Raw genomic sequence first — 69649 nt, forward strand, 5'->3', positions numbered from 1 at the left:
TTTTCACTGTGATGGAGACTTCAGGCTTTTTTTAAAGTAGTTAAGTCCAAAATGGACTACCTATGGTAGGTAGAATATATTTGTTGATATTCCTCTAAGTTGCATACATTTAATAGAATATTTTGGCATTTGGAGTGTGCTTAGAATCGATCTGGAAACAATCAGCTTTCTTTTGGTTTCTAGTAATATTTTAGTCCTAGAATAGAAATGTTAACATAATTGTACTTAAATAGAACAAATAATTTGTATTTGAATAAAACAAAATCACCCTCTAAAGGCTAGAAAATTAATTGAAACCGTAATTCTTAAGCACAGAGGAAATTCTGAAAATAAAAAAACAAGTAGTGTAAGTTATTCAAAATAGAGCAAGAATCCAGCTGCAGCAAAGTAGCACAAGTGGTAAGTAACCTTACAGAACAGAGAGTCAAGAGCTGTGCTCTGAAATCAGATCGATTTGTTTTCTCTTTCAGGCTTCTGCATGATCTTGTGAATACTTCGCTTGGATATAATCCTCTGAAATATGGCTGTTCTTCAGCAACATGAATAATCCCACTGTTCTTGTTTAAATAAGGATTACTCATGTGAATAGTCCATTGGAAACTGCATCCTCAGGAATAAAGGCAGATAACATGGGAATGAAAGGCACATTTTTGTAATGAATATTATGGAGTTATCAAAAGCACACACACAAAACCTAAAAGAGCATGCCAAAACCCTGCATTTGATCTCACATACGCATAAGATGAGTATGCTATTTGAATGCACAGGTGTACAAATACAGTAATGAACTGGTGAATCAGATCCTTTGCACTGGGGAAAGAAAAAAAAAGAAAAATAAAATATGGAGGTGGCTTTCTTTGCTTCAAACACTATCTTGTTTTAAAAGATCTGTGAGAGTTTAGCTGCTTGTGGGAGGAGCTGAGGAAAATGGTAACTTAAAAATGCCTTCAAATATAGTTGAAATTCCAGAATTCTATCTGACTTAAGAAGTTTTTTTTTTTGGTAAAAATATTAATTTGGATTTATAGTTTATTCCTGTTGCAATTAGGAAGATGTTAGCTTCCCTGAAGGGTCAGTTATAACCACCTTCAGAAACCAGAATTCTCAGCATAATGATAGATGTTTGCATGAATGATACGATGTCTGCAGCAGGCGTTTAAATAGGATTCATTCCCAACAGCGTTACGGTCAGGTTTCTCAGACAGGGGAAGGATAGCATATTTACATTCTCCCTTCCTTTATTCCACTGCTCCAGCAACTCCAAGCTGCTCCTGGTGTTATTCTAAATGTATGAGAGGGAACAGCATTTCGATAGCCTAATTTAGTAAAATAAAATCAACACTCCGTAAGACAAAGCACTTTTCAAGCTTAAGGGCATGCTCACTGCAAATCCTTGAAGGTTTCCTGCAAACACACCATGTATTAGAGCTTCTCAAAGAAAGTGTTGAAAACTCTTGGTAAGTGCAGGTGTGTGGCAGCTTTGGGATAAAGACATGCACCGGGACTCTTAGTGCTGTGCAGTACTGTCATCACTGAAACTAAACCAAGAGAAGCAGCCTGAGACTTCCTAACACTGCAAAATCTATTAAGGATGAATTTCTGTGTCGATACTCCTTTTCTGGATGATCAGGTTGGATCATTGCTACCCTTAACCACTCATTCCTCTTCCCTTCACCCTCTGGGGTGTATCTTGCCTTGGCTGTGCTCGTTCCGTTGTCTGCACAGCTCCAGTTTCTCAAGCAGACCGAAGACAGTCTGAGGCCAGGCAGCTGCTGGCCCCTCTTCCTGCTGCTGCCCCTACGTCAGCTCTGGAGACCGTTCAGCTGCGAGCGAATTGGACCAGGGACATGTTCTCTCTGAAAACTGACCTTTAAGGAAGAATTATGTTCAAGGGCTTGCACGCACACAAGGGAGAGTGTGCCAATACGAGGATGGCACAGGCTGGAATTTGGGAATGACTTTTCAGGGCAACACAGAGTCAAATTGGTTCGAACTGGTTATAGAACTGCAGAGTAAATGGGATATGTGAAATGATCCTTTTCAAAAGCACCTTCAAATTTTCAGCTTCCTTTTTTTTTTTTTTCCCACTGACCTACTTTGCAGCAGTTACACAAACAACTGCATCAGCGCACACAAGGACGTGCTGAGCTGTGGTACAAAGATTTGTCACCACAAAGCAACTGTGGAGACAGTGAGCTTTTTAACCTGAATTGCTGCCAGAGTAAATTTTCAGTGTGTTATGTGCCATAACAAAAAGGTTGGAGGTTGTAGAAAGTCAAGTGATACATGTAAAGTCTGTGTAAAAGTGATAAAATTAACCAGTCTCTGGGAGTATCTGACTTCTGCTTCTGTTTGTTTTATTCCACTTCTGTTGTTAGGCTTTTAAAGTTTATGGGTTTCCAGACCACTGCATCTTACACTGGAATGTTGGGACACATTTTTGCAGTGGGAGCTTATGCTGACCACTGCAGTGGTTTGTGGAGGGGCAAGGTCTGCTCTCTAGGGATGTCTCCTGGCACTCAAAACTGGAGCATGACCTCTGCAACTGAGGCTGGACTACGATCTAGCTGATTTATAAGCTGCCTGTATTTCTCTTCACGCTAAATTAGATGTATGTTATTTAAATATAAAGCTACTTTTTTTATACATACTTGTGTGACCATTGACTGAAGTGACAGTTGATCATGAAAGTTCCTAGATTGCGTTGGACTCAAAGGGTTTGTAACCAACTGGTTTTGTGTCTCAAAAGAAAATTCAAGAGTAAACATTTAGCAACTTTTAAGTCTCCTAAATTCTTCTGGGAAAAATGCAGGAGCTGTTATTAAGTACGGTACATGTAGCAACACATACTCTTACCTGATAGAAGGCTTTACCTTTGCCGCATGGAGCTGAGGCCCAGCGGCCTGAAGTGAGGAAGTGAACTCAGTTGTTCCAGTTAACATAGAACCAGTGACCTCTGCATCTTCACCTGCAGTATTTGCTTTGTTTGCTTAAGATATTGAACCAGGCAAGGAAAACAAGAAAGGCTGGACAATAATGCATTTTACAGACTTGCTTTTTATTTTCATATTTCAACACTGAACTAGTTTAAATGACAATGCTGCTCATGTTTATTACAGGCATTTGAATTACTAACACTTTAAATGAGTGTAGACGTTATTCCCCTGAGCTATTCTGACTCTTGGCAAGCAAACTTTCGCCGTGTAATGTTTGCGAGGAAGCTCTGCAGCTGTAACAGGCAAGTATATATTTATTTTAAAACATGAGCCCTCAGATAAGAAGTTGAATGGACATATGATGATAGACTATAGAAAAGTGGTGAAACTCTTATGTCTGAATAAGACAGGTTTTGTTCAGCTGTCAAGTAACCTATGCCTTAATTTGCTTGATTCCTTTAGTATAAACTTGTTTCCAGGCCAGTAACGTGCGTACAGACATCACTGGCAAGTCTGATTTCCAGTTTATGTAAGTTAGTCTTTAATTGCAATACAAGTGTTGGAATTTCAAAGACTTACTTTCTCCTCCATCTTCGCACAATGAAGGGACAACTCACTTTCTTTAGCCCTGCCTGGCCATGTAAGTTTTGCACAGTAACTACAGGGGCATCTAACGCTATCAGCATTTAACATCAGGACAGGTAGTTAGAAGAACAGGCTTTGCTTTCCCCATCCAGCCTTAAGAGCTGCCGTCTTCAGGCCGCGAAAATGAAAGCAAACCAAACCAGCTCCTCAGGTGAGTTTTCAGCCCGTTACTGCGACTGCCGATCCGCTCCCAGCGGCTTCAACGGGCACGGCCGCGCCGCAGAAGCGCCAACCGCAGAGCAGCCGGCTCCCGGGCAGCCGCCAGCCGGGCCTAACCGAGCGCTGCCCGCTGCTGAGGCGCAGCTCCCTGAGCCCGCAGCCTCCGCAGCGTGTGTGGCTGTGAGAGGCGGGGGCACAACCTCCGCGCCGGTCCCCGGGCCAACGGCAGCAACGGCCGCAACACCCGCGCACTGCCCGCGCGCTGGGCGGAGCTCGCGCATCAGCGCTTGACGCGGCAGCCCTGCCGCTCCCGCTCGGCTCGCGGGCTGCGCGCGAGTCCCCCCCGACTCCGCGGCGCGCAGCGGCTGTGACGTCCCGGCAACATGGCGCCCACGGGGCCGGCCGACCCCGACCCATCGGGTAACGGGCGCGAGCGCTGGGGTGCGGGGGCGCGCGCGCACCGGGTCTGTGAGGGAGATGGTGCCCCGCCCCCCCCAGGCGGCAGCGCGGGGCTCGGTGCCACTACCGCCCATCCCCAGATCGAGGGAGGTGGGAGCCGTTTCCCCCTCCCGGGAGCAGCCGGCCGGGCTGTGCAGGGGCGGCGGGAGCTGCGGTCCTGCTGCAACAGGCGGCGGGCTCACCTTCACCTCAGTCTCTGGCGCCTGCCCGCGGCTCGGTGCCGTCGCCCCCTGCGGCGGCGTCGGTTACTCGCAGCTTTGGAGCCGCCGCGTGTGGCGGCTCCGCGTGCGGTCAGACGGGCCGCGCCGACCGCGTGTGCGGCGTTGTTGGCGGTGGGAGCAAGGGCGGTTGTTGCCGGAGCCCGTGGAGGTGCGGAGGTCGCTGGAATACCCGCGACGCCCTGTCCGACGCAGTTAGGCCAGAAAAATAAAAAACTGCAACTGCTTGAGAGGCTGTAGCTTGGTGGTGGGGAATGTGTGTGCTCTGGGGCTCAAAGCCAAAAGTGCTGTTTCGGAGGTTAAACAGAAGTCGCCGGAAGAGGAGGGGGAGTAAAATTAGCTGCTAATTAGCATTGTCCGTGTTTTAAAATGGACAGTTCTGTCAGTGGCTGCTTTCATGGTGCTACGTGCAGAGATCCCCAGCATGTCTGTGGGAATGCCTGCTGCTGAGCCCGCACTGCGGCCCGGACTTGCGTACCTCAGCTTTTTGGACAGGCTGCCAGTCCTCACTGCAGAGCTGTGTGCAGTGCGACTCCATGATGGGCTTCTGTGGTCTGAGGTATTTCCAGGTTTCTCTGACACAGGTGATGTTGACCTGCCCAGCCCTTTCTCCTGCGCTCTTTGGGGTCAAGCCATCGCTAGTGACTACCCAGCTGCTGCAGAACCCAATGGCTTTGGCTGAAGTAGGAAACGTGGGAGAGCGTTTCAACAGCAGCTTGAGAAGTGGTAGCAGCTGGAGAAAAGTTCTGCTTAGATGGAAGCAAAAATTGCATGCCAGGGGTGCTTGCGGGGCCCCACTGAACAGAGAGAAGTCAGTGGATGATGGTGTGTGTGTCTGGCAGTGGTGCAGAGGACCTGTGTGTGGGAGCAGTTCGTCATGAAGTTAAGTGTTCTCCAGACCTTTTCAGCAGCAGGGTATGCCACAAAATGAGATCATGCTGGTTTGGAGGCCAGTTTGTTTTCCTGTGGTTTCTGCTTGTAATGAATATCTTATAATCTGTTGTGAACAGTTTAATGTTGGGAGATGGACAGTTTTGGTTGTAACATGGGAAGCTTTCTCAGCCTGGGATTTGCATGTTTAGCCAGAGACAGCAGACACAACGAATTGGTGTTCTCTATTATTCTGGGACTTAAGTGACTTTTGTAGTTGTTGTTTGCCTTTCAAGCTAACTTTGTAAAGGCATTGGCTACACAAGTGTCTGTCTGTCTTTTATGGAAGACCTGAATGGTTCTCAAGACAAGTGCTGAGATGGAAGATGTCAGCAAGCTGCACATAGGTACCCAAGGTGAAGTGCTAAGACCCAATTCTTCTTTCTTTGCATAGGCAGGGTAACAAATAACTTAGCAATAGGCTGCTGCTGACCACTGTTCTAGAGGACCTGACTGCCATCTGTTGCTACAGTTCATGAAACTCTTAATGATGCCGCAGGGCATCCAGTAGAAGAAGATTTAGGTAATTAAACAGCAATGCTAATTAATTAAATAGTAGTGCTAAGGTTGTCATGAGATGTCTGTGGCAGGCTGGTAGAAGGAGCATCCTTTCTATCTACTGTTGTAATTTCTGCATGCTGCACAATAATTCTTTGAATGACGGGGAAGCTTGTGCTTGGAGCTGGTGCAGGGCAGTGCTGGTTGGCTGAATGAGGATGTGCAATGTTGAGTGGTCCTTTTGCCTCTTAGAACAGTACCTGGTCAACCTGGGAAACAGGGGGTCCTGTAAGTGCCTGTAGTTCTTCGGTTTGTGTTCTTTCACATTAACATGATGAAAATACCATAATACTGTCACAGCTCGGTTGATCCTTTATTAAAGGCTTTGGAAGCAACTTGTAATCCTTTACTCTGTTCCAAGTACTTGTATGCCAGACTATTTTATACTAAGAATAAATTTTTAATAGAAGTGCATAAATAATAAAAACACCACCTTTTGAGAATCATTGCAGGCATCAGAAAAATGTGTTTTTAAGCAAACTGCAAGCTTTCAAGTCCAGTTTCTTGTGAAGAACATGCATTTATCCCTTCAGTTCTGCTTATATGGCCTGTCTGTGGGTTGGGTTAGGATAAGGAGATGAAGGAACATCATCTTGCCTTACCTCCTGGGCTGTTTAGTTGCCACATTGTGAAAATGGTAGGTTATAGTTTGGCAAAGCTTCTGATTGTTAGTGGTAGAATGATCATAGGGTTGAACAGCTGTATCAAAGGGACACCTCGTGTGCTATGCAAACTTACTTGGAAATGTCTACAAGGGGTAAAAGTTGTAGCTGATTTAATTTCTCCTTTCCAGACAAGTAATTCCCTTCTTCATGTGGTCTCAAGATGGAGTGTTGACCTAGAAGAAGTGAAGCAGGCTCTTAGGATTTTTTTTGTTCTGCATTCTGTATCCCATTGTTTTTTAATCCAATGCTGTCAAGTCACTTTTGTGCTGTCTTCATATGGTCTGCTAAACTATTTCCAGCCCTAGAACTCTGTGGTAATACAGTTTATATTTTAAGTTTCAGTAGAATGTAAAATCAAGGTATTGGTCCTGGGTCCTGTTACCACTGCTGGTTTGCTACTATTTCCATTACAGCTATAGAAGCATTTTTTTCTCCTGGACACTTCTGAGTGGAAGAGGGAATCTGTTTCCCAAAGCTACACAGTGATCTTTATTTTTTAAACTTTTTTAAATGATTTTGTAAATGATTTTGTAAATTTTTTCATTTTTTTCATTTTTTCTGCAACAAACCCTTGTTCCCCATCTGTTCTGGAGAGGGGAATTATGTGAGTAGAATGCTGAATTAAGGTGATGGCGCTTATTTAGCAGAGCTGAGTCCCAGCCTCTTCCTTGCTTTTCTCCCAAGGGCAGAGTTCAGCATTTTCTAGCATGGCTTTATGAACTGATCCTCTCAGATTTCTGAGCTCTTTTGTGACCTGCCTGCAGACTTTGTTTCCAACTTGAAAATTGCATTGTCAGCGTGCCAGAGCATCGCTTCAAGTAGTGCAGGCTCCTAATGGAAGAGGAGTCAAGTGTTGTCCATAGCAAAGACAACAAGAAGTTTTGGTGGGCTTGGAGCTATGCCATCCATTTGTAACATGTAGAGTTTGTGTACCCATGGCATGGACGGCCATGTTCATGTTTCCCACCCTGTTTCCTGCAGCTTTTTGAGATGATGCTGAAGAAGCCCACATTTTAAAACCTTCTTCAGAACAAGGCTCTCTGCAGAGCTGGGTGCAGAGATTAGACAGAAATCTGTCCTCCTGTGAGCAGAAAACCGTACACTGTGTGTGTTCAGCAAGACAAGCTGTAGGGAAAGCAAAACAGACTACATGAGGTGGAGGATTAAACACCAAATAGGTGACTGTGAATCTTCGTTCGCTTCCTAAAGTGTATGAGAAGATAGTAGGGAAGCACCTAGGTAGAAGCAACAGAAGCCTGTAGAAAGGAGAACTGGTTCTGGGAGATCTCCGATGGCCAGACTCAGCTGTCTGGGCTACAGCTCTCGGTATCAAGGGGTTGTCTTAGAGGCTACATTAAAGCAAAAGAAAGCTCTGATATGGATGTCTGGTTGGGTTGTAGCTCTTGCAAAGCACGTGAATTATGCTCCATGGGAATCTGCATTGCAGTTATACTTTCAGATGTAATTTTTTGGGTCTTACTTCTGAAAGCCTTTAGCTCAAGGACTGAGTTTATTTTCCTGAATAATTTGGTGGTTTAACGTGAGTAGGTTTAAGCCTTTTATATAAGAACCTGCTGAGCCTACCTGTATGCTGTTAAAATTTCCAGCTTGAAACTAGGGTGGTTTGCTTTTTTGTGTGTTTTAATCTCACTTCAAATGCTTCATGCTTGTTATAGAGCAAATTTACTTTGGCTTCTCTTCTTGCTGAAACTACATCTGATTTAAAGATGTTTTGCCTGAGTATTGGTATAAATGTAATCTTGTAATACTTTAGTCTTGACCTCATCTTTTCTCCAGCACATTCTTTTTTAACAGTACTGGTGTCAAGGCAGAAGTTGCATTGCAAGACTGCAAAATGAAAGAAATCAAGTCAGTTGGCAGTTGCTACTGATATTTAAGTACTACTGTGTGTAAGTTATAAGGAGGTGTAAGGAAAAGAAAATAAAATCCAGCTCTTATCTGTCAATGTATCTTGGTGTTTGCTTGCTAACAGAAGTGCAAAATTGTTATTTACTTTTCTAATCCTAGAAAGAAGTGAATTTGGGACTCAGAAGAAAAATTGTTTACGCTTGCTCAGTTTATTTCTCCTTCTCAGTCACTATGGTATAAGTGAATCAAGTAGATTTTAAAAGAAATTTACTAGTTTCTGGTTTGCACTTGTGTACCACTTACAGTACAGTGTCTTGTACCAAGAGTCAACTCTGTGTTGCAGTTCAGATGTTGCTGTAGTGAAAACAATCACACTTTTCAGGGTTGGAGACTAGTTTATGTAAGGAGTTTGGTGTATGCCCCCCGAACTTTTGATATTCATCTTTATGCAGCTGATTGTTTGCAGGTGACTGTACTTAGATGAAGAACCACTTGAGTCTAATTCTATTTAGATAGATGCATCTGTTACCTGACATCATGTGATGGGAGTTGTAGGTGAAGACAACCAACTACTGTTTGATTTCAGCAGCAGATTAGTTATTTTATTCAGTTTCTTAAATGGGAAGAGCTCAGGTAAACACAAGTGTATAGATAGGGAGTTTCATAGCTGCTTAAATATGGGCTTCATTTTCTTACAGCAGATCCCCAGAAAAGCATGGAAGATGAAATTGAATCGGTTCTGCAGGAGAGGATCATGATTTTGGATGGAGGCATGGGTACCATGATCCAGCAACATGCCCTGTCAGAAGAGGATTTCCGAGGGCATGAATTTAAAGATCATTCCAGGCCTTTGAAAGGCAATAATGATCTTCTCAGTGTAACTCAACCTGACATAATCTGTGCCATACACAAGGTAGGTGGTTCTGATTTCTGTCTCTTGACAAGAGAAGGAAGGAGAATTTGGCCTCTGTGCTCCCCTTTTCCATGCCACAGTCTACCAGGTCGGCTGTGTCTTTTGGGGATAGGGAAGAGAGTGCTAGGTAACCATGCGAAAAAGAATGAGCAGATTTGACTGTTCTGGTTGTGTGAGCACAGCATTTTTGTCTTGGTTCCTGATGTCACCCAGGCAGTGTTGTTTTTAAATCCTTTTTTGACTTATGTCCCTGATGCATTTCTATTAATTGTAGATTCCGATTTGTTTCATGTTTCTTTCCTTTTTTCCTCCCCAACAGCATTTGAAATGCATCTAAGTAGGACACATCTGAATTTTAGATGCATGTTTCTATAATTGTGTATTAAAGAGCTGTTAAATGGGGCAGCCTGAAGCCGGCCTCTCCTTATTAATGAGTATATGGGCTTCTTAGTGAGTATATGCAATTCCATATTCTCTGTTTTTCTCTAGAATATTAATGTGTGTCCCAGAGAATAAAATGATGGAGGGTTGATCATTAGGAATTTGCAAACAGATTTTATTATTTTCCTATCTTCAACTATACTTTAAAAAACAAATAAGTCTTGTATTTCTTGAGTTGCAGGTATTTGTAGTTCTTACTGTAATAATTGGAACATTTGAATAGCATCAAAACTAGTAGGTATTCAGTTGAAGCCTCACATCTGTTCTGGGTTTTTCCAATTATTAAAAATATCTGTATTTCATTTATTAGAATAATAACTGGCTTATATTTGTTAAACTTCATATGTAATCTATATTTTAATGTTTACATTCTAACTGTCATTCTTTGGATTTTAAGAATGACTAGTTCAAAAGAATCAAGAGTCTTGGACCTATAAAAACTTCAGGAGGAAATCTTTGTAGATTGAGTTCAGTCAACTGATCTGTAGTGGCCACAAACCTTGGAATTTATAATAGCTTGTGGTTTTAATTGGGTAAACTGGTTTAACAATCTAATTTTGCAGGTGATGTGACTTGAGAAGGAATGTATTGAGTCAAACCAAAGGCAGTCTGCCACCCTCCCTCCAATGGTCAGTTGTCGGTGTTTTAGGAAGAGTGTAAGAAAAGCACAATCTGTGGTGGTCCTCATGCCTGCAACAACTTTTGGGTCAGGTGCTTTGTGAGCCATGGGCAGTGACTTCATATTTGAGAACTGAACAGAACTTGAAATAATACATTAAAATACTTATACAATGTAACTATAATCCCACTCTATACCACTCTATATAGGAGATTTTGTGGTTTGTTTGGTGGTTTTTTTTTTTTGTGTGTGTGTTTTTTTGTTGGTTTTTTTTTTTTCGGGTGTGTTTTTTTTTGTGTTTTTTTTTTTTTTTTTGTTTGTTTGTTTGTTTTTTAATGGCCTGATGAATCAGATCTCACAGATATCAGTAACTTGAAAAGTTTGCTGTACCTTGGCTGGCAAAGTAAGATTCAGTGGTAACAGAAGGATTGTAGGACAAAAATTATCTTTCGGCTTTGAGCATATTACTTCCTTCTGTAGTAGTAGGGAGTAAAGTTTGAAGGGGTTTTGCTAGCAGATCTGAACTAAATAAAAGCTATTACAAAGCTGTACACATTTTAATATCTTTAGTCTAGATGTTTTTCAGAAACTTCAGTATTTGGTTATTAGTGTGCCTGTAAGAACTTGTATATTTTCCTATAGCTATTTGTAGGTATTTCTATATGTGCCCAGGAGGAGTTGAGAGAACACATATTAGTTTGCAGCAAAACATATTTTAAAGCAAATATCATGCTTTTCTGCTGTCATTTGGATCAAGACTTTGTTTGTGCTGTTGAATCCACTGAACTCATCTGCTTCTCACAGGAAAATCTGAGTGGTTTATGTTTAATGGCCACATCAGTATTTTTTACTTACTAGCATTCGAAATGTCTTAATTTCCTTGAATATGAAGAGGTCACCTAAGGGTTGACCTGATCCAAAAGAGGAGTTAGTTGGGGGAAGAGGACAACTGGTAGAGGTTATCAAAACAGACTAGAATCTGCAAAAGTACTTTGGTTTGCATTGATTTCGGTTTACTTCAGTAGAAATTCAACAACTAAATTGGAGCAGATGGCTTAATTGTTTTGTGAATTTGCACCATTAGTTAAACTTTAAATGTGATCTGCACAAAGCATAATTCTCCTAAGCTTGTATTTTGTCTTGGTATGCTTTTATGCTGTACAGTTCCATTCAGAATGCTTAAATTTTCTAATCATCTGTTGTTGTTCAACTGGTACCTTTTTTGAGTCTGCTCACAGCAGCCCTTGCTGATGGCAATTGGACTGCCTCCTACCATGTCCCTGTGCAGAAATCTAGAATGTGCTTCAGGTGTTTGGCTCAGTGGTGGAGGTAACTATAAATGTCACCTGTTAATAGAAAGTGTGGCTGCCACTAAAACTCTGAAAATCGGTTACGTAGAACACTTCCATTGCTTTGGCCCTGTGTCTCTGAGTAAGGCCTTCAAAGTTTGATCCGCTTTGAATTAGGAGATGGTTTGTGGCTTTTGTCAACTAAATGAGACAAAATAGCTGGATTGCTTTAATTCCACATGTCAGTTCTGGAGGTCTTGGAGATTTTTTTTTTTCTTTCATGCCTTGCAGGAATACTTGCTGTCAGGTGCTGACATCATTGAAACGAACACTTTCAGCAGTACCAGAGTTGCACAAGCTGACTATGGCCTTGAGCATTTGGTAAGTATGCTAAACTATTTACACGTTAAAATGGTAATCAAGATTTTTGTCTCAGCAGCCAAGATTAGTTTAGTCCCAGAGTTCATTGATATTGCATTTATTGAATGTGTGCTGTCTGTAGAGCCTTGTGATGGCATTGTAGCTCATTTCTGCTGCTGTAGAGAATTGTACTTGCTTTGTGTGACAGTTGCAGTGTGCCGCTTGTTAGTGGAGGCAGAGGCAATAATAATTTGTCCTAGATCTTGTCTGAGCATTCCCAGAATGTCTCTGTTATGTGAACAGGGGTGTTTGCTTCAGTCCTTCCAGCTTCCTAAATGCCACAATGGAACTGCTTTTTTCCTGGGTGTTGGATGTTTGTGCTGGTGTATGTAGAAGTCCTTTCAAGCTTGCAGTTGTCATACCTCTTCTGTGGTATGTGGTATGTGAGAATTTGAGAAATAAATGAATGAAAATACTCAGAAATGTGCTGCTTGAAAAAAAAGTTAATTTAAAAATAGGTTAATTTTGTTGTCAAAGTCCTGTACTTCAGCTTCTGTTGACTTTAGCAGGATTTAATTAGAACCTTACAGAGTGAAATTTTATGATAAGCAGCTGTAGTTTGGGATGTATGTGGGATGTAACTCAGTTGCTGAGATGTATAGAGCTGTTCCTTTTGAAATTTTGTATAGTGCTTATGTGTATTTGTGTGGAGCCTTCAGAGTGTATTGCAGGCTACTGAATGGAACTGTTGTGCTTCTTTGAGCATGAGTTATGCTGTACTGGACTAATGGTTACTGGGTAATTTTCCGTAATTGTCCTAGGCATATCGGTTAAACAGAGCGTCTGCACAGGTGGCCAGGAAAGCAGCAGATGATGTAACTGCTCGGACAGGTAAGCAGCATTTATTTTAATATTCATTTTTGGTTTTGACTCTCTGGCTACAGTCTTTCAAATGTTGTTAACTAGAAGATAGCTTGATGCTTTACATCACAGGGACAAAACTTACAGACATCCACACTCTTCATTTTAGGCACAGTAGCAATTTCACATCTCTATTCATATCGCACTAATTTCAGCATGTTTGCAGGATCTGGCCCTTAGTGTGTTCTGCAGGATGGTTGTCCTATGCCTGCCTATTTTAGACTGCAGGCGGTACACATCTTCAGATATATTTTAAAGAGAACAAATTTAGCAGGGTCTGTTATAAGTTGCTTAGGTTTGTACAGCATAAATCTTTGCATGACAAGATTAGGGTGGCTGATGATAGGTAAATGTGAATTACCAGTTACTGCTAGTATGAGTCTACTGTTTTGATTTTACTGACTGGAATGTGCTTAGTAGGTGACCATCATCTATAAATGTTCAGTCTTCAGGGTTTATGTGAGAGAGTTATAACTAATTTCCACTGCTGTAGACAATGTTATCTTTCAAAGACAAGTAATTTCCCCTTGTATTCTGGCATCAAACTATGTTTCAAGCTGACAGTGCTGCTGTCCAGGTAACACCTTACTGATGTGATTCATAGTATGGAATAAAAATGTAAGGTTCGAAATATGCTTTTTAAAAAAGTGAGTTTTTTAATGAACACAAGTCAGAATATTCAAATCAGATTACCTAGTGAAAAATGCCAGGAAACTGTCCATGCTGTGCATTTAAAGTAATTGAATGAGGCTTCCTGTGTCAGAGGCAAATGATACTTAGGAGAAAAATTAATTGAGCCAATTACTTTTTTCATAGGTGTTCTTCTGTATTGTGTGTGTACTCTGAACATCATCTTGGATAGTATTAAAACAAGTCAGCTGTGTGGGTAATCTTATGCTGATCAAACCCTTCATTTCAGACAGGAGTTTCCTGTTTTATGGTTCTTCATCCTGGAATGATATGTGTGTATGTCCTTGGAGTTTCTTACATTGACATGACTGTCATTGTAAAAGCAGTGGTAATTTTTTTTTTTTTTTCTTCTTCTGTGTCTTGGTTTAGGAATTAGGAGGTATGTTGCTGGAGCCATGGGTCCAACAAACAGGACACTGTCTGTTTCACCATCTGTGGAGAGACCAGATTACAGGAATATAAGTAAGTTTTTATAACCATCAAGTTATTTAACTTAGGAACTTAGGTGATGGCTTTCAAAGAGATACCTCCAGATAAAATTAACATCATTCCTGTTTTACAGCTTTTGATGAACTAGTTGAAGCCTATAAGGAACAAGCCAAAGGACTTTTGGATGGAGGAGTTGATATCTTGTTAGTGGAAACCATATTTGATACAGCCAATGCCAAGGTGAGACTCCTGGAAAAAAACACTTGGTAATATAAGTTTTTGGTGTACTACCTAAGGAAGTTCAACACAGTACTTTTAAGAGCTATCAGCTACTGTTTACTAAATACATGATAGCAAACAGCTAGAACGTAAGACGAGTTTTAATGATAAAACAGCCTTTTCCAGAGTTTTTCCTTTGCCTTTTAGTACGTGCTGTTAGTATCTTTCTGGCTGTCTGTGCCAGCTGGCCTTTTATTCCCAGAAACTCTGCTGTATTGCAGAACATCTCTACATACATCTGATGTTTGTATATTTCAGCATAAGCATGTCTGTCTGAAGTATGCTTGTGATATACACTGAAGAGGGAATGTCCAGTGTGTCTGTTTGCAGGCATGGAAGGCTTGTGAGACAGTCCTGTTAAAATCTGGGTTTTATGGGAATTCTGGCACTCTCTGATCAGCTTTAAAAAAGAAAAATTGGGAGTTAGAGGATTAGAAGGGTAAAAATGGAGGAATGAAATGTTGAAATACGCCACAGTTCATGTGATTTTGACACCTCCTTCTTTATCTAATAATTGTTCAATGGAGGTGGCGGAGGTGTTAGGGCTATTAAAACTGTCTTGCAATTTAATGTGGAAAAGTCTGGCTGAATATGCACACAGCTTTAGGCTTTTGTGACAGTCTGGTTAACGTGTGCAGTGGCATAGCTTGTCCTTTGCAGATTTGACCAGTAATCATGGAGGTTTGGCTAAGAGCGTACAGGCTTAACATTGGGTCAAGCTCGTGTTCACATGCAACTTCCTGATCCTAAGGAGGCAGGAAATTGTCAGGACCTTCCAAGGGATCACTGCAGTCCTCACTGTTACAATTTGTTGTGGTTAGAATCCTTTGGAAACTGCATTTCTAAACATATTCAAGAGCAGTAAATATGTGCTGAGAATGCTACATACAACCATGTTTGGAATGGAGCTTGTGCTGCATGTGTGAGGGAAAAGTACCTGATGTGATGTGCTTTTCAGAATAGTCTTGATCTTATTAGGTTACCTCATAGTCCTTCCTTTCTACTTGTTACCAAAATGTGTTTTGGAACCTGAAAGATATTAGGGGTAAGGGTAAAACCTCTTGAATGTAGTAAGTTCTTGTAGGCAATATGAGGTAACAAGTTGCATAAACAGCCATAAAAGATATTAAAAAAAAAAAAAAAAAGATAAAGCAAACCCACACAAACAAAAAAAACCAAGCAAAGTGAAGAACTCTTGAATATTTTGCAACTTGTTCTCCTATAGGCAGCTATTTTTGCACTCCAGACGTTGTTTGAGGAAGAGTATGCTCCCCGGCCTATATTTGTAAGTATATACTATTTAATAGTTTACTTAAGCCTAATTTGTGAACTAACTGAGATGGCAGTTGATTAAAGCACTTTGAAGTGAACGAAATAAGTATATTGGAAACATGCATGACTTTGAAAGGAAAACTCTTATGCAAAGAGCTTTATAAAATCAGCCTTAGGTAGCTGTGTCCAGCTTATCAACCTGAAGACTGAAGAATGACCTCATTCCAGTGCGTATTCATTGTGTCTTTCCACAGGAAAAGGTTTAATCGTGATATTTTTTCAGGCTTGCCGTCTTAAGGGTAATAAGAACCAGTGCTTCAAGGATGAGATTAACAAATTCTGCCATATTTTCAAGTAGCAAATGAGTGACCCTTTTGAGTCAGAAAAGACCTGTTCCTATATTCTTTCTCTAACATTTCTGTTTCTTACAGCAGGCAGTTATGAGGGCATAGGAATGAATATAGAAAAAGAATGGGTTTGTTTTGAAAGTTATGATGTATTCTTCCATTTTTCTGCAGTTTACAGCCCAGGCTTTCTGTTCTGCAGTTTCTATCTGTTTGTACCCTTTGTTGAATGTGTTTACTTCTTTCTTGAACCCATGTTCAAATCTGTGTGGGACTCAGGCACCCACAAAACAATCTGTCAGTAGCTTTTGCAGCTTGCAAATGCACTGGTTCAAAAGGTTGTGTGATTTTGGACATTCTACCTGATAACTTCCTTTGTGTCTTGCCATTTTTCTCTTCAAAGTGATGGTGAGCAGCTGTTTCAGATTCCCTTTGCTGTGTAGTCATGGTATTTATAGCTCTCTGTCAGAGGCTCCTTTAGTCATCTCTTTTTTTTCATCCTGAAGAGTCCTTGTCTGTTTAGCGGCTCCATACTGTTAATTTGTTATTCTTTTCACCTTTTTGTTTTCCACTTCCTCAAGTCAGAGGGGAATTAGAATACATACAGCAAAGTGCAGACATCAGGGATTTGTATGACAGCCTAGTGATATTCTCTGTCTTGTCCATTTCTTCCTTTGTAGTTTCTGATGTTTTACTTTACTGCTAGTGAGCTTTGAAATTGCATTCATAAAACTTTCTTCTGTTACTCAGATTAATTTCTCAAACAGTAAAGACTAATTTGGAGGTGTCATTATGTAAAATTTTTGCTGTGTTCATGACTTTGTACTGTATCATTAATGAGTTTCCACTTTTTTTATTATTCAAGTCGGTTAGTGCTGAGAATTGTCTGATTATGTGGTCAGCTAGCTTGGTTGCCTCATTTTCTGCTCCCTCTTTAGTTCAGTTAGGTTGAGAAGTGCAGCCCTTAGCACAGCTCTCTCTAGGATTCCACTGGTCACCTCCCTTGACTGAGTAATTTGAAGGAAAATAGCATCAATATTAAAGCACGTTTTGGTGTAAATAATGAATTTACCTTTTCATGGAGTCTTCTAAATTCATTCCATCTTCTGGAGGTGGAGAGAGAGAGAGAAAGAAGACTGGTCAAAGGTTTGCCTTTCCATTAGTTAAAATATTTAAAGCTTTATAGGGAAGAAAAGGTTTAATTTTTCTGTTTGGATTGTGCCGTATCACTTTGAGTGGAGCACAGGTCCCTCTGTTTTGACTTTTTGCAGTTCAGCCATTTAAATTATTGTATTTATTGTTAATTTAATTATTATTCTTTCTCTGTATTAAATTGATATTTAGGTTTCTGGAACCATTGTGGATAAGAGTGGACGTACCCTCTCAGGCCAGACAGGAGAGGCATTTGTTATTAGTGTTTCCCACAGTAAGGCACTTTGGTAAGGAAAGGTATCTTTGTTTTAGTAAGTTGTCTGTAGATTGTGATTCTTTTATATTTTAACCCCTTGCTTGCAGCTAAATGGAAGCTATACTAACTGTGGTCATATTTAATCACATATATTGCTAATGTGTTCTGCTATTGTTCCCTCAGCGGAACTTATGTTTCCAAAGAATGCTGAATTTTTAAAACATTGCTCTAAATAATCTGGCGGTTTGTGTTGGCAACAGCTGCTGAAATTGCAATTAGGTCAAAGCATTAAAAAAATATCTGAAACTGTAGTTTGCCATTTCTTGCTCTCAGATTGTGCAAGGAGCTAATTCCTGGTATGGGCAAAGCTTATATCTCTTGCTTAGAGGGAAGCAGTGCCAACTCAGAATGTTTCAGGCTGGCTCGAAAGAGCAAATAATAAGATTTCATTCCAGTATTCTTTTTACTGAACTTTTACAAAAATGTATCTATGATATTCCCCGAGTGTTTTTCTCAAGGATGTGCTCTGTTGTTTTGAGAGCTCCTGATGCCTCCATTTACTTGCATTTTTTGAGTTCAGGCAGAAAAGTTGAAATAAGTATGAGATTAAGATCTGTGAAAATGAATTATAGAATCATAGAATCATTTGGGTGGTCATTTTGCAAGGTTTTGTATGTTGATTTGAATACTGTTCCCTGTTTCTCTGTTCTTCTGTTTTTTCTATGACCCATTCTACCTCCTCCTTGCCTCTTCTTCCCTCTTTACTGGTTCTTCACACAAAAACTTACACTGAAAATAGGTGTTTTTTTCCTAGAATATTCTAACTTAAAATACTTAATTCACTGTTAGCAGTGCATGCCATGCACATTGTGATGAGCCATTGTTTGTTTTTACGACAAAATTACAGCTAAAACGCGCAGTCTGTCATCTCAGTGATACAAAAGCAGAAGACTGAATTCACAGCTTTCTTGACTGCCCTTGAGGCTCTGCTTTCCCTGACCAGACGGTGCTCCAGAAGTAACATATGGAGCCTCTTGGAACAGGGTGGCAGTTCACTCCTTGTCTCAGCGTCACAGCCTAGTGATCCATATTTGGCATGAGTCTGTCTCAGATAATCGTGCTCATAACTCTCGTGCCTCTGAAGAGGAGAGAAGGGCACCGAAGCAGAAATCAAGAATTTATGAAACCATGTTTCATAAAAGCTATCTTATGGGTCTGAATGTTTAGGGTCTGTTTCCTATTCATGCGAAGGCGACTATACAGCACTGTGGCAGAAGGGTTTTATTTGCAGGAGCAGATTGCATTTAACATTGTTCCTGTTGCCAGGTTGGTAGAGAGTGGCTTTAGGGTTGTGAAAAAGCTGATTAGTAGCGGCATCCTAGGGATCATCTAATATATATTCATGTGTTTCTAATTGGGTTTTGTATGTCCTGTCTAGGCTGATGTGCTATCCTTAAGTCAGTTTGGTTTGGAGCCCTCTAAAAAGTGTGCGATTTGTGTCTGGTTGATATAGATGGTAGCTGAGAAACGCGTGAACTGTGCTTTGTAAGTGCTGAAAAGTGTGGCAAGCTGGTTGCCATGAAAGGTGCTCATACGTGGCATGGGTTCCCTTCATGTTATCTCAGCTCCTGTGATTGTTTCTGCTGTGGTAGTGTTAAGAAGATGTGCGCTGAGTTTAGGGCCCTCATGTGGTGTTTGTTCTGGTCCCAAGGGCACTCTGCAGCCTCAGCTTTCATAGGAGCTGATGCATGACTGCTGTGAAGAAATGAGTGAGGGAGATGACGTTGAAGATGAGAGTGTGATGGTTATGACACTAGGGTAGCAGTGACAGCATACCAGCAGTCTGATTCAAGGCTGCTGGCTTTTAAGGCATGGTTAATGGTTTGCTTTTCTTGCATTTTTTCTTTCGTGATTCTGTTGAGTGCCATGAGGACATGATACTGGCCACAGAAGGTATTTTTTGTTTCTGAATCAATATGCATGTCTCTGCTTAGTTTGACGTGGCGGTATTGCAAAAGGTAGCGCCTGGATGGTGTCATGCTTGTAGATATATTTGTCAGCAGCCCCTGTAGTGGGTAGTCATTCAGGCAGTCTGGAGGGCCAGTACCCAGTAAGTCAAGTGAGAACACCAAGAAGTGCTTGTTTGGTGAGCTTACTGGCTGCTTTTGCACTATCTCTCTGGTAAGGTGAGGCAAAGAGAATGACAGGTGAGTTTGTACTCAGAACCAGAGACAGATGGATATTAAATGTGGAAGGGCAAGGTGAAGCTGCCTAATACAGGAGAGAGCTTAAAAAGAGTGGGTGGTGAGTGTGTGCTGGAAGCTTGTAAGTTAAATGACTCAACGGTAGTAAATGTATTCATCTGCATTTGACAAGGACAGATTTGTTAACAGCTCTTACCTCATTTTGCTTCAAAATTCCTGAGGGGTAAGCCCCCACTTTGAAATAATTTCCAGAACCTCATTGCTGTAACTGTGCATTTGTATCCAGAGGATCTGTGTGAAGGATTTAAATGTGTGTAAACACTGAATAGGGAAATGAGAATAAAAGGGTTCTTTTAAAGTTTTCCTGTTTAAATAGATTAGCCCATATAATATTTATTAGAAAAAGCAATTCAAAGGTAGAGCTGGCTGTTTTTAAAAATCAGAAATATATACCCCCCTGCCAAAAAGAAAAAAAACAAACAAAAACCCAAAACACCCCCCCCCCCCCCCGCAAAATCAACAACAACAACCAAAACAAACAAAAAAATTAGAAAACCAAGAACAATCAAACCTAAGCTATTGGAAGAAGGCATCTGTGTATTGTTTGGTCTGGGTATGTGACTGCATGATCCTGGTTTTGGATATTGCTGTGAACCCCTTGGATGTCAAGGATTTGTGATTCTGTCCTACAAGTGAATTGGGCTGTAAGTATTTACTGCTAGTACATGTGCAGTTACCAAGCCTCTGCCCACTCCTTGAAAACAGGAAAAAAGTCGAAAACCATTTTGTGCTCCCAATCCTGGGCAGGGCTTTATTGCTTTTCACGTCTGGGAAACTAAATGGGCATATGTGCACTTGATTAACTTAGCTGTCCCTGAGGCAGCCTCTGTGGGTCAGTTAGTTGGGAGATGTGGTTGCTACCCATCCCTGTTTCAGTGCGTTAGCCTGCATCCTTTCTGAGACCATTATTCGTGGAAAGGAGAAAGCTTTTTTTACATTTTCATCTTGAAGCAGCACTGTGAGCACCTTTCAAGTTTCGCAGTGGTCATAATTGGGTTCTAGAATGGTGCAGAGAGATCAGAAAACATAGGTAAAAGATCTCTGTTACACTTTCAAAAAGAGAAATTTCCATTTTTAATATCTGTGTAAACATTTTGAGTGCAAGTCACATTTATGTATCTGTCACTGAACGAAAGAAAACATGATTTTTCTTCCTATAATGATAAAATTGTCCTGTAAGCTTGTTCATGCAAAAATTCTTCTGCTGTAGTGCCATCTAGGTTACTAAGATACAGCAGATTGCGTTGCTTGAGCTTAGTTATGACATGAGGCATCTTTGGGGAGGTACTAGTTTTTTTTCCAAGTTGGACATAGTTTATGTATAATTTTTAAAGAAAATGATGAGTTAGTGGCTTGAAGGAAGTCTTATATTTCAGCCTTTTTCATACTTACTTCTGTAGCTCATCTCCTTTCCAGTCTGTCATTTTCATTCCACTTGTTCTCTCTCTCACCTAGACAATACAGAGCTGTTGTGTTGCTGCAGTTGCTGTCAAAATGCTGCCAGTTTCCTCCTGTATTTTGAAATGAAATCTTGATTTACTGTTCACAGTTCAGTTCAGTCCAGTCCCGCTCCTCCTTACACTTTTCTTCCTCCGGTGGGTTCTCCTTTTGCGCAGTCTTGCTGTATTGATGATGGTGATGATTAAAGAAATCGAAGATGGGGTTGGCCTTGTTGTGGATGATTGTGGGAGTTAGCACTAACATTCATCTGTTTTGTGTGTTAAAAGTAATTTTTACCTCAAAATAATGATTGAAAATTTATTTTCCAGTATCGGCTTAAATTGTGCTTTAGGGGCAGCTGAAATGCGACCATTCATTGAAACAATTGGAAAATGTACAACAGCCTACATCATCTGTTACCCCAATGCAGGTGTGTTGGTGCATGTTCCTGTGCGTACAGGCAGACAAAATGTAACTATACTGTTCCACCTCATTAGCAAGAATAGAGTTGAATTAGCTTGAAAAGGTGATTTTTACTATTAAAGAGATTAAGAATATTTTAAGTTGCTCAAAGTAACTGTTGTTAGTTCTGTAACAGTGAACCCAGAATGCTCTCTTGCATGATTAATAATCTATTAAGTAATGGTTGCAAGGGTGATGAGGCATTTCAGTCTGCATGCAAGTGTAGCTACTTTAAATGTGTCTTTTATGGAATTTAATTCTGTTCTTGTGGGCTCCAAATAAATTGTAATACTAGAAAAATTGCATTTCAAGGTCTTCCCAATACTTTTGGTGGTTATGATGAAACTCCAGAGGTGACTGCCAAGCATATAAAGGTATGAAATATTTCTCGTGAATGTGTCATATCTGACATACTAGTAGACAAGAATCCTTTGCTTCTATTTTACGTGTATATGTTATAGTATTGTGGTGTGTATTTTTTTCCTCAGATGGTTCTGTATATCACTTGGATAGTTTATATACAATTTGCCGAATGATAGTGCTTCTGAGATACAAGGTTAGGAAAAACTACATATGAAACTCTGAAAACCTTAATTACTTTTGTGTCCTATACTAAATAGTTTTCTTGCAGCTTGATCTATGGATGTTACTCATTTGCACTCCCGTGTTCTTACTTTTATGTTTGGGAACTGTTGAAAAAGCTGAGTGATTTTTACAAATTGGCAGAATTTTACTGAGTTATGTGTATAGAAACTACTAACGGTGTTGGTGTAGCAGTGCAGGTTGTCCTTCCACATGCCACTTGATCTGTGCAAGACAGAACTATTTGGCTGGAGCTGCTGTGTGTCAGCGAGAACACAGTATCTGCTGCACCTTAATTCCTTTCTTTAATACAGTATGACTAATCTTTGATACTCATCCAAGTTTTCCTCTGGGGCTTCAGTAAAAAATAGGCCAGTTTCAAACGTAGTTTCCTAAAATTAGGTGTTGAAATTGCTGGTTAGCCTCGAGAATCCACATCTCAAAACAAATCCTAAAGAGAAAAAAAATAGTACTGATGTTTTTACTTTATTTTCTTGTGATCCCCATGAATTGCTTAATATATGGAGAGAAAAAATTTATATATATATAAAAGATATATATAAGATGCCTTTAATGTGAAACAAAATCTCTTTCCCTTCCTTTTACAGAATTTTGCTTTGGATGGCTTGGTTAACATAGTTGGAGGTTGCTGTGGTACTACGCCAGCACATATCAGGTACCTCATGAGCTACAACTTTAGGTGCACTGGGGATAAATTAAGTGCTGTTTCTGTGGAGCAATATTCCCTGGCTTGTTTTAGAATTTCCTGAAAAGATGGATCACTTGAGTGCCAATAGCAGCAATATATGGAGTAGAAATAACCCAGCTTTCATAGCCATGTGTATTGTTGCAGAATGAGTAGAGGCATGGTTCAAAGAAGGATTATATCTCTGCTATTTTGTCATCTTAATTTGTTTCGGAATTACTCCTCCCTCTTTACCCTCGGATAGAATAGACTTCCTGTCTCTGCTCCTGTACACTGTGCATTATTTATTTTCTGGCCCTCTTAGCCACAGGTGAAACTTAATGTTTCCTTTGATGGTAGAAGGAACATGAACACCACGAGTCATTCTGGCATCTGAGAAACACGTTTCAGCACAGAACAATGTTTGTCCCTTTTTTTTCCCTGCAGTCAGCAATTGCTCGTGAATAGAGTTAGTCAGTGTGGTTGAGGACTGGTTCTCATATTCATCAAGTATCCCATTGACATAGTATCTCACAATCTGTATTTGATAAATCTTCAGCTTTGTACATTTCCTGCAAGTAGTTATGATAGGATCTTCTGGGAGTATGTTTTTGCCTTCGGCGATACAAAGTGAAACAAGCTAATAAGTCATGTCTACTACAGGGCTAAATTGGGTGTAGGTATATATCTGGTATGTTATGCTTGAGTCTTGTCTGGAGTGGTTTAATTTTAATCAAAAGCTTTACTCTTCACTTTCCTCTTTCTGTAACACAGGGAAATTGCTGAAGCAGTGAAATTCTGTAAGCCTCGCGTTCCACCTGCTCTCTCTCAAGGATACATGCTGCTGTCAGGTAAAATGGAGTGTAACAGTTTGAACTTTATAACTCATGCAACCTTCCTTTACAATTTATTTGCCGTTTTCGGCTGATCAGAATGGCAATATGAGTTTCTGGTTCTACCTGAATCCAGCAAGCTTGTGGATGTGTAACCTCTTCTAAATCTTTCTGCTTGGGCCAAAAGATGAATGAAACATTTTATTACAATCTTCTTTAATGTAACCAAGCCAGCACGTTTTACTCTGCAATTCTCAAGCACTTTGTAATGGTATCTTTATCCTCACTTTGCAACAGAGAGTTCAGGTAATCTGACTGCACCTGAAGGCAGAGCTGGGGCAAGATGGTTGCCCTGTGTTGCCTCAGCTGTTGATCCAGTTGTACTGGCACAGTTTTTCAGAAATACATCCAGTTCTAGAGTGTCTTTTGTTTTAGCAAAGTCTAGATCTGTCTATGCCTCAGCCAGGCCTTCTTCTAAGCCTTCTGGACATGTATCCAAGTAAAACCTTCTTTTTGGGCTGTTATTTTAGTCTCTACTTCAATTCAGCTTACCATGAATTAAATAAATCATAGTTGTTCTGTGGTTTCATGCATTATCTTATTCTCTTCTGCTGTAAGGTTTGTTTTCCTCCAAGTTTTCTGCTACCCAGGGGTCCCAGTTGGCTTGTTTCTCTGACTTTTGGTACATGGTTAAGAGCTGATCTCGTTTGTCAGTCAATTCAGTCGGCTGCTTCTTAGGTGGTGGTAGAGTCATGAGATAATATAGCCAGGTGGGGATTGGTCTCTTCTCCCAGGCAGTTAGCAAAAGGACAAGGGGGGCGTGGGCTTAAACTCTGCCAGGGGAAATTTAGGCTGGATATTAGAAAGAAATTCTTTACAGAGAGAGTGGTCAGGCATTGGAATGGCCTGCCCAGGGAGGTGGTGGACTCACTGTCCCTGAAGGTTTTTAAACTGAGATTGGGCATGGCACTTAGTGCCATGATCTAGTAAATGGACTGAAGTTGGACCAAGGGTTGGACTTGATGATCTCTGAGGTCTTTTCCAACCCAGTCGATTCTGTGATTCTGTGATAAGGTAACTGTAAGTTGAAGTACGTGTTTATGTGCATACCCATAGATGCCCAAACAATTGTAGCTACATGCCATTTTATATTGATCAAATTGACTGTTATTTTTTATGGGTCAGGTAAATTATTGACTGTAATTGATGAAGGATAGAAACCTTTGGCATATGTGTTGGAAGTTGTTTCATTGCATTTCTTTGCTAGTTACTCATTAGTGTTGTGCACACCCTGATGTGCTGAGGAATCACTTTTCTTAAAGAGAGAGACACCTCTATTTCCCAGCTTAGAAAAGGGCTTTTGTCATTTTTACGCATTTTTTTTCTTTTCTGTTTTTACAAATATGTTTAAAAATATCTTTTTTTTTTAAGGTCTGGAGCCATTCAGGATTGGGCCATATACCAACTTTGTTAATATCGGTGAACGGTGCAATGTTGCAGGATCACGGAAGTTTGCTAAACTCATCATGGCAGGCAACTATGAAGTATACATTTTAATAATAATGTTTATAGCTGATGCTCTGATTTTTCATTGCTTCATTGGACTGTGTTATTAGTTGTTTGTTTTGCTGGCACAAAGCACTATTCTACACCAGTTACAAGACTAGGAAAACAAGGAGAATTTACTTTCTCTCTGTCCTTTTTTTCTGTGCTTACCAGGTCCTAATAAATTTGTGAAAAGGGTTTTACAAGAGTTTTTTTTTTTTTTTTTACCACAAGTGTTACAGTGTTACAGGAAACATGGCTTTACATTTTTAATTAAGTTGCAGAGATGATGATGGTTTAGCAAATGTCCTAGTCTGTGCTGTATCTAGGGGTGGATTTACAGAGGAAGGAGGAAGGAAAGCAGGGGGTAATCTCTCCTTCTTATGTGTGGGGTACATTGGATTTGGGATAGATTGTGCCACTGTGCAGCCCTCCCTCCCTTCTCCAATCCTAGTCAGCATTATGGTTGCATCCGATCTTTATATATTATGCTTTGATCACTGGCTCCATCATGCTATGTGAGACTTGCTACGGGAAAGTCTCTCAGAAGGTAATTGCCGCCTTGAAACAGTTGCAAGGCAGAAATGAAAAGGCTAGAGAGCTTGTTCAGTACTGCTATCAATTGTTACTGAAACATTCAAACAAATAGTAAAGTGATATTTCTTCAGAACTCAGGCTGTGCCCCGAAGTGTGCTCTGCTGTTGTAGTTGATGCAATCAAAATTAAAGCCTTAGTTTTTTTTTTTTTTAGGAAGGCTGACTCTTAAGCTCCTAGAAGTCATGAAACTTTAAACACAGTTTGTTGGGGACTGAGCAACTAGAAACTTACTTTTTTTTTGTGTCCTCAGTCTGCAGAGTGACAAAAAAGAGAAAATAAACAGACATAGGTGTTCAGATATTAATGTGGGCTAGACAGAAAACTTTTGTACTTTCCTTCTCCTGGTGATTATTCTGCAGCTGGAAAAAAATGCCCAATGACCTTCAGAAATTAAGTACTCCGTTATAAAACAACAGAACTTGTGATGCAAGCCCTTTATTTTATACCATCAAACAGACTGTTTTCCTGTGATCTTGTGCAGCTGGAAGTCCTTGTTACCTTGCAAATTTTAAATCATTCAATTAAGCATATGGCCAGTGGTCTAAAATCAATGGCACTACTGGCACATTAGGTCTCTTGAGTCATGTTTCTATGAACAAATTAGTTATCAGTTATGCTGTACTAACAACTTTAGTATGTTGTTGTACATCACGGATCATGGCCATTTCTTTTTTCTCTTATGGAATGTCTTAATAGATTTTTAAATTTTTGGCTGCATGCTCATTTTGCAGAAGTGAAATGTTATCCTGAGAATGACTAAGCTTTTTTCTACTGACTGTTGTTTTGTTTTTTTTGACTTTCTTCTTTAGGAAGCCCTGGGTATAGCCAAATTGCAAGTTGAGATGGGGGCCCAGGTACTTGACATCAATATGGATGATGGGATGCTGGATGGCCCTGCTGCAATGACCAGATTTTGTAACTTGATTTCTTCAGAACCTGATATTGCAAAGGTTGTAATCGAGCCACTCCAAAGCACAATAAAGAATGATTTATTGAGTTGGAAATTGCCCTTCAGAAAATTTTGATATTGATTTATTTAGTAACCAGTTCAGGTGCTTAATAAGCAGACATAGTTGTTCCCCAAGAGGAAAAGGTACTGTTATAGAGTAGGCCTTTGGGTGAAGCAGAGGTTTTTAATATTCTGTATCTGATTTCAGCTAAATACATGGCAGTGCTTTTCATTGGTTAGAAAAGCTGAATGCAGGTTTCTTTTGCAGCAGCTATAAGCCATGATTTATATATTGGCAGTGCACAACAGTATTGCTTTCCACAAAACTTAAAATTGCTTTGAATATAGGATGGTTTTAAAAGATACTTCTGTAATGTGCATTCTATAAGTCTGAGTATCTAATTCAGAAACACAAGACAATACAGGGAGACGTAAAAGTCTCTATATGATATGTGATAGAGTTGCCATAGAAGCTCTTGAGTTAAATTTGCTCCGAATTTTGCATTTATAGCAAAGTGAATCTACAAATACCATCTGGAAACTTTTTATTCATAAATGCTGATTATTGTTGTGTGCATTTTTATGTCCAAATGGGCAAGCAGCACGTGGAACTCTAATTCATAACTTGTATGTATTCCCCTGGCTTACTTCTCTGTTATTTGCAGGTGCCATTATGCATCGACTCCTCAAATTTTTCAGTGATCGAAGCAGGTTTGAAATGTTGCCAAGGGAAATGCATTGTAAACAGCATCAGTCTGAAGGAAGGTGAGGAAGACTTTTTGGAGAAAGCAAGGAAAATTAAGTTGTATGGATCAGCTGTGGTTGTCATGGCTTTTGATGAAATGGGGCAGGTGAGTGTACCTTTAAAGGAGAGGTATTTTTCCTTCTGGAGTATGAGCATTACTTACTCTTGTGCAAGACAAAGTTGTTTTGTTTCCTTGACACAGGTGATTCAAAGAGGTCTGTATAGTCTAAGCAATAGCTTTGAGCCTGATATGTAACCCTTATGCTGCTCACGTGGTTGAGGAACCCATGTACTCCTCTAAGTGTAGCTCTGCTAGCGCAGGGATGTGTCTCTTGCTATTCAGTCATGCTGAACTCTTCTTCATAGAAGTTTGTTTTTAGTTCAGAAACTGAGTTTTGCATGAGAGTGGAATCTTTGCGAATTAGTCTAGTTACATCAAAAACCACATACTAAACTTCGCATAGGATGATGAAACATTGGGGAACAAAATTGTTTTGTATGAATTGAGTCAAAACTCCACATACAGGTGTGGTGATATTTTTAGTACAAATTCTTATGTATAATCCTTTTCTACTATTTGTCATGTTCAAATTCTCAGTCTTAAGTAACTGGAACCGTAAATGATTTCTCAGCAGGTTTATTTTTTATGTTGTCTGTAAACTTCATGTCAGAATTCTTTTTCTCTGCTAGGCCACAGAAACAGAAACCAAGATTGCAATCTGTTCCAGAGCTTATCACCTTCTTGTGGAAAAAGTGCACTTCAATCCAAATGATATAATATTTGACCCTAATATTTTGACCATAGGAACTGGAATGGAAGAACATAACCTGTATGCCATTAATTTTATCAATGCTACTAAAACCATAAAAGTAAGCTTGTTTTAACTTGAAGTGTTTTTCTGAGATTACTTGAAAACCCAAACCACTACAAAATAGAAAAACATTCCTCACCCCCAAATAATAACAAAACACTGCTGCAAAATGATACGCATCTTAAATTAGCAAGGGATGTGTTCCTCTGAAGTGTAGCGGTTCCACAGTATTGCTGCATTTCCAGTGGAAGAACTCTATAAATACATTTCAATACATTATCTCTACTGTAAATACAGTATATTAATTAAATGAGGTAGCAATTGCATTTGTGTTCTATCTAAAAGGACCTCTTTGAAGGCTGGTGAAAGCTGCCTTTTAAAATTAATGAAATTTCCATTACTGTGGAAGAGATTTATTCAGTAACCTGACTTTTTATTTAGCCAAAATGTGTGTAAGGAAGTACTGCAGTGAAGAGCATCACCTGAATATGGCCAAGGCAGCTGCACTGTTGTGTTTCACGAGGCAGCCTGATTGGTCTGGAGGTGCTCTGTCAGTAGCATTCTGGGGCCTGAACATCTTGCAGGGCTTCTGGAAGGGAGGGTGCACCCTTGGCAGTAGCTGCTCAGCCACAGCCTGCTCCTGAGACATGCAAGCAGTCAGGCTGGCTACTCCTTTTCCAGGAGAGTGGGGGATGGGAGAGCCCTAAGTAGGCATGCATGGGGAAAATCTGGAATGCGGCTGTGGGAAGACTGATACGTTTAGAAAGCACCTGTGACTATGGAAACCACAGTTGTTGCTTACACATAACAAGGCTGTATCCCTGCATCTTTTTACTTGTATCTTTTTCTACAGAGATTTGCATTGCTTTTTATGAATTTGAGTAACTAGAAGGATCTGGAACAGGGAAGAGAGCAAAGGCATGTAGCCAATGCACGGCAGCTCAGGGGCTGACTGTTTTATAGACTGAATACTTTGCTTAGGTTTCCTTTTTGGGAAGCACTTTTCTAAAAAATCTATGTGCAATTCCTATAGGAAACACTGCCAGGAGCCAGGATAAGTGGAGGTCTGTCCAATCTGTCTTTCTCCTTTCGAGGGATGGATGCCATTCGAGAAGCAATGCATGGGGTGTTTCTTTACCACGCAATTAAGGTATGATGTGCTTTTCGCTTCCAGATGTTTGCAGTTGGCAGATGTGCAGTAAGTACTATATCTGACATCCCTGGCTGGGGGATTCCGTATATCTTTTTTTCAGTATGGCATGGACATGGGAATTGTGAATGCTGGGAATCTGCCAGTGTATGATGATATCCACAAGGAATTGCTACAGCTGTGTGAGAATCTAATCTGGAACAAAGACCCTGATGCGACAGAGAAACTTCTACGTTATGCTCAGGTGACTTCCAGTTTTAAGCTTTGAATAGCTTAGCACCTGGGCTTTAACACCTCCCTGTTGATGATAGGTAAAACAGCCTATAAACTGCACCTGTCAATCTAACCATGGGTGTTAGAACTTACTAGTGATATTACAAGTGGTTCAGTTACTAATAGATAATAAAATGTGAACTTTCTGATAGTTTGAGCCTCTCCAGTTTCATAGGTGCCTTGAAAGGTCCTGCACCAGAGTTTTTCATATGCTTCTGGAGAGCAAGGTGTGTAGGCATTCTTTTGAAGAAAAACAAACCCAAAACCAATAAGCAAAAAATCCCAACCAGACTCCCTCGTAAACCAAAAAAACCCTCACAAACAAACAAACAAAACAACTAACCAAAAAAACAGAAAAGGCCGATGCAAATCAAAGCAAATCTTGGTGCTGGAGCTTAACTGACAATTACACTGTAGGAGACAAAGAGTAAACGTGTCTCTCTGGTGGTGGTGTTTTGCTTAGAGTATATGGAAAAGGTGAGATAGTTGCTTGCAGCTTCTGGCTGTGCAGTTTCTGGCTGCACCATAGGCTTCCAGTTCATGTAACTCATATCAGGAGTGAGGATCAGCCATTTAGTGGTTTTGAGATGTTGTAATGACTGTGATGATTAAAGACAAAAGGTTACACACTTGGGGGTTTCTAGATTATCAGCCATGAGATGACTGGTGAAATCCTATTCTGAACAGAACACACAGCAAAAATCTCTCTGGGTTAGGTGGCTCTGAGATTTAAGCGCACAAAAAGTATGTGTGCTCCTGGAGGTATTCTTTTGGTGCACAGCTTCATTTGGTTTGTAGTTTGCCCTATGGAGGTGTATGCATTTTAGGAACAATGGCAACATGTTGAAAATCAGTATGGGAAGATTGTCCCTATCCCTTGTGCTTAGGCTATTTTACATGGTGCTCTTAGTGTCGAAGCAATTCACCTGGGTGTGATCTTGTCTGTGTAAAGTGAGTTTTACCATTAGGGTTTTCAGGGTTGCATAAAGAGGAAGGAAAAATGAACAGGAATTAGAAAAGGATTGCCTAGGCAGTGTTTCTGCAGAAGGTAGAATGTCAGTTTTAATGGAGCATGAAAACTAGAAATGGAATTGGATGATGACTCCTTCTAGGTCTAGAAGTTTGGGAAGCCATGGTTGCAGTCTGTGGTCTTATTCATGGTGGTAGTTTTATTGTGGGAGTAAAACAGCTCCCAATTAAAAAAGAGAGGGACACTCTTGATTCAAAACTTTTTTAAAGCTCTATTAAAATTTAACATAAAATACTACCACTCTCAGGTTTTCATTGGACGTAAGCATGCTGACTTGGGTTTCATCTTGGCTCTGGACAAATGTAAGAGTCCAACTAGGGAGTCACAAGCCAACAAGAAGGATTGTTAGATGAGGTTTTGTCGATTGAGTCATATTTTAAAATACTTACTCAGACCTTCCTCTGATATAGTGGAATTGAATGGCTCTAAGTTCCTTTGTCTACAGGGTTTTTTTAAAAACACTAAAGTCTATTTATTAGTCAGTAAGTGCATATGTTCTTTTTATTTCAAATCACTGCAGTTTATTCTGCACAAAGAACATAGAATATGCAGTTGCATTTCAAGTATTGCACCTCTAATAGGCTGCCAGGGAAGTTTCCTCCTAGTTCCTTCAGGTAGTAGCAGTGTACCTTGCCAGTTCTTTGAATGCTCGACCTGTGGGGAGAAAAGAGGAACTTGATTCTTGCAGATTTAGGAGATCAGTCTTCATTGGAAGTTTGAGATTAAAAAAACCCCCACATTTTCTGTAAAGTTTGTAGCTGCAAACATTCTCAAACTGAAACTTTGTCCCACTTATGGCAATGGGAGTTGTGCTTCCAAAGGCAGTTTTTCATCCTCATCATGCAGGGTACTCATCCTGTTTTTGAAGATCCATATGTAGTGTTTGCCACTGTGCTCCCTGCATGCCCATCCTACAGCTTCATTGGTAATTTTTTGGTTGGAATTGTTCCCTTGCTAAAGTGTCTAGCCAGAGGTTGAGGAGCACTTGGTACCTTTTCCTTGAATCACAGAAGGGCTGAGGTGGGAGGGGACCTTTGGAGATCATCTAGTAGAACCCCCCTGCTCAGAGTAGGGTCAGCAAGAGCAGGACTTGTCCAGTTTTGTTTTTTAATATAACTAAGGACAGAAACTCTACAACCTCTCTGGGCGACGTTTTCCTACTTCTTTCATTCCCTTTGTACAAACCACACCTACGAGTGGAGTAAGGTTTGGCAACAAGAAGCTGTGAAATTAGCTAACATTCGCATAAATGTGAATGAAAACTTGGTTTCTGTTCTCATGAGTAAGTTCTTGTTTCCTTGTCTTTTCTCATGAATAGAGATCTTGTTTCCATGACTTTTCCCATGGCTCTATCTTTAAAAACTTGCTGATAAGCACTCAGAAGTATCAAAGGTTCCTAAGAACTGAAAGGTACTAGACTATGCGAGTCATTCCTTCCAAGGGAGGAAAAGAAATTACTTGGCGCAAGTACGGTGGTTGAAGCAGTGGATAGCGTGCTCTTCAGGAGCCTTCCTGGGGTGGGTGCTTACAAGCTTTCTTGCACTGTGTGAAGCCCTTTTGGCCTTCGCATAGCAAAGGGGAGTGTGAGTGTGAGGCAAAGAGAATACGCGAGGGTTTGGGATGGTCTGTGTGCTTGAGAAACAGTAGTTCCGTAGGCCGCCTGGTTGAAAACACATCTGTGATGTGGAATAATGTAACCTATTCTGTCAGAAACTGAATAAGTGCCAAATTAATTAGAATTTTAAAATTAAGTGTAGTGTGTGGGCCAGGAATCAATTTAAATTATGTTCCCAGAAGTAAAACCCTTAGGATTAGTCATTTCATCAATTTTAAGAGCATGAAAATTATTAAACTGCTCCCTGTATTTTTTTTTTTCTCCACTTTGTTTTGTTTATATCTTCACTGAGGCATATACTTTTTTGGATGTAGACCCTCCTAAGTGTTTGTAGTACATCACAAGTGTTTGCAGTATGATTTGCATGTATATAAAAAGCCTGTTAAATAACCTAAAATGCTGTTATGGGTCACTACTTGAAGTTATCCTCGCTTTTCTAAAAGTAAAGTTCATAGTTCTCCTTAAGCTTCTATGGATATCTTTCCTTTTCAGAATCATGCCCAAGGAGGAAAAAAAGTTGTACAGACTGATGAGTGGCGGGAAAGCTCTGTGGAGGAAAGGCTGGAATATGCTCTCATAAAGGTGAGTCTGTGCAGAACATTGTCCTGCCCATCAGGTCTCAGAGACATGATCTCAGCTCAGATTTTAAGGGACACCTTTAGCTTTAAAAAATCTTCAACTGCCATTCTTTTGAAAGCTATTAATTAATAATAAATAATATATTTAAGGTATTTAATCAAGGTAATTAATTTTAGTATCACAAAATTGGGGTGATTTGACTTTGAACTTCACAAGTTGAAGGCTTTGACCATTATTATTTTATTCCATTAGTGTTGGTAGTAACATACTGCTTTTAATTTCTAAGGTATTCCTTCTACTTTCTAGGGGTTTTTTTGGGTCCTTTAACAGTACTGCATTGAGTGACACTTGTGCTGAGGAAGCAATCTTTGAATGTTGGATTTTCTTATGATAAACAAGAAAACGAAATAAACAAACTTGTTAGTACTGACTCTTGCTCTGAATACCCTTATATGCCCTAAGAACTGTAGTGTTTTGTTTCCTGAGAAAACCAGTTTTAAATACACATTTGAGGTATTCTTGAAGACTAGCAGTATCTAAACTATCTGTTTGCTTTCATTGTGATTTTTTTTTTCTGGGGGTGGCAAAGCAACTAAATAAAAGCTTTATTTCTAGCAAGATAAAAGCTGCGCATTTTTTTTTCCCAGGGCATTGAGAAGTATGTCACTGCAGATACAGAAGAAGCAAGATTAAATCAGGAAAAATACCCTAGACCTCTAAATATAATTGAAGGGCCTTTGATGAATGGCATGAAAATTGTTGGTGATCTTTTTGGTGCTGGAAAGATGTTTCTGCCTCAGGTAATGAGAAGGCAATTTAATGTATTTTCCTAAGCAGCAGTCCTATTTTTTTCTTTACTTTGGAGTTTGGCTTTCTTTATGTTATTTTACATGTTTGTTTCCTTTCTTCCTGAGTGTTTTTGCTTTATTCGAAATGGAGTTTTAAGTCTGGGCCCATGAAAAGGACTAAGAGAGAAAGAAAAGATCCAAATAAAAATGGCTGTGTTTAGCATCTTCCAAATCCGGGCCTGTTTGTAGCTTCCAGTTCTATTATGAGTGGTCCAAGAGGTTTCACTGTGGAAGCAAGTGTCATGTGTAGACCCCTAGTCCAGTAGGGCCAGCAGCCTGCTACCACAGAATGCTCTCCAAAGCTGGAATCTGGGTTTGCCAATGAAATTGCATTTATTGTTTGAATGGGTATAGAAGAAAGCTATGAGAAATCTGAGGCTATGCCTATATGGCAGTCTCCTCCTCTGGAGACATTCAAAACCCACCTGGACACATTCCTGTGCAGTCTGCTCTGGGTGAACCTACTTTAGCAGGTGGGTTGGACTAGATGATCTTCAGAGGTCCCTTCCAAACACAGCCATTCTGTGGTTCTGTGATCTTTATTGTTTATATCCCCCGACTCTCTTTATCTGTGCAGGTGATAAAGTCTGCTCGAGTTATGAAGAAAGCAGTTGGCCACCTTATTCCCTTTATGGAAAAAGAAAGAGAGGAAAGGAGAGCTGAACAAGGCAGCACAGAGGAAGAGGCAAGACACAGTCCTTTGTCCTGTAACTCCTTCCTAGCATGCCATGACAAAAATGGAAATTATTTTTTGTTCCTGATGTTTATTCAGCTTTCATGCTGGAGAGCTGATGTAGTCATATGGAAACTGACAATCTTGGCGTAATTTGAAGTGGGTCTGAAATTCATAAAGTGCAGATTTTGTGGAACTCTGCTTAGTGGGTGCTTAAGCTGTTGTCACAAGTTTCCTGAAGGATGCCATAAGCCTTTGTAGACTTTTTATACCAATGGTACTTTTCTCTTGTATTTGCTTAGGTTTTTAATTCTAATGTTACTTATTTATGGTACTTCTAACTTTATGGCAAATTTTGCCATTTGTTTCTACTACTTCTGTCCTCAGTGAACTGTGGAGCTCCCTTTTGCATGTTCAAAGCCTGTTACCATGTTTCTCTGTATTCACCTCTTCCCTTCCCCCTAGCCCTGACTATTCTCTCAGCTAAACAAACTGAATTCTTCCATCTTTTTTCTTTATAGATCATGGCTTAAGACCTCTTGTTATGATAAAATAGAATGCTCATTGCACTTGTAGCTATGACCAAATGGCAGGGGACAATTGCTTATCAAAACAGGATCTGAATATAATTGTCTTTTCAGATGTGTGGTTTACTACCAGTTTCTAAAAAATACTTTTAATAAAGTATATAAAATATAAACAATTGAAAATATCCAGTGATTTTCAGATCTTTGTGGGCCTTTCATTCATAGCATTTCCTGTTTCACAGCCAACAGTTGGTGATGCCTGAGAATAGGTTTATCAACTACCTGTGCATATACTTGAAGTAATTTCTTCCAAAATTGGTTAATGGAAGATGTGATTGGAGCATTAGAAAATGAAGATATGCAATGTCTGTTGTTTCTCCATACTGATAAGAGATTCTGGTCGGTAGAAAAGAGAGTTCAGATGAATTGGACAAAATTCCCTTTAAAATACTCAGGTCTACATTTCCTATTATATTTATAATGTGATAGGTGCTTATGGTTTTTGTTGTTAAATATTTTTCTTCCCTTATTTTTGTCTGACTATCAAATTTAGGTTTGATGTACATCTACTTTTCTTCAGTGCTGTGGAGCCTTACCTTGTCTTCATGAATTCTGAGAGACAATAGCTGTTATCAGAATCTGGTATTTAACATGCGCCCACACACACACACATACACACACAAAAAAAGGCAGAATTTCTCTAACCTCTGCAGCAAATAATTTAGAAAGAAAAATGACCTGATAACCAAACCTTACTAATCTTAATGGAAGAAGGAGAATGCTGAGTTTCTTTTCCCATGCTTTTTCTGGATATGAAGAAGGTGTCTTCTCTCCAGTATCTGAAGCAGATCTATTCTCTGGCTGTCATGAGTCACCTTTCTATGCGTCATCCCTCTCCTGCTCATGCTGTTCTTTTTTATTTTAATTCAGATGACAATGCCAGTATTTGGCACCTTCTGATTTGGTCTGATGCTATTCAAAGTCAGTGAAAATCATGATCCCGTTGCTTCCATGAGCATTGGATCAGGACCTACTGTGAATCCTCTGGCACTTAATTCTCTGGCTAAAAAGAAGTGGAATTTGAGAGGTTCTTAAACTTATGGCAAGCACTCTGAAGAGACAGTGAGAGATTGTGTGGCTGAGGAGAGCAGGAGGGAAAAAGTAGGGCTTCTGTCCTTCTGCATCCTCTGCCTTCTGCTGGGCAAAGGACGTAGTGCCTTCCTCTTAAGAAAATGTAGTCACTCTTTAGAGAATTGTTGAGAGAGGAAAAAACAGCTGCACCTATCTCCAAAGTTAGATGTTGACTCGAAGGAAAACAATTTGCAGCCTCTGGTGGCTGATCTGGCTGATGTTACCCAGGCTACTGCAACCTCCGGGACAGTTTTAGTCACAGACTGCCTGGAAATGCAGAGCATTGATAGCTACACTTGAGGATAAATAGTGGTGGCTGTGGATCTCTATCAAGATTTTTAGAAAGAAGCCCTTTGGATGTGTGCCCAGAACTTGAGGACCTCCTTGCTTGAGACGGCTGAAATCACAGTGTGCCCTAAACAGGATTTATTTAAGATAGCATGTGCTCTGGCCCATGTTGTCTGCTGCTCTGCACAGATTTTACTTTCTATGCATGCATCCATTTTTCTTTCTTGGATATCAGTCACTGGTTAAATCATCAGTAGTTACTGGGTATGATGCATATGGACAACGCTTTTTGTTCTTTCCCGCGGTCTTGGATTAATCTCCCCAGTTTTCATTTTTTGTATTGATATACTGAGATGGCTAACTTACGGACCTCCATTTTGCCTTATTTGTTCCCTGGTCTTCTCCTGGTAAAACAGGACCACTGGGAAGATACTAGATCTTAGTAAACAGCTGCTTTGGTGGGGATCCAGGGATTTTGTTCAACAAATGTAAAAATGTGTTAGGACCATGGGCAATTCTAGTATCACTCTTGGTAATATATTAAGATTTTTTTTTTCCCCCAGAAAGTTGCAACTACAGAAGGCAATGTAGGTTCATGAAGCGCAGAGAACTACTCAGTACTATCCAGAAATATAACATGCTTCATAGAAGAATCTAATCTTCCAGTTCTGCCATCTGCAAATGAGATGAGATACTGGCCGGAAGAAGTTTTGTAGTCTCAAACAGAATATGCTCCGGTTTCCACTTTATTTAAATTCTGTGTAATTTAAGTAATCTGCTACTGGCATCTGATCTTGCACCAGCTCAGACATGGCACTGCAATAGCCTGGAGCTGCTCCAAATGACACCATCAGTTATTCAACTAAAAATCTATCGCCAAGGCCTGTGTCCTGGTGGGGAATTGCCATAGGAAGTTCACTGTTGCCCTGCGGAGAGGGCCCGTTTGTCAGGGCTGGATGCCATCTAGCCTAGAACCAGTCTGTGACAGTACAGTTCCCGTGCTTCTGCCAGCCTGCTTGTTCAGCTTACTCTGAAGCAGCCTGATCACTACGCTGAAATGTCTCCCTTGCTATTCATGTTGCATAAAAAATTAGTCTCTTCTGTTTTTTTAAATTCCCCTCATTCTTCTCTGCGTTACATTGAAAGATTTCTCTTGATGCATGAACAGGCATGTAATTATGAGTGTTTGTACCCTTTTGTTCTAAAGATTCAATCTATAAAAACTCTTTATTGGTGAGGTTTGTATTTGGAGCCAAGGTACCTTAGGAGTTCAGCTATTGCACTGCAAAAAATACTATCTATTACAGATGAAAAAATGCAGATCTATAAATTATTTTAAACGTTTTTTTAGTACCATCCATGCAATCTTCAATGATTTTTTGCAAGTTCTTATTACCTGGATCTTTTAAAATATTTTTTTAATATTGACTGTATTACCTCTACTGCACTTGACGATTACTTGTAGTACAATAGAAGTCTTGGTCATGGATTAGGATTGCACTGTTGAAGGATCTGTGCAAACATACTGAGGCTTTTAAGTAATTTAAGTTTTGTGTTCTTTGTTGGACTTTCAGGATCCTTATCATGGTACAATAGTACTAGCAACTGTGAAAGGAGATGTACATGATATCGGCAAAAACATTGTGGGAGTCGTACTGGCCTGCAACAACTTCAGGTAAAGAAACTAACATCAGGTAGTTGGGAATGTAAGTGTATAAGGGCAGCTAATTAATATATTAGGCTACTGGCAGCTGTAGTGATAATAGGGGTGGGCATTTCTTGGGAGCTGTCCAAGTTGTGGTTGGAATACAGATCATACCAGCTATTACCAATATTGAGGCAAGAAGGAATATAGCCTCCTCCTTTAATACTTTTTTTTCCTCATAAATTGGTATCTGAGGTGAATGCAGTTTAACACCAACCAAAACGTAGGTGAGAGTGTCAATTTTTGTATTAGTTTCATATTAGTTAAATATAATAAGAATGTCTTAAACATATAAGTATAATGTCTGAAGAAAACATACGAAATTGCAGTAGACAAGACTGCAGGTAGGTTGTGTGTTGTGTTGGCAAGAAGGAAGTTCTGTAAGATTCCAATGAATGTTTTAGTATGTTTTTCAAGCTGTTTGTTAACTATGAGGTTTTAAAAACTTCCTGGGGTGTGTTTTATTAAATAAGATATTCTCATCCTAATTTTGAGCTTCAAAAGATGAGACTTCAAGAAAAGTTAGCTCTTTCAAGGTCTCTGTACATGCAGCAGGGTTGGCAACAGTGTTGGAATGAACAGTCATGTTTCCATCAGAGCTCATTGTCAAGTGTCTGTGAAATGTTGTGCAAAGCTGAATCTGCTTTGAACTCAGTCTTACTGTTTATTCCTTTAGTTTTGTTTTTGACTTGGTTCTGTAATTTGCTCTAAAAAGAGCCCAAATGATCTCTTGATTTTTAACACATAAAGAGCTGAAGCCAGTAGAAGTGCTGTTTATATGCAGTGCAGTCTGTTTTGTTATCTCTTGAAATGCTGATGATTGTTTTCAGGCCTTGCTGAGCTTTATTTAGACTTAGTGAACTGAAGGCAGTGTTTTCTGTCACCATGAGTACGAGTGAGGCGGAATGAAGCCAGCAGGCTGAGGTGGCTTACTTGGAAAAAAAAATACATAAAAACTTTGGCAGTGGCTAAGATGCAAAAGCATAAAACATGTGCTTTAATGAGACAAAAACCCCTTGATATGAATTATCTTATGTTCCTGACATAAGGTACGATGTCCACAAAACCTGTTCATTATTGCCCAAATAATTTTAAAAATGCCACTGCTGTTGGTTAACCTCAGTAGGCAGCAAAGTACCACCCAGCCAGCCTCAGTGGGATGGGGAAAGATGAAGGGAGAATAAAAGCAAGAAAAATTGTAGGTGAAGATAAAAAATTTTAACAAGTGAAGGAGAAGAAGTGAGAAAGAAAAAAACAAAACAAATTATGCAAATGCAATCACTCACCACCTCCCATGGGTAGACTGATGCCGAGACAGTTCCTGAGCAAAAGATAGCTAACATGCTAAACCCCTTCCTCTCCTTTTTTATTGCTGAGCACAACATCATATGCCATACAATATTTCTTTGGTTAGTTTGGGTCATCTCCTTGGTTGTCTCTACTCACAGACTCTTGTGCATTCCCCAGTCTATTCCCTGGGGGCTTAGAGTGAGGAACACAGAAGGCCTTCATACTGGACAAACACTGTTCATCAGTAGTTAAAATATTAGTGTGTTATCAACGTTGTTTTTTGGTCACAAATCTGAAACACAGCACCATGCCAGCTGCTGTGAAGAAAATTAACTCCATCTCAGCCAGACTCCGTACAACCACTAAAAAATGATTAAAAAAAATATCTCTTAGAGTAGATAAGAACATTCAAGTGTATCATCTGGAACTCTGATTCATTGAAAATTTGCCAGACTCAGAGGTGTTTCTTATATTAGATTTCCCAACAGACATCTTAAGAGAAACAAACAGACAAAAAGTCTAAATTGTAACTTCAGTTTTAGGTCAGTTGTTTACAGTAAGAGCAATGTATTTGCCCTTTAGCAGAAATTAGACCTGTTTTTTAAAAAAATTTTGTGTCATCTCATTTCTTTTCACAGAGTTATTGATTTAGGAGTCATGACTCCATGTGATAAGATATTGAGAGCTGCTGTTGAGAACAAAGCAGGTATAGAGAGATTTCATTAGTACTCCTGAATTGTTTGATTTTAAACCCCACTCACTTTTTTTTTTTTTCTGCTCTTTGCATTCCCATGATATGATTCATCAGCCTACCTGCAGATAAATCAGAACTTCTTCAATAACGATAGCAATTATTTAGTATTTGGCACCTCCGTGAAACTTAGCCCAAGGAACTGAAAACCTGTATCAAAAGGACAACTCCAAAAGAGATGCTTTAGTGTTTGTTTTACAGATGGGTAAATGGAGACTCGGAAAAGTTAAATAACTTCATGTTGTGTCTTAAATCAGTAAAAGAACTTGGCATTCAGCCTGCCAGATCAGTGAGTGTGAAATCAGGAATGGACCGTTCTAATAAATTACGAACTTTCTGAAACAAGATGCAGTTGCTTTGAAACAGTCTGTTGCATCTTGGAAAAGATGAATTGTGTGGAACATAGGTGGTGAAGTTTGAAAGCATTTACTGTTTCTAGGAGCTGATAATTATTTTGTCTCATTTCCCTCCTCAGTGCTGAACTTCTGAGGTTTGAAGCTTGCTAATCAGAAGTACCGTATATTTATTGCTGAAAGTAGAGCAGTAGGTGTTCAGCAGCTGTGAAGGCTGTTTGAGAAATATCTTAAACTGGGGATTTGTAATCACTTTCATTCTTGGAAAGCTTTCACTTTCTAATTAGGTCAAACCTCACTTCTAGACTACTGACTGCCCTGCTTTTTATCTCACTATTTTCTGTCTGGTGCATGAAAGAAATGCTTTCTGTAATAACTTGTGTCTTTCTAGAGTGGATTTGCTAAACCTTTTGTGTATGTGTGTTTGTAAATTTGCAATAGATATAATTGGCCTGTCTGGTCTCATCACCCCTTCTTTGGATGAAATGATTTTTGTCGCCAAGGAAATGGAGAGATTGGCAATAAAGATTCCTTTGCTGATTGGAGGAGCAACTACTTCTAAGTAAGATATCATGGTTGGGAAGGTGGGGAATGAGTATGAAAATAGCGTTAACCAGGGAAAAAGAAAATTTATAGCCATTTCTCTCTCCCTTTCCCTCATTTACTTCCAATACTCATACTGGTATGTATTTACTTAAGACTGAATGTTATTTCTTATGTTAGAAGTCCTAGAATATAGAAGTAAAATGTAATTGGGACACAACATATAATGTAAATCTTAAACATTTCATTTTTGTGAGTGTTATGTATTTTGCAAGTGCATGTTGTGTGTGGATGTAGTATGTTTCCTTCTAAAAGTTCTTGTGCATATGTGTACAAATACAGTTCTGTTCTTCTAAGAGGCTGAATGATCTGTTTCGATTCACCAAAGCATTCTGATAATGCAGGATTTTGAGACTAGAAATGTTTGTGTTGACATCAGGGAGTTGTTCTCTTTAAGCAAGTGAATGTATTTCCTGAATTGTTGTTCAGCACCGTGCTGGCTGAGTTGAGCCCCCAGTCCTGTTCAAGCAGACAGATAGGGGATGAATTCTAGCTGCTTGCCTTGAAGTACTTACCGTGTTGCTTTTGATAGCGCTTTTCTGTTGAGACCATATTCTCTCAGATCTGTTCAAATGAAACAATACAGCTACTGTGATGTCCTGAAGACCAGTGTTGACAGCTCACCAACACCTAGTATTCACATTTCCACAAACGTATTTTGGGCCTTGGGTTGCGCTTTGCTAACTGGTTTATGTACAATATACTTGAGTAGGTGACAGCTCATAAGACTGCAGAGGCCATTGCTTGCACAACTAGAAGCTGTTAGCAGTGTTGCTTTCATTATCAGAGCAGCACATATTGTAGTGAATCATTGTATTTTGTATTTTTTGCCGTAGCAAATGGTCCCATAATTTGACAGACAGTGAAGAGTAAGATCACTACCTGCCATTACTTGACCTGTAGTTATAATGCAAGGTTAACAGTATCCTTTTTCTCTTTCTGTGTGTGAGTCTCTTTTCCTGTGGCTTTGATAGTGAGAATAAACATGGAGGTGTTTTTGCCAAAAAGGCTCAGGGACAAAGGTTTTATTCGATGTGGAGGTCTTAGAAGGGCCCTTTCTTCAGATCTTTTCAGTATTTGTACACAGAGCATTGTGGCCTAATAACTGATGTCAAAATAACCATCATCAAACAATTTTGTAGAATTTATTCACAGATATGAATGTAGCCAACAGCAAGGTGGCACTAGTTTTATCCTTGAATATGGAAATTATTGAAGAATACATGTTCAATTTTGTATACAGAAATTGTATTTTTATTCATGTGAACTGTATATAAGTACATATTTATGCATATGCCCAGGCACATACAGTTTCTATAAAATATATGTCAAGTAAAGGTATTCTTTATGGAAGAATGGGTTGATAATGTAATTTTACTTCTGCACTCTTAAGTTCAACTTCGTGTGCATTCTCAAAGGTTGTGTACATGTCAGAATTTGCTAATGAAAAATGATGTGCACTTTTTCTCTGTAATAAGTAGATGTTGTTATTTGGAATAAGGAGACCATAAGTACTTGGAGGGATGGAAAGTGAGGTTAGTTTGAAAGAGAGACAGGCTGGATTTTGTCTACAGAACCTACATATTATGGTATCTTCATAACATACAATGATAATGATGTTTACATCCTTACTCTACTGCTTTGGTAAACTCAGATGTTGAGAAATAATAGTGACGGTTTTGTTGTGGTAATGTTTATTTTTTAAAAATACAAGAATTAGTATTTACTAGTTGATACAGTGCCGTTGTAGGACCATGCCCTGTTTGTTTATTTTGTGTATTCCTATCAAAATAGAAGATTTAATATCTTCTTCTGAAAAATAGAGCTGCCAAGATCAAAAGTGCATTGCTTAGAAGTAAGTTTAAAAGATCCTGTACAGTTGGTTCCACAGTTGTGTTGCACAGTCATCAGTAACCTCCATCTCCAAGTGCTTTGTTCCAATATTTGACAAAACCCGAAGAAAAATGAAATCTGATCTTTGGTGTGGAAGATCACCTCCTGGGCTCTGATTTAAATTAATTTAAAAAATGGTGTTTGACCTGAGCATTCAATAAGGAAACTGAGCTTTGACCTGCAAGGTCTTTGCTCCTGCACATGCTTGCACAGTTTGCCAGGACTCTGAGCAACAGCAGTAGTCAGCTGCATTTCACATTACAGCTTAGGCCACAGTTTAGAACTCCAAACTTTCATTAGATCAAGAAAGTATTATAATATAGAAGTGATCCCTCATTATAGCCTGAAGTATTTCAATGAGGACTGGAATGAGTAGATGCTAAATAATTGGATCATTTGGGAATTTTTTTTTTAATGTGAATGACTTGACTGACCAGGCAGGTGTAAGTTTGTAGTGTTTATTGACCACTGGCAGAATTCCTCCTTCGGGTGAGTAGAGGGCTTGTGCCTCCGGTTTTGAAGTAGAGCGTTGTAGAAATGCAGTAATCATCACTGAAATATATTAATGCTAATCCATAGACCTAGAAACCAGCATGTGGGAGGGAAAGATGAAAGATGGGGGGGTGGGGGGGCAGTCAGGAAAGAAATTATTATTTCTTGGCAGGCTTAGTTTGGAACATTCTCACTGAAATTTTCTGAGACTCAAACTAGTGAGTTGCTGATTTTCAGTCAGCTGGTAAGACAGTGAGGGAATGTGAGTTGGCACGTTATTTATGAAGCATTTTGATGCTCTTTGAAGAAAAGCATTTATGTACCTATTATTAAAATCTGTGTTTAATCCTCCATGCATAGCAGATGGATGAATTGCATTCTTCTTTTGAAGTTCTGGTCTATGTATTAAGTCAGGATTTATTTCACTGGGGGTTTTGTCTGTGTGGGTTTTTTTGTTTGGTGTTGTTTTTTTTTTTTTTTTTTGTGGGTTTTTTTTTTTTTTTTTTAAATTTTGGGTTTTTTTCAGTTGTGAAATGCTCACCTTTTTTCTTTTTTGTTGAAGAACACACACAGCTGTTAAAATTGCCCCACGATATAGCGCACCTGTAATTCATGTCCTGGATGCATCCAAGAGTGTTGTGGTTGTAAGTTCTAAATTATAGTTTCTCATCCATGCAAACATACATATATGCTCTGTTTTTCTGCTGTGCCTCTCATGGTTTCCTCTGAGGCTCAGTGTTAAAGCAGAAAATCAAAGCAGCATGACAGAGACCAGTTTCTAAACTACTATTCCTTCACTTATTGTTTGTTGCCACATGGTTATTTCATCTGATTTGTGTAAATTATTGTCACTGGATACCTTAATTAAATGCCCATTGCTCTAGTGAGAGTGGCATGATGCACTCTGAGTCCTTGACTGTAGTTTTGAGATGTTTTACAGTGAAGAGTGATAGAGTTAGATGTGAACTGCTATTCTCTTTATTTTCTATATATTTCTGAAGTTAACAATATGGCAACATTAGTGATATGAAACATGTGGCTGGAGTTTTCTAGGATGGATGCTCTATCTATCCAACACATGGGTAGTCTCAGCTGGCAATTACCTGCTGCAAAGAAGTAGGCCAAGCTGTATGCTTTTTCTACAACTATTCAGTCTCTATAGTTTTGGAGCATTCTCCTCTCAGGTCTTCCCTGAGCCAGACTTGGATTTGCTAATATTACCTGTGTAGCAGGGCAGTGCTCTCAGTAGTAATCATATTCTTAAGTAATTTTTGAATCTAGTTTGCAAATTAGTGGTAAAGGCTTAGTTTAGTGTTGTCAAGTGTAATTGGAAGCAAGTCTGGAAGGCACATGACTTAGTCTGAAGTTCATACTCTGTCCTTACTGTTCTGTTTTCTGTTCTGTTTTACAATATGTACTTAGTGCTTTCTCTTTTTTTTTTTTTTTTTTTTTTTTAGTGCTCTCAGCTCTTAGATGAAAGTGTAAAGGATGATTTCTTTGAAGAAATATTAGAGGAATATGAAGAAATTAGACAAGAACACTATGAGTCTCTCAAGGTACAAATGTAATTGATTTAGCTTCTGTTTGAAGTATTTGGCACTTGCCTCATTCCTAAAACTCTGACTTTTTAGCTCTTTATGGAGACCTTCAGGTATATTTGTTCTGATTTAAAACATGCAGTAGAATTGGTGGAAAACTTTCAAAAGTGTTTATGAAGTCAAGTTTTCTAACCTATAATGGAAAATTCTGCATGAGTCTAATACATGCTTGGCAAATTATTGGTTGTCCTCAGTGAGTAATCAGTGACATCTAGGATACCTCCATGAACCTGGCAGTCATGTCAACTTAACTAACTTACAGGAGACCAATGTTTTCCTGGATGTTCATGTATTTTCAAGTTATAAAGGAATTCTGGGGTAGTTCAGAGGAGCTGGAAATCTCGTAGGGCAGTTTTATTAGAAGTATGCAGGAAAAAATAATGTACATGATGTGATGTGATGTAATCCTACTTTTCACTTGTGAACTGGGAGTTGTTGGAACTGAAATTGTTGTCAGATTTGTCCCGAAGGCTATTTTGAGTAAAACTCTACCACCAAGTCAACAGTGACAGCTTATCTGTCTGAAAGATTCTGAAATTAACCTTTATGGCCATACAGGAAAGAAGATACTTGTCTCTACAGCAAGCTAGAAGAAAAGGCTTCCACAATGACTGGTCATCAGGCCATAGACCAGGTCAGTTTAAGTGTTGTTGTTTGTTATTGCGATGCCTTTATTTTATGTTATGAATTTATTTTGTATATTTTAAAAATTAGATTATGGATCATTAAACTTCAGGATATAAGAATGTAACAACATGAGTAAATTGGTGTCTGTCTGACCAGAGATTTTTTTTTTTGCATAAATTTGACTGTCATGTTTCTGCTTCATATTTTTAAAAGTATTTTTTTTAAAATAAACTAGTAGTTAATAAAAAATTGGGAAAAAAAAATCCTAAACCTACGTGTTACCCATAACACCATATAGTCAGGGGACTGGCTCATGATGTTGCAAAGCTTGCTATACCATATTTATGGAAGATGCATTGTGACAGGGCATTTGTATCAAATTCCCCCTTACACTTTTTCCTACCCTTGCCCCCTCAGTTTCTGTACCAGTTTTGATTTTTTTTTTTTTTTAAAGTTAGAGACTAGAAGTATCAACAGCATTCCACAAGAAGTTGTATCCTGCTTTCTCTCATTTCATTTACAAGACTCAACAAGATGCTAATTTTCAATATCTCCTCTTAATAAAGGTTGTGTTATAAGGTATTGAACAACACATGAAACAAGTGCAATCTCCCTTTTTCACTTGTGTACGTACATCTAAACAAGCGTGTGGTGGCTGTGAAAATTCTTATAAATTACATATTAATTTACAGAACTATTCTATGGTACCATGGCATGTAATATGTCTGTGTATAGAAAGCGGGATTTGTAAATATGAAAGGTATGTGCCCATAAAATGTGATAGATATTGACAAGTTGTGTAGGGTTTTTTGTCTTCTGTTGTGGCCAGTGTTTGGGCCAAAGAAATAAGTTCAATAGCTAGTAAGTGTTGATTTCTATGAATGGACAAAAGGTCTTAAATTTTCTCTTTCAACTTTATATACCTTTTATGTGTTTTTAATCACATTGTAACTTAGGAACAATCACATTGTATGACTTAGGAACAATATGACAGTAAGAATTCTAAGACAATTACTTTGGAAGAGGTGGAGTACAGTGGCAGAGGCTGGTGAGTGTCAATTACGCTGCACATATAAGAGCAATATTAAATTATTTTTGTAATGTCAGATTGTACCTCTGATTCTTACAGTTAAACCAAAATTCATTGGCACAAAAGTCTTCGAAGATTATGACCTGGAGAGGCTGGTAGAATACATTGACTGGAAGCCTTTCTTTGATGTCTGGCAACTTAGGGGAAAGTATCCCAACCGGGGTTTCCCTAAAGTCTTTAATGATAAAACTGTAGGTGAGTGTTGAAATTGCATTTACTTAATGTTAATAATTGTAGCAGAATTGCCATGCTGCATTAAGCTTCTGAATGTTTTGAAATACATAGGAGCAGTGAATATACGTGGAAAGCTAGTGTTACTGAAATATTAATTTGTTTAAAGCAATGCTTAGTGAACCAACTTAGTGTTTGCATGTGAGGCTGAAAAATAAAAGGGGAAAAATCTTCAGTTATCTTATTTAGAATTTACCTGACAAAACACAGGGAGGTATTTTAATCACAGAAAATGGCAGCAGAGCGTTTAATATATCTGTGTGCACATTGTGAGTGAACATAGCAAGAGGGCCCTTTCTCCTTTGGAAGCTATTCAGTATGCCTTGAAATACATGATGAAAGTGCAACAGTGATACTAAAATTAATATTCTGTTTCTGCTGCACTGTGGTAATGTAGGTGCACACACATGTTCTATGTTGCTCATTTTATTCTGCATCCTCTGCCCCTACTAGAATGGTGCTGGCTGAATTTTTGTTTCCCAAGATATATGTTGTTACAGCTGCATAGCCATAATCACACCACTATCTCTCTGTTTGTTGTGGCTGACAGATGGTTGCAGTCACCAGAGAATTATGTGGAAAATGAACCATTTATCTTTAGCAATTCTTAAACCCATTTAGCTAGATGTGAAAACATGCCTTTGCTAAAGGGTTCTCTTTATTTTTGATAGGTGAAGAAGCGAAGAAAGTTTATAATGATGCTCAAAATCTACTGAAAACGTTGATTAATCAGAAGAAATTGCAAGCCAGAGGTGTGGTTGGGTTCTGGCCAGCTCAAAGTGTTGAAGATGATATCTATCTGTATGCTGCAGAAGAAGCAGTGGGATCTTCAGAACCAATAGCAAAATTTTATGGCTTGAGGCAACAGGTACAATGAGAGAACATTTGTTAAATAAAGTGATTTTTTTTTTCCTGGTTTGCAAGAAATCAACAGAAGTACCCCTATTAAAATCTCTGCAGAAGATGATTGTTATAATCTGTCTGCAGCTTCTGTCTTCCCATTTCTTTAAGTAATAACAAGATCTTGTTAGTGATGGCCCAGGTATTTATATTTTAGTATTTCTAGTATTTTGTACTGTAGTAGTTGTACAAAATGCTTTATAGAATTGACATTTTCAGACATGACATGCATTTTCTGTCTTCATTTTAATATTTAAGATGGCCTAAAGCACTGCGCTATGTAAATTCATCGTGTGGATACTATGTGCTAAATTAGAACTTAATGAGCCTTAATTCTCCAATATCCCTGGATTCTGCCTTAGATGAGAAATTCTGCTTGAATGTGTTAAAGGTTAAAACCACTTATAAATAAAATAACTGGAAAATAAAGCTCAATGGAGATAAGAGATTTTGATAGTCTTAATTTTTATGTAAAATTCCCGATATGAAGAGGCAATTTAGAATTTGTTAGTTGGCTGCTAATTCTGATTGAGAGAATCATTATTTTAAATACTCATACTTGAATCATACTTACCTAGATTTGCATTTGTTTTAAGAGATTAAACATTTTCAAGATATTCTGCCTCTCCTTCTCTGCCTTCTGACTTGGCTCCCTCATGGTTCACGTATTCAGAGTCATCAAACATTGCAGAAACAAATTAAACAGCTACCTAAATCTCTGGAGGACGATATTTGTGAGGACAGTCCTAGGCCAATGTTGTAGAACTGTACTAAGAAATACATGGCTTCAAGTTTATATGTTCTAGTTCCCTGGAACAGATTATCTATTTCATGGAGATTAATCTAGTGTATCTTGACAATCCATGGCAGATGCTTATATAAACTTCTCACAAGCATTCAGGCAGGGCTGTTCCAGGGCCTTACTACCTAGTTAAACATTTTGATATCCCACATAAATCAAGTTTACTACAGCTCCTTTTCCTGGCCTTTTCCCAGGGTTCTCCTGAGGACAATATCTGGTTTGATGCTCTTCTTGTAATGATTTTTACTATTGGAATACTGTTATTTTCCTTAGTCTTCCTATCTTTTATATTCGCATTTTATTTGGGCTTTTCTCAAAGGTTAAGGTCATGAAACTCTGTGCTATTGTGGCTACTGTTCTTCTGGACTCCATGTATTTTAGCTGCATCTCTTTCAGTCTGGTGTATGCATTAATTCAGCAGAGGCTTCACCAGAGCAAAGTAGAAGAGTTATCTCATGTTTCTTTTACAAAATGTTCCTTTCAGTACACAGAGTTCTTTCCATGATACTGGCACTATTAAGGATGTGATGTAAATATAAAGGTTGGAGATGCATTTAGAATTCTCCTTGACTGTAATCATTACAGAAGAGCCTTAAAATTAACATAGATTCCTCCTGTGCTGTGCTCCTTTTTAAGTAGCAGTCATGTTCCCACAGTGAATACGCTGATATGATCCGCAACTGTAAAACTTCTTGTTGGGTGCGATGGCCAGTTTTCAGTCACCTCTTTCTGTTCCCTTTTTTCCATTTGGGAAAGGGATCCAGTGAGTGCGATTTTTCTTATTTGCATAAACCCACTTGAAACCTTGCTTGGGATTCAACTTTTCAGTAGCGATAGATACATTTTGTTCATATCTGCATGTGGCTAGTGTAAGCCTACATCAAGGGGCGCTGTTTTGTCTGGGTTACTGAGCGCATTGTAGCACGGGACACTAGGAGTGTTTATAAACTCTCCCAGCCATTCTAAAATGGAAGTTTCAGAAGAATTTTGCAGTTTGCATAACTGGGACATGAAGCATCAACCATCCGTTTTGCTAACAAAAGTGGAATCTGAGTGCTAGAGATGGAAAATTCCTTCTCTTACCCAGTGGTTGGCACAAGGGTGTTCCTTCTTTTATAATAACTTGCCTGCAGAATAAGCTGTTAAATCTTAGTAGCTGTAAATAGAAGCAAAACCTCTCTCTATATGTGTTCAGCACAGCATCTTTCTCCTTTGACATTTTGTTCTTCAGTGATCCAAACACCCTCAGAGTAAGAGATGTTTTTCATCTAATTCAAGTACAAGAAAGCCATTACGGCTCAAAGACTACTTAGGTGTTTGTCAGAAATGCCTTAAGCCCTTTAGTCTTAATACTGGTCTTCAGACTGATAGTGCACTAATAGTTAATAAATGTTTTAAATGTTCTGATTTATTGCATTGATTTTGTTCCTTTAGGCTGAAAAGGACTCTGCCTGCACAGATCCATATTACTGCCTCTCTGACTTCATTGCACCACTGGGTTCTGGCATTTGTGACTACTTAGGCCTGTTTGCTGTGGCCTGCTTTGGTGTTGATGAGTTATGCAATGAATTCAGGAAACAGGATGACGAATACAACATCATAATGGTAAAGGCTCTTGCCGATCGGCTGGCAGAGGTATGAGGTTTTAGCATGTATTTCCTTGTGAATTTTCTGACTGCGTACTAGATTTGTGTGACAGGTTGCTGTCTGAAGCTTTAGCATAAACTTAGCCTGTTGCCTGTAATGTGTGTTCTGCATTAAATCTGAAAGAGAACTGGTTTTACTGAAATTGTCTCACAAGAGAAGAGCCAGAGCCAGAGGGAGGACTGTCCGTATCTTCCAGCTGCAGAAGCATCTCAGCTCTTTACGAGGGTTTTGATGATTTGTAGAATTTAGTAGATTTTGAAACAAAACTGTTGAAAAATAACTTTCTTTAATAAATATTTTTTAATCTACATGAGAATATGTTTAGACCCAGGTGTGACCCACCAGTTATACTCTTGAATTGCAGACATGCCTTCTGCTTTAATGATGACCGTGCAGATGTATCCAGGGTACAAGTCTTTTGACTTAACATGTCTTAGGCTTAGACAGACATGCTCTTAAGGCTCTAACTGAAGTGGTTTAGAAAACACCATCGCTCACTTCCTACCTCTCTACCCCCAGCTGCCTGCCCCCATGCTTACACCTAAGTAACCATGTTAAAACTTACAGCAACTTTGGCGCAATGCAAAGGAGTTTAGCTCTAGTTGGGCATCTCAAGCTGTAGCAGAATCTCAGAAATTATTATTAGATGCCATCAAAAGATATTTACTGAAGTGGAAATGTCTCCTGAAGGCAACCATTGCTGGCAAAATAGTGTAAGCTGCAAGAGCAGTTACGAAAAGCTGTTGGTCACTTTCAGCTACAGGGAAGGTCCTCTGCTAAGAAGAGCAGTGGATCTTACTGAGATCTGATGCTACACTGATGCAAGCATGATGTGGCCTTCCATAGCTAGACCTGGAGGAGACACCCAGGTAGAAAAGACCTAATGACTTTGGTGCTATACTGATGTATTGCTGCCACAAGCTAATGAATTTATGTTCTGGTTACTTGTCCGCACCTTTACTTCTTCGAGTAGTAGGATTTTAAAGCAGGACAGCCAGAAAAAACATTGTCTACCAATAAGAGGAAAAACTAAAACACTTGATTTAACAAAATAAGCATTGTCTGTGAATGTTAATGCTATCGAATTTCTCACCTATGATAAGAGCTCCCTTAAAAATTAAAATGGGCATGGGGAGGAAGTCTCTATTATTTATCTTCATCAAATAGCTTTTGCATCAGTCTGCACAAATTAGAAAAAAAAAAATAATATATATATATTTTCACTCTATTCCAAGGCATTTGCTGAGGAGCTCCATGAAAGGGTTCGAAAGGAATTCTGGGCTTACTGTAGTACTGAGCAGTTAGATCTCTCGGACCTACGGAGAATTAAATATGAGGGAATTCGCCCTGCCCCTGGATATCCAAGTCAGCCTGACCATACGGAAAAACTCACCATGTGGAAACTTGCAGACATTGAGGAGACAACAGGTACCTCTGTCTGCTTTAATAAGATTCTTAAACTGTTTATATGTGAGTGAATGAAATGGCAACAGAACAGTGAATTGGGTGGTGCAGAGCTACATTAAAAAAAAAAAAATGAACTCAAGCAGTTCTGGAATTGCTGTCTTCTCTTTTTCATTGCCATTTTATTTTGCTTCATTGAAGAAAGAATTTGCAAAATACTGGCAGTGCTTTTGGTGAAGGAGTAATGTCCCTAATTAGCAGATTGCATGCAAACAGAGTTTTGCTGCACAGAGAAAAATTCCAGCATCCTTATGGTTGCCAGAAGACGTTCCAGATATAAACAGGAAAAAAAGCCAATTCAGCAGTGTATTGCCTGATCCACAGAAACCTTGAGATAGTAACTTTTAAAAAAGGAATGAATTCCATTTGTTTTCCTCTGATATTTTAAGTGTCAGACATTTCACTACTACTTCCAAAATTCAAAAAATACATTGCTCCGTTTCAAAACCTCTAGTTACCCATTTCATTTGCTAAAATGTCCAAGTTTTATTTTCCTTCCAGCTGTACAGTTACTCTAAAACTGTAATGAAAGCCTGCAATATTTTTAAAGCTATATGTATTTTTTAATAGATGACAAGTGGAAAATGGTTCTGGGTTTAGTTTATCTGAAAGCTTCTTGGGTTTTGAGTTTGCTTGAAGCTGCCTAACAAAAAAAGGCTCTGAATTATGCTCATTATCAATTCAGAGAATATGAAAATTCTCATTTTCTTTTCCAGGAATTGGTTTAACTGAATCACTAGCAATGATACCTGCTTCTGCAGTTTCTGGCCTCTACTTTTCCAGTCCCAAATCCAGATATTTTGCTGTTGGCAAGATATGTAAAGATCAGGTAACTTGCACTGTCTGTTGTGCTAATACTGTGGTTACACCATTCAAAAATGCCTTGTGAGCAGATGTTGCAGAAGATTTTGTGAACAGTAAAACCTGGAGTTTCCAAATCTTCATCATGTTTTGTGGTCCCTTTTCAGGTTGAAGATTATGCACGGAGAAAAAATGTGTCTGTCGCAGAGGTGGAGAAATGGCTGGGACCCATTTTGGGATATGATACTGAATAACTGGCGCACTTGCGGGTGAACATTTTCTTTTGATGGTCTGTTCGCCAGAAGGAACAAGCAAACCCGACAAGAAAATCCTTCACACTGAAAACAGCTTTTTTTTCACCTATCCCAATAGCTTGTCTGATTGTTTTTAATTTTTGGTCAAGAAACTTCTATTTCAAATCTGCCCAGTGCAGATTGTGACTATTGCCGTTTCCTTAGTAATTGAAATATGCTTTTATTTATTTTTATTTCTTGCACAAATGCTGTATATGAGGAGCTAGATGTAGGATGAATTGTAGAAGCTGCAAGAATTTCTATCCCATTGGCTGTGGGTATATGTAGAACAGAATTTGACTTCTGTTATTTTAATGTGTTTTGGCAAGTCCAGGAACAGAGGTGTGATGTGATTTTTTTTCTGTAAAGTCAGTAAAGGTTTTACACTGCATGATCAAGAACAACTGAAGTACAACAGAACACCGTTTTAAAAATATGTCTGCTTCGTGTTTAGGTCTTGTGATTTGGAACATATGTCGTTCTCTCTGGATAATACCAGGATTTTAAATCAGTTGGTGATGATGATTGTAGTTAGAACTATCAAAATAATACAATGTGCTGGAGCAATATCAGATAGGCTTAATTATGACAAAACATGGAAGGGGCTGACTGAGCCCTTGGATTTGCCTGCCTCATGCTTCCTCTTCCCTTCAGCAAGCCACGGTCTCTTTCTACTCTTTATAAAGGGTAACGGTACTTCCTACCTTACAGTTATGTTGTAAGGCTTAGTTTGTATTGAAACAGGCTTTTCTATGTGATAAATACAAGAGAAGCACCGTCATTACTACAAATGAATGGAAAGCTTGGGGCTGACTTCAGTGTTTTACAAACTCTTTAAGCTTCCAGGTACCTGAATTTTACAAGCAAATAGTAGCAATGCTGTCATGAGTAACAGTTAATACCCTACGCTGGTTCTTCAGATTTAACTCTGAGTGAGCTAATTGTTCATAGCTTTTAATAATCTCTGAAAAGTGCCTCAGGTATTATTTAAATGCTAATTTAGTAAAATATTATGACAAAATCCCCTCATTTTTCTGGTCTCTAATTGTAAAGAAAAGACCAATATTATAAAGAGAATGTTCTTTTAAATAGTTTATCTGTAATCTATTAATAGCTATATAATTTTTGTAATGTCTTCATCTGATTTTACGCTAAAAGAATCATCTTGTATCAACAGTTTAATAAAGGTTAAGCTGTCAATGGTGTTATCCTATTAGAATCCTTTAAATGGCAACAATACAATGTGTGCAAAAGTCTGAACAGATAATGTCAAAATGAATATGCACATTGTACCATGAATCTGAAAGTATAAAGGCTGCCATGGGGTTTTTAAAGCAGTTGAGTAAGTGTGTTCTTAAGTGAATTTTTAAAAAAAAAAAACAGTAAAAAATTCTTAATACAAAGGAAATCTTGTTCCTGAAATACGTACCCTGTAAAAATTGAAATCCTCTCTGCTGTCTTTTTGGTACTTGCACTTCTGCTCATCAATTTAACACTTGGAACACCAGCCACTCATGGCTCACACCAGCACATGGCTGTGCTGCCATCCAGCGAGACCTGAACAGGCTGAAGAGTTGAGCGGGGAAAAATTTAATGAAATATAACAAGGGCAAGTGTAGAGTAGGAACAACCCCAGGTTCCAGTGTAGGTTGGGGAATGACCTATTAGAGAGCAGTGTATGGGAAAGGGACCTGGCGGTCCTGGTGGGCAGCAGGTTGACCATGAGCCAGCACTGTGCCCTGGTGGCCAAGAAGGCCAATGGCATCCTGGGGTGTATTAGAAGGGGAGTGGTTAGTAGATCAAGAGAGGTTCTCCTTCCCCTCTGCTCTGCCCTGGTGAGACCACACCTGGAATATTGTGTCCAGTTCTGGGCCCCTCAGTTCAAGAAGGACAGGGAACTGCTGGAGAGGGTCCAGCACAGGGCAACAAAGATGATTAAGGGAGTGGAGGAAAGGCTGAGGGAGCTGGGTCTCTTTAGCTTGGAGAAGAGGAGACTGAGGGGTGACCTCATTAATGTTTACAAATATATAAAGGGTGAGTGTCACGAGCTTGGAGCCAGGCTCTTGGTGACAACCAATGGTAAGACAAGGGGTAATGGGTTCAAACTAGAACACAAGAGGTTCCACTTAAATTTGAGAAGAAATTTCTTCTTGGTAAGGGTAACAGAACACTGGAACAGGCTGCCAGGGAGGTTGTGGAGTCTCCTACTCTGGAGACATTCAAAACCTGCCTGGACGCCTTCCTGTGTAACCTCATCTAGGTGTTCCTGCTCTGGCAGGGGGATTGGACTAGATGATCTTTTGAGGTCCCTTCCGATCCCTAACATTCTGTGATTCTGTGATATTTGGAAGCAGAGGGCCTTATTAGTTTGAAAGTTTGATTGTGTGAATGAGGTCAGAGTTTGACTTGTGCAGCTTGGTTGGTTTGTTTGCTTTCCTGAAATTGGCAACACATGGGCCAGCGAGTGCGGCTTTGGCAGAATCCGATGGATGGAGCACTATGTGTACTGCTGTGTAACAGTGGCGGTGGCACCACATGTACAAGCAAAGGGTTTCAAGTGGTGCACAATTATTTTAGCCCTTCACATGTAGCATCATCCACTGGGGAGAATTTTCATCTTTGCCTGCAAAATGTGTCACTGTGCAAACCTGTTTGGAAGAATTATTCATTGTTACTGTGTTTTTATGCTGTTTTTACCAAGGACAATCTCTTTAAAAGTTTGCAACTTTAAATTGTCACATGACACTTTGAATGAGACGAATCTTCATTCCAGAACAAAGGTGAAGTGTGAAGGAAAAGGGTCTCATAGTTCTACCAGGTAAGACTGTTTTACTTCTGTGAAACTATATTGAAAAGCCACGGGCAAGAAGTTACCTCTTAGAAGTGATGAAATAGGCTGGATACTGCCCAGGAAAGACTGACAATTTTAGAATGCATAAAAGAATTTGCAGGTCTTTTCTGAATACTTCTAACAAACGTACAACACTTTGTACAAACGTACAAAATTGAAGAACACTTTGTAAACAATTCCATTTTAATTCTACTGAATAATTTACTTTTTACTGCTTCCCCCCCTGCTCCTGTAAGTCAGGCCAGCAGCCTGGAGATTAAGTTTTGAGGCACATATCCTAATTTGTGAGTGTCAGGAGGGAATACAATCCCTAAACCTGTTCCTGCATTATGAGATCTGTCTCAATGCTGCTGTTAGTCGTGGGAAGATTGTAGTGCAGTTTATTTTGGGGTGAGGATGCTACCATAGGTCAGGCCACTTCTCAGACGCTCAAAACTCGCATTTATTTTTTGTGCGAGCATTTTTCTGCTTTCTTGTTCAACAACACGAACCTCAGTACACCTTGTCAGTTAATTTCTGCTTCTTAAAACACAAGTGATGTCCGGAAACTGAGGAGAGCAATGAGAGGCCTTTGAGGGTAGAACTCTTTTATACGTCTTGCTCTTAGAAAGGGGAAAGTTTACTTGTAACTGTGACTGGGTTTCCCAAAATGCCCTTTGAAATCTTTGGCTGATTTACCTGAGTGTGCCATGAAAAACTGGATTCAGTGTCTTAAGAGTTTGAAGAGCAAGAAAGGAAGTAACTTCATTATTTAGTTCAGGAGGGTGGTTCCGTACAGAAACAGCAGCAAGTGTTCTCAGTCACTGGAGAAATAATTCCCTTGCCCTCAATTATCACGGCCTTGTCATGACAAAGCCCGCTCAGTCCCTCTACGAAGTCATCTAGTTTGATTGTCAGGTGTCTGTAGGTGCCAATTTTCAAATGAAGATACCCTGTCAACAGAACAGGAACAACTTGATCCTGTTTTCACGCATCATTTGTGTACGTCTAGTTAAAGGCAGAACTGAAAAAACAATGCTGTAAGTCCTCCATGGCTGCTTGATCTATTAATACCACCATGGCTGAATAGCCTGAGATTTTTGACTATACCACATGGCCGATAATAAATGGCTGTGCAAGCAGAAACTCAGTTGAGATTACCAAACTTGTTTGTTTGGATTTGTGGTTCAACTTGAATTGGGATGGCGAAAGCGAATGGGTGATTGTCCTCGCTGGCCTGGAGCTGCCACAGCAGCTCAGAAACGTGGCGCCCCATGTTCTGCCTTGCTGCCGAGGCACCAGCCTGGCCCGTGCCCAAAGCTCCTGACTGGGCTCACAGGGACTCTCCTCGCGCCAGGGGTGTCTCTGCTGGCCCTGCCTACAGAAACAGCACAAAATAAGTGGAGGGAGAGTGGGAAGTCTGGCTTTACACTTAGATCTCACCTTGTGTTTTTTTCTACCCCATCTCCCCGTCGAATCAGTTGCCTCTTCCTCCTTTTCCTCCAGCCATCCCGCTTAGCTGCATGTCAGCATCCTCTGGAGGTTCTGCCAAAATGGAACTGGAGAAGGCTTTAAATAAGTCTCTTTTAAAGCCAGAAGCAGTTAGTTGTTCCAGGAAGAGGAATTTTTGCCTGGCAAGCAGTGGACAACATCAATAACAAATGGTGCTAATAGCTCTGCCTACAGGACTCTTATACTATGTTATTCACAGCAGCTAAGGTGAGGTGTTCAACAAATCCCTATGTGTTAACTGCAGCTTTAGGTGTGTTACCAAATTGTGTATTAATTGCATCCTTTGTGAGTGTACTGGTTTAAGCCCACAATTAATAATAAGCTAAAAATAATAAAACTATATAAAACTAATATCATTTTCAACTGATGTATTTTAATTATATGAATTGTTAAGATTAAATAGAGAATTTACTGTGCCTTGATGTCATAGCAAGTGCTTTAAAAATTCTTTAGGTAGTTATTAAAGACTTAATTATTTAATGATGAAAAATTTCTTTTGAGTGCATACTCTGATTACAAAACATTAATCATTGGATTTAAAAGGCTTTACCACTGCTGTCCGGAAATAGCTGCTAAAATGATTTAGTTGAGAGACTGAAAAGTTTGCTGTACTACTTGGAGAAATTTCTGAGTGCATAGGATTACCTGCATGGAACAAAAGAAGCTGGAGCAGTGTGGGATTCACAGAGGGTAACTTCATTTCAGAAGAACAGGCAGCTCTTCTGAGATGAGCTCAAGTTTAAGCTGGAGTTATGGCAAACATATGTCTCTTAAAAAACAGGTATTCTCAATGTTAGTCTTGCAGTAAATGAAATTAAAGGCTGTAGCTTCTACCTTATGTATGTATTCAGAGTATAAGAAGTGCAATTTGAGAACAATGTTTAAGGAGCCTTCATTAATGCATCCTTGGGATTAATGAATTTGCATGTTTATGAGTGATAGAAGAAGAAGGAAATAATAATTCGGTTGTGAACTTGTTCTAGTGTTAGGTAAGAAGCTGTTGAAAAAAGGGGAGAAACAATCCCACCTCTTGGGAGTTGTTGGAATCATTACTTAGATTAAAGTTTTCTGACTCTAGGAGAATATTGTGATACATGACAATAAACCCGTGTTTTTTGAAAGACTTTCAGAGATGTTAAAACTGCATTGGCTCTGTATCTGCACATAGACATTAGTGCAATTTTGACCTGAGAAGTACTTCAGCCTAGGAGACAAGATACCACTGAGTGTGAAAATGTGATGGATTTTCTTCCCCTCACTCAAGGTGTTTAAAAGATTTATTTATTTATTTATTTTCTGTATGTGGGAGTGCAACTTCCATTAGATTATTTGTTCTTACTCTTTCATATATTCCCTTCTTCCTTCTCTGCAATACAGATGAGGAGATTTACTAACTCAGAGTTTGCTAATGGCCTGCGAGTGCTGCATGTTGTTTGTTTGTTTTTAATTAAAAATACATATTACTTTGGTTTTTTTGTTGCATTTCAGCAAGGTTCTTGCCAAATGTCTTCTTCCCAGGAAGTGGGTAACTTTATTCCTTTTTGTCAGGCCATCAACTGGAAATCTAGGTTGAGGTTCAGAAGTGGAGTGCAAATTACAAGGCCTAAAAAGGTGTCAGTTCTCTGTGGTTGGTGGACTCTCTGCGCACTTCTGTTCCTGTTACAACCTTGTGAGAACAAATATGTATGAATCTTTCTGTAGATGAGGGCAGGAGCGATATGGGAAGTAAGAGAGAGGAAAAGCTGCACTGTCTGGCCCAAAGCCTTATCAAGCAAACTGTTCTTCAGCAGCGTGTTGATATCGCTTGGGCTCCAGCTGCTGTTGCTGCTCAGGATGCATTTCCAGCTGCTGTCTCAATCTCGTCTGTACTCAGCTGCCTTTGTTTCAGGAACCACAACTCACACTTTGCTAAATGCTGTCCAAGGTCCTCTTTGCTTAATCAGGCTTTTATAATAAATACCTTTGCAGTAACTATCTCCTGTTATATTTTTGGCTTTCGTAAACCTTTCTATAAGCAAATAGATGGCTTTCTTCAGAGTACTGCTACATAGCAAAGAAATACATTCTTTCTTTAAAGCCCATAAGATCAGATTTTTTTATAGACATCTGGTCTGATAAGTTTGCTCATGGGGTCAAGGGTCTGCAGATGAATCTCATTAGTCAAGAAGCTGGCTACTTACAAAAACATGACATGTTTGCGTGCTTTATTTAGGAAATAAAGGTAAGCACTTCTCTTTTTTTGACTTTTACTTCCTTCCAAATATTGTTTCTCACATCTCAGGGCAGCTTGAAGGAATAGAAGTTTTGGCTGAATTGTTATAATACCATCTATATACGTATGGTGAGGAGTGCTAAAGCAAGAGATTCAAAACTTTATATGATGTAAAAGTGTACAAGGTACTTACTGAATATCTTGTTGTCTCTTCAGATAAACATTAGGGAAAGATGCTGTAAGACAGGAGTGGGCAGTCAGCTAAGGCTTAGTGCAGGTTTTAGACTTCACTGGATCAGCAACATTTCGTGTCATTTGGGGTGTTACACCTCATGCTCTGCCTCCTCCTTTCATCAGTTTCTCCCACAGCTGCTGCATCCAAATCCCCACTTATTCCACAGGAGTGTTCAACATAGATTTCATTGAACATTTTTGTGTGGATTATTTTTCCAAAAGAGTTTAAACGGCCACACTGTAGATGAACATTTCAAGGTCTTGAAGTGTAAAATACTTGTTTTATCTCAAAAATTCTCCAGGTGCTGATGCATTTTTTACCACTCAGTGAACTGAAACAAACAGTCTGCATTTCCTCACAGCTCCAGGTATGCTGGACGAGAGAGGGTAGAGTGAAAGGAGTTTTTATGGTCCTCTTTTATTCTCACTTCTTGATTAGCATATCTGCCTACCATCAGATTCATTGTTGGGGAGCTGAAGTGAGCTGGAACACCTCTCAGCAGCTGATCCATCTGCTATTGTCTGTGGAAAAATTACTACTTACCCGAAACACAACTTTGATCAGTCCTAATGCAATAATCTGGAAAGAAAATTCAGTGTTCAAGTCCTGTCCAAGCCACTTGAGGACTTACTGTGCTGTTAAACCTCCTTCAGTGGCTCAGTTTTATTGAAATAGATGGCTTGGGACTATGAAAGTAATTTTTACTCTCATTCTAAAACCCTTAACTGCCAGAAAGTGATACCCTGTCAAGCCAGAAACGAATGAAGTTTCCAGCCGTGGGTCCAGTGTGATCAATTGTAACTGTCCATCTCGGGGGCGTCTGAGGGAGGTTGCTGAGCAGAACCCACAGCAGGGCTATTGATTCTGCTTTGCAGTCTGAAGGTGTAAAAGTGCCTTGATTCAGAAGACAAGGATTTGCAAATGCTCCGGAAACATTTTCACGATCCGAAGCCATTTGTGGTTTTAAAACAAATGCTGTTTAATGAGATTTTGAGCTTTGTAGTCCTTGACATGCATGTGAATATACATTCTGCTAACTATCTGCTGTTAGAGTTTCATTTGGCCTTTTTTAAGAGCAAGCTGTCTTTTAGTTAAATTTCCTCCTTAAATATGTGTTTAATATTATGTAATTCTACAAATATCAGCAAAATCACAGTACTGTCACAGCTTCTGTGCTGCTTGTACAGAGAAAGTGCTGAGCAATGGCAGGGCAGCTGCTGCAGTGTGGCTACTGCTAATCAATCTGAATTAATCTGAGAATTGTGTTATGGTTTCTCTCCAGAAATGCCAGCATGAAGTATATGAAAATCTCTCGCTTTTTTAGCAAAGACCTCAAATGAGGTCCGTGATGATGTGAAATTCTTGGTGTTATGTAAAACATCTTATTATGAGATCTCTCGATCTGTCAGTAAAGTATGCTTTGATTATAAGTAAACTGATAGGGTTTTTTTCATTTTCTCATGGTACTTTTAATGGCTGTATACTCACCTCTTGGAACTGGCAGCTTCATTCATCAATTTTTGGTGCTGCTGCTTCTGTTCTTACCACTGGAGCTTTACCCAGCTTCCAGACTGTTTACAGTTCTCTTCCACCTGTGCTTATTTGCCACATAGCCTGGAAGTCAGACCTACTATTTTGATATCTTCCGTTGGAAATGCCACCAGTTGTGAAGAGGCCATGCTTTACACTCAGCTTCATTGTTATTGGGAATATTTCTAAGCCATCTGCCCACGGTCTGTCTTGGCCTTGACTGGCAGTTGCTTTTCTTCACCAACTGTGAAGGTATAGGATGGTAAAATGAATTCCTGTCTCTGGGCTATGTGTTGGTCTTACAATTTGGATTTGTAGATTTGGGAATCTACAAATAATAAGAAACAACAATGCATCCCCCTGCCTCCCCACCGCCAGCAGTGACTATAAGGTAGCCGTGGCACTGGACACTTCACCTCTGCAGCCTCTGGAGCGGTGGTGTGAGGAGCAGCGGTGCCCATGGGGCTTGGGCTGGAGCAGCTGGAGAAGTGAGCCCCTGCACGGAGCTGGTGTCCTCCCCGCCCCTGGCTGAGGAGTTGAGAGCCCTGGAAAATGGAGACCAAGTAAGTGTCAGAAGGGTGGAAGAATTGGTCTCTATTCTGCTGGGTTGCAGAGGTCTCCTTTTGCAAAAGGAGTCGTAATATTCCGAAGTTTATAACAGTGTATTTGCTGATTTGTAAAAATGCATGGACTGCTGTTCTGTCCCTTGCCCAGGTAAGAATTACTTTATTTACTACAGAGCTAATAATGATTGGGTTGGAGGAAATCAAACATGAGGCTGCTGCTGAATTTAAATGTAGCTTTTTGCATTAGTAAGTCTGAAAAGCCAAACCACTTAGCTTAAGAAGAAACAGAATCACAGACGTTTTGCCTGCAGAAGCAACACAGCGTGGACATCACTGTTCAAAGAACTGGGCAACTGGCAGCTGGATAACTGTGTGACAGAGCACTTGAGCTATGTCTTCCCAGCCTGCAATTCGTGTTCCAATTTGAGCCCCAAAAAGCGCCTTTTAAAACCAATGAATATGACTCATTAATTAAATACTCATGGATAATGTAGTCTCTGAAATCTTTTGATCCTTTAATCAAAACTTGAACATTGGCTGAACTCCAATTTGTAATATAAAACCTATCCATCTTAGAATGCAATTGTCCTGGTTTTAAGATATATTCTGTTGGTAAGGAGTAACCACACTGCCTTCTCACAGTAAGAAGAAACACTGCTTAACACTCTGTAGGTTGTGTTTTATTAGCCAGAGAAATTCCCACTGATCCCCAAATTTGGAAGCTGCTACATACTTTTTTAAAATACTAGAATACACAAGCAGTGGATGTTAGATTACTAGGTACAAAACATAGCCAAACGTTATATTTCCAAAGGCATGATAATTTTAAGAAGTAACTTCTTGATGGAAAAAAATATGTATAAGCGTAAAATATTTCTTGCTTTCAGAAAGATAACGGGATGGTATTTATGTGAGCAGATGAGGTGAGCACCATGTATGCACAGATTGAATTTTTTTGCATTAATATGTATCTAGCAGGTGTGCTGTTCTACAGGCACAGCCTTATGCTCCATAAAGGAGGCCTAGAGGAGCACAGTGTTTTTAATCACCAATGCTTGTGTAAATCAGCATGAATATTCTTTAGAAACAGGGAAAATTCTATATTCAGCTTGAGAGTTTACTGCTTTCATACGCTGTGCCTTTAGAATATAGCCAGGTACAGTTTGTGAGTCTTCACATGCTTTGTGAGGGACTGTATTCTTTCTTGCTTCTGAAATAGGGACTATCGGCCTCTCCTGTAACAGAAATGTTAATTAGGATTATTTATTTTTCTACTGGAGTGTGGACTTAGTCTTACCACATTTGATTATGTACAGGATCCAAGTGCCACATAAGGAATGGATAATTAACAAGAGATGTCGTTCATATGGGAAGAACAATATAACTTTGTCGACACTTTAATTATCAAGGTGCTTACTGAGGAATTCTTACCATCCATCAACTAAGAAGATTTGGTTTCCACTGACAGCATCTCTTCATTTTCTTCCTTATCCTTGATGTTGCAATAAGTGCCGCAAATTTATAGGATGCACTACATTGTCAGACACACATTTGAGAAACTGCCTCACATCAGCATCAGAGGGTAAGCAGGCAAATAAATGCACATACCGTGCATGTGGAAGTTGGATAAACAGTTTGAATAGTTTTCTAGCTGACTAGAAATAAAGGCTTTGTGTTATCTATAGAGAAACTCTGATAAGAGGCATCTTTTTAACATGCTTCCACAGATATCCTCTGAACGGTGCTATCTGCACCTCTTTGCCTTTAGATTATTTTATTATTTATTTCAGAAAAATGTAATTTGAGTTCCTTAGTTTCCAAACCTTCTCCTTTTGAGGTTGCATATTTTAATTTCCATGTGTGTCATTATCATAATAGTTTAGTAGGTTCTTTGCATACAGTTTAACATTGCTTATATTTTCTGTTTCTTAAAATCGGGCATATACATGTCTACTGCAACACCATGGTTTATAAAGGAATTACGTGAAAGATTGCCCTGCATTTTTTTTTCGTGCAGTAATGAAGACAAACTCCTAGGAGTTTCCGGATGAATTAATTTACTTCTAATACCTGACATGGTACTGAGTTGACTCAGATCATGTTCAGATTTATATTCTTGCTTGACTACTTTTAACCCCATTTTTCTGATTTTTTTTTTTTTTTCTGATTTCACTGCATCGTGGAAATCCTATAGGGACATTGTTGGTAAGGTCTGTCCACTGGAAGCATAACCCATGAGGCTTCTCTTCATTGTTGCCTCCAGAATTTTGCCTTTATTGTTTCCCACTTGACATGAGATGTGTTTAGAGCAGAATCAGTGATGACATTAAGGAGAGAGATGCTCTTGCATGAGGTGATGCGAGGCTTGCCAAATGCCCATTTAGACTGCAGTAACACACAGCGGGCTGCGCGAAGTGGAAGCCTGCCAGTGACCTGCTGGTGCTGTTTGTGCCGTGGTTGCCTGGCCCTGTCCCCAGCTCGTCCCTGCTGGCACCAGCACTCGGGGAACTGGTGCACTGCAGAACTGACCCCCTCCCCACCCTGCCTGGGAGCCTGGAGAAGAGAAGGCTGAGAGGGGATCTCATCAATGTCTATAAATATCTCAAGAATGCGTGTCAAGAGGACCAGACTCCTTTCATTGGTATTCAGTGACAGGATGAGGGGCAACGGGCCCAAACTGAAGCACAGTATTTGAGGGTGCCAGAGCACTGGAACAGGCTGCCCAGAGAGGCTGTGGGGTCTCCTTCTCTGGAGACATTCAAAACCTGCCTGGACACATTCACAGTATCACAGTATGTTTGGGATTGGAAGGGACCTCAAAAGATCACCTAGTCCAATCACTCTGCTGGAGCAGGAACGCCTAGGTGAGGTCGCACAGGAACATGTCCAGGCGGGTTCTGAATGTCTCCAGTGAAGGAGACTCCACAACCCCCCTGGGCAGCCTGTTCCAGTGCTCTGTCACCCTTACCCATTCCTGTGTGATCTGCTCTGGGTGAACCTGCTTTAGCAGGTGAGTTGGACTAGATGATCTCCAGAGATCCCTTCCCACCCCAACCATTCTGTGATTCTGTGAAAAGTAGCCCCGTCTTGTTTTACTGCCCAGCTGCTTACTGTGAACTAACAATGTCTAAGAGACATGTAGAGAGAAAGGCAGGCAAGGTGCAAGGACTACTTTTATTTGGTAGGAGTGTGTGTCAGCTTAAAGACACATTAAAGCATAGCTCAAGTCGTTTGCTAAATGGCAGCCGTGACTCCCCAGGAGTTAAAGTTATGAATATGGGAGACAGGGCAAAAGAAGCAGGTGTCTTCTGACCTGCGAGGTACAGTGCTCCTGACAGGACACCTGGCTTACCCTGCAAGTGTTTGTATTCCTGGTTTGCTGGTGATGTTTAAACTACTCAGAAATGCCTGCTTGAGAAGTGTGGCAATGAGATCTGGCTGACAATGTATTGAGATGTATGCTTTTCTCTGGCTAAAAGGGTAATTGACTTACACTGATTCTTATTGCTTGAGTTTGTTTATTCAGTATTGAACCACTGACATCTGAGGACTGTTTCAAATTATGGCATTGCAGTCAATTAAAAAGCACAGTAAAAATGCCTGCGGGAGAAATAAAGTATAACAGCAAGAAGTACTGTGTAAACAAATATTTTAGGCTCTGGAAGCTTTGTTGCATTCCACTTATTCTAAGCACTGAAAATTAAAGAATCGCTGAACTATTTGAAGGAGTAAACACAGAGAGAAAATCCTTGACAGTTTTGCAAAATCTTTTCTTATGGGAAGAAAGACTTCTTGTTAAGATCTAAAATGAAGTCCTGCCCAAATGTGGTCATGGAAGAGGGCATGAGCACAGTGATTTTCACATGAGCAGAAGTGTTAACAGCAGCCATATTTCACTGAGGACAGCTACAGCCCTTATGAATCGGGCACACTACTCCTTAGCCCTTGTCTTAAATAGCTGCATCATGTTTTTGTGAGCAATTGAATGCCTGCCACCCTGCTCGGTTGCGGAGGGGCTCTGCTTTACACAACAGGATAGCAAAATTACTCTGCAGTGTACAGAGAAGCTGTGCCAAAACCAGTGCTGCTTTCCTGGTGCAACTGTGGCTGCACTTGGGCTTGTGTCCCACGGCTGTGTCAAGGATGAACCCACCTCCTCCTGCCCATCCTGCAGAACCAGGCCTGCAGGAGCCTGTAGATCAAACAAGAGTTGAAAGACATACCTTTATTTTTGACAGTTGGGTTAACTACTTGATGAACAAATCACCAAGTGCTAAAATATAAGGACTTTCTAACATACAACTATTTTACTGAAAGATATTAATCTTTTAATCTGCAATGACTATGCAAGAATCACATAGTGAAATCTCTGTTGAGCTATAGAGAAGTCAGATAATATAGTCAAAATCTGAAACTTGTAACTGGGATTGTACACTGCAGTGGTTCTGTCAACACTTTGCCTAATGTTAGGCAAGAATTTGTTCCCCTTTTTGCTTATTTCATCTTAATAGTACTTATCTTTGGTCACATTAAAGGACTACTACCCCAAAATACATCTCTGTTGACTTGGCATAAGTGAACCAAAAGCTCCCTATTGTGGAGACCAATCTCATGAGTTTAAGATGCCGAATAAATTGCTAGAAAGAGTGAGGAAAAAAAAAAAAAAAAGTTGAAATAACTAAACCTCATGCAAGTCCAGGTCACTGGCATCTGAATTGGTTCATGCCTAAATGTTACTCTATTAGGGTCCTATCGGTGTGTGTCAGAAAGAGTCCATCGATGTTACTTACCGTGGAGGAAGGACGGAAATTCTTGGAGGGAAGAGACAGAGTTAAAAGGACAGGAAGGGCCAGCTCCCGTTTGAATTTGCACCTCGACATTGAAGGAAATGTGAGGTGCTGCAAGGGGCCTCCTTCCCTCAGCCAGCACTTGCTGCCCTTCTTGATGCTCTTGAGGGCTAGAAAGATGGTTCTCTGTGGATTTGTGTCCTTACTTCCTGGTGCCTCCTCCTCCTCAGAGACGGCTGCTTGTGTGACATGGAGGAGGTGAGACGGAAGGCAGGCTCAAGGTAAGAGGGAGGTGACAGAGAGGGGGTGCCCAGACTCATCACCATGCCCTGCGCCCCATCACCCTGCTCTCCCCAGGCCTCATGGGGCTGGCTGGAGCATGCCGTATCTCCTGTTCAGCAGTTTCCTGGCCACAGAGGCACACCAAAGGAGGACTGTGGGGCTGAAGTTGGAATACAGCGTAAAGTGAAGCTCTACAGTTACTCCTGAAATACAGCCCCACACAACAGATCCCTGGAGCCTCCTACACCCCTTGTAAAACGTCAGTCCTCGGCCCTAAACTCTACTGTCGCCTTTCCTGTATTTTCACCGTGTTCATACCACTGTTGGGTCTGAGCTCTTTCTTCCCCTGGTGTGTCATCATGTGCTGCTGGCAGAGCTGGGAGCTCGGGCAGCTCTCCTGGGAGAAGAGCGGCCTCACAGCACGGCAGCATTTCCCCAGATGTACGGTGTTCTTCTGGAGCTGTGTGCACTGGCAAAAATGGGTAAGTGCAGGTACCTTCCTTTGCTGCTTCCAGACCCTACTGCAGCACCTGGACATTGGCTTAGCGTGAGAGAGCAGGATCCTTTTTTTGGCCTCCCAGCTGGCCGTGTAAGGCAGCAGCCGTAGAGCACTTTCTGGCGGATCCACGTCGGTCACACAGGTCTCAACTGAACACAAAATGCTGCTGCTGCGTGGAGCGAGCCCGCCTGGGAGCCTGCGCTCTGCTACTTGCCCCGAATGGCAAAAAGGCTGTTTTGGTTGTGTGTGTAAGCGTGTGCCACTCTACGCACAAGAGTGGTCACGTTGCATAAGTTCGGGTGCCTAATTTAGGAATGTAGCTGGGTTAGGTTCCCTGTATGGTTGTGGAAAGAAAAATCCTTCCTCGCAGAGAGATTCAGAGCAGCAGCTGAACTGTTCTTCCACTCAGCACAATAAAAATGACACATTAAAAGTTCTAAGCAAATAATCATTATAAAAGCTCTACACAACATTAGCTGGTCTGGTAAACGCCTGCGCTTGCTCTCTTGTACACACAGATGTAAGGTCTGTGTTCCTTTACAGCTTCTTCTGCCTGTTTTGAATCTTCTAGCAGACTGTGGCATATGGAATGGAAAATTAAAACTTTTGATTAATGTGTTGCTGCTTTGCCACTTTTGGCCACAGTAGAGTACTTCAGAATGTGAGTTGACAACAAATATTTAGTCATACAAGTAACCAAGATGGTTGTATTTGGGAGCAGAGGGAGTGGATAATTCATCATTCTAATAGTTTCTGTGTGCTGGAGGAGACTGTGGTTTTGTAGCAGACAAGTAAATAGTGAAGCACTCCCAGTCCCCCAAGCTGCAAAGACCAGATAAAAACTGAGCTGCTGCAAAAAAAGTTTACATAAGTATTGCCAGTGTGACACAACTAGGAGTTAGTAAAACAGCAAGTGCAGTAACCAAACCTATGTGCAAGAAACATTTTGATAATATGCACCCCCCTTTCCCTAAACTGTGTGTGTGGCTAGTTTTCCAATATTTTCTTTTTTCAAAAGTTTTAGCAGACGTTCTAAGTTTTGAAAACCTGTGCAGTATCTATATTAGCTTGGGACTTGCACAAAAATCTCAAAAGGCACTGCAGTCTTGATGATCAACTTTGGAAAAAAAGCAGAGCAAGGCTTTCACGGTTTTTAAGCTCAGAAAAGTCTATTAAAATCATCACCTACTCTAATCTCTTCTACAGGCTGTAGAACCTTATCAGTTAATTCTGCATAATACCTTTACTTCCTATTTAAATTACAACAGCTTTCTTAGAAAGCCATGTAGACTGCTGGATTAAAATATCTGTCTTTGGTTGATGCTTGATTTTTTTTCAGAAACACAGAGAGCTATAGGTAGTATGATTCCTCTTACATGCTTGCAGACAATGACACAGCTGAAAAGCTCCAGCTAAACTTATTCCCTCCTTGAATCCTGCAATTCTGTTCTGCAATTTATTCTTTGTGAGTTGTGCTCTGATAGTATGGCAGAAGCAGGGAAAAACAACAGGGGATTTCTTGCTAGCTTTATCAGTCTTCAGAATCTGTCGGGATTGCTCTGAGACCTCTGAATAATAGTAATAAAGATATAAGAAAAGAAAAAGCGGTTATAAGGAGACTTTGATTAAATAAGATTACTGAGAGGGAAAACTTAACATGCTTATTTTAACTTTTAAGAAGTAAAGTAATCAGATTTTTCTTTAAGAATTTAGATTTGCAGGGGCTTTCCACTACACAGCTATTCATCAGTAGTTGAAAAGGCCAAAGGTGTGGTGTAAAATCAGAGCAAATCTGAAGTTCTGTCTTAGAGAATACATTGCTGTAATTGTGTTGTCTTTAGCAAATATTCAATGCAGGGCATCTTTAGTGTTCAAGCCTATTTCTAGGGTACTGCATATTTAAACTGGCTGACAGAAAATCAAACCCAGTCATTGCTTTGGCCAGTTATTCACAAAAAAACCCAGACTTATGAAATCACTAGTTTGCTTCTACCTGTACTGTCAGAACAAAGTTGTAATATTCTGTCTGCAGCTTTTTTTTCCCTAAAAATTATTATTCATCTGTTTTATTTACTTATATATAGTACAGTAGATTTTCTAGCTTCCTATGATGTTTCTGATTTTAGTGTTTGTTTGGTTTTGGTTGGGTTTTTTGGTGTGTGTGTGGGGGTTTGTTTGTTTGTTTGTTCTTTTTGTTTTTCTTTGGGTTGGTTTGTTTTTTTAA

At 39.7% G+C, this 69649-nt stretch overlaps 1 protein-coding gene across 1 annotated transcript; it reads left to right on the forward strand.

The window, feature by feature from the left end:
* Window positions 1-4123: 4123 nt before the first annotated feature.
* Window positions 4124-52933, forward strand: MTR (5-methyltetrahydrofolate-homocysteine methyltransferase; the record flags this gene model as incomplete). Its single annotated transcript, XM_080342249.1, has 33 exons — window positions 4124-4160; window positions 9138-9352; window positions 11993-12082; window positions 12883-12952; window positions 14042-14134; window positions 14235-14341; window positions 15606-15665; window positions 17341-17435; window positions 21438-21538; window positions 21883-21944; window positions 22761-22828; window positions 23612-23688; window positions 25102-25214; window positions 26622-26762; window positions 27427-27612; window positions 28197-28376; window positions 29352-29468; window positions 29572-29712; window positions 32879-32968; window positions 33613-33765; window positions 34391-34498; window positions 38007-38107; window positions 40066-40133; window positions 40973-41093; window positions 44082-44163; window positions 44977-45075; window positions 45676-45751; window positions 46874-47029; window positions 47737-47933; window positions 50202-50402; window positions 51650-51842; window positions 52595-52707; window positions 52847-52933. 33 exons carry the CDS (start codon window positions 4124-4126, stop codon window positions 52931-52933), a joined length of 3798 nt encoding a protein of 1265 aa, XP_080198375.1.
* Between the last annotated feature and the right edge of the window lie 16716 nt (window positions 52934-69649).

Source organism: Nesoenas mayeri (assembly GCF_963082525.1).
Source record: "Nesoenas mayeri genome assembly, chromosome: 3".
In the NCBI taxonomy this organism is placed as follows: domain Eukaryota; kingdom Metazoa; phylum Chordata; class Aves; order Columbiformes; family Columbidae; genus Nesoenas; species Nesoenas mayeri.